At 43.7% G+C, this 56,408-nt stretch overlaps 1 protein-coding gene and 1 non-coding gene across 4 annotated transcripts; both read right to left on the reverse strand.

Annotated features, from left to right (window-relative positions):
* Positions 1-2,306: 2,306 nt before the first annotated feature.
* On the reverse strand, positions 2,307-44,747 carry Zc3h7a (zinc finger CCCH-type containing 7A). 3 transcript variants are annotated; one of them, XM_075942045.1, is made up of 23 exons: positions 44,606-44,747; positions 30,265-30,365; positions 29,158-29,197; positions 27,105-27,302; positions 25,047-25,205; positions 24,773-24,853; positions 24,645-24,683; positions 23,590-23,623; positions 23,115-23,392; positions 19,344-19,557; positions 18,309-18,373; positions 17,596-17,782; positions 17,028-17,189; positions 15,129-15,325; positions 14,232-14,332; positions 13,036-13,217; positions 12,151-12,227; positions 11,207-11,340; positions 10,752-10,857; positions 8,595-8,703; positions 6,698-6,831; positions 4,968-5,131; positions 2,307-3,215 (listed from the first exon to the last, which is right to left on the reverse strand). In XM_075942045.1, the coding sequence occupies exons 2-23, from the start codon at positions 30,330-30,332 to the stop codon at positions 3,026-3,028; spliced, it is 2,919 nt and encodes a 972-aa protein (XP_075798160.1). In that variant the 5' UTR covers positions 30,333-30,365; positions 44,606-44,747; the 3' UTR covers positions 2,307-3,025. The 3 variants fall into 3 exon arrangements, with proteins under 3 accessions (XP_075798160.1, XP_075798162.1, XP_075798161.1); XM_075942047.1 differs by having other exon boundaries at positions 44,672-44,715; XM_075942046.1 differs by lacking the exon at positions 44,606-44,747 and adding an exon at positions 33,166-33,305.
* LOC142832080 (U1 spliceosomal RNA) lies at positions 34,563-34,727 on the reverse strand. The gene has a single exon (XR_012907169.1). It is a non-coding gene; the product is annotated as a U1 spliceosomal RNA (small nuclear RNA).
* Positions 44,748-56,408: the final 11,661 nt, after the last annotated feature.

A 56,408-nucleotide genomic window follows, 5' to 3' on the forward strand; every position in this document is an offset into this window, starting at 1 on the left:
TCATGTAGGCAGAACACCCCTACACATAAAATTACTTTAGAAATAAAAACCATCCCCTGGAGATAACCAAGTCTTACAGACATGGCAATTATTAGTTTTCCAAACTGCCTTTAGGGGACTTGAGGTGGCAATTGCCCCCTACACACACACACACACACTCACTCACTCACGCATGCACGCGTGCGCACACACACACACTTTACTGTTTCTGTCCAGTAAGATGAGGTATGATCAGTCTCAGTGTTGTGATATGGAGATCCAAGCTGTGGCTGCAAACTAGAGCATGATATGGGCTGTTTTATGCAGAGATAGAGTTTTCTGGAAAAATGCAAACTGCTGAGCAGGTCGGGTACAGAAAATAAAGGGGAGTGAGTTTGAGGGACAAAACTGTCACTGGTATGCATGAGACCTCAAACTTTCCTGGTCTAGATTCCAAAGTTTAAAATAATGATTTTTTTTTTCTGAGTGTGTGATGCTGAGAATTATATGTGTAGGCAAGTGCTCTACCACACAGCTCTGTCCCCAGGCTATACAACTCTTTCATCTTTTTTTAAAAAACATTTTTTATGGTTTATTGTGTCAGATCCCCTGGAACTGGATCTTCAGACAGTTGTGAGCTGCGATGTGCGTGCTGGGAATTGAACCCAGGTCCTTTGGAAGAGCAGTCAGTGCTCTTAACTACTGAGTCATCTCTCCAGCCCTCATCTTTAAGATGAAACAGCAGCAGGGAAAACTTCTCAGTGTATCTTACACTCCTTGGGAAAAGAGGAGATAAGAAATAACCAAACAAGTCAGGTGGTGGTGGGACTTTCACCCAGCGTTGAGAGGGAGAGGCAGGCAGATCTCTGAGTTCAATGAAAACCCGGTCTACAAAGTGAGTTCCAGAGAACAGCAAGGGCTACAGAGAGGCAGAGTGGTGTACGCCTGTTGCAAGTGCCAAAAACAAGTAATAGATAAGGACTGGGGTTGTAGTCACTGCAGAATACTTGCCTAAAATATAAAGCCCTAGCTAGGTTCACTCTCCAATACTAGGGGGAAACTTGTAGAAAGTCTCTGAGGACTCATGTAGGAAAACCATGGTCTCCTCACTTGAACTATCTGCAGCTTGCCCAACCTTTTCCCTAGGATTCTCAGCATCCCACCTCCTCAGATTCATCCCAGAGAAATAATTCTGATTGGGCTACTGCAGGATTGGTTCTCATAGCCTAGATCCTGTTCTTAAAGTCCCTCATAGACCCACCCCCCACCTTACTGCAGCATATGGGCCACCCCTGCTCACCAACCTCTGCCCTGCTAGTACACTCTGCTGGGAGATTAGCGTAGTCATTTCTGTCATCTTACCCAAGCCCTCAGTGATCTCGCAACAATCCCAAGGGCCTATTAAAGGTGTTGGATATACAGTGCTTTTGAAGACTCCCACAGCTCATGTCTTATTTCTTTATTATATATTCAGTGTTCTGCATGCCAGAGAGGGCACCAGATCTCATTACAGATGGTTGTGAGCCACCATGTGGTTGCGGGGAACTGAACTCAGGACCTCTGGAAGATAGGCACTACCACCACCTGGCTCATGAAAGCTGATTCAGTCCAAATACTGAGGCAATAAGTCACAGACCTTCAGTTTGCAGCTTATCACTGTCCAAATACAAATACTATTTTAAAAACAATTTATGGAAGCCGGGTGGTGGTAGCACACTCTCTACAGAGGGATTTCCAGGATGGTCAGAGCTAAGGGAAAGCACCGCCACGCAAGCTCAATCGGCAGAACCCCATGAAGGCACAGGAGAGAATTGACTCAGTTCTCAGTCCACACACATTAATAATAAATTAAAATAAAACCCAGGCTTGGTGGCACATCCGATGATTCTAACTCTACACTTGGGAGGTGGAAACAGGAGGCTCAGGCATTCAAAACTAGACTAGATAGAACTATGCAAGATCCTGTCTCGAGAAAAACCACCAATTTGTGATACAGGCCTATAGTCACTCACTCGGGAGAATCCCATGGTCAGCTCTGCCTCAAAACAGTGAAAACAGGTTGGCATTTAGTTCAGAGGTAGTGTCCACTTAGCATGTACAGAGTGCTGGACGAGGCCAGCCTAATCTACAGAGTTCCAGGACAGTCAGAGCCATATGGAGAAACCCTGTCTCAAAAAACCAAAAGAATAAAATAAAATAAAAGTGCTGAGCTCAAGCCATAGCACACCACACACCAAAAACAAAAATAAAACCAAAAAACAAAACCTGTGTAAAAGCCTGTTCCAATAATTCTTTATGGAGAAAAGACTACACCAAAACTATGAACATCATCGCTATATAAAATCTTTTATTACATACAGGCAATATTGGTCCTTACACTACACAATACCAACAGTACAAGTTTAATCTTTCAAAAATCATCATTCAAACAGCAAAAGACCAAGAAATAAAATTTATGTCAATTGATTATTTTCAAAATATTCTTGATGTACATGATCATCAGTTCCCTTACCACAGTGAAACATACAAATACAGAAAATACCCCATTTAACAGATAGTAGTGTTAAATGGTTATTTGGCTTAAAAATCTGAGTTAAAATCCTTTTTAGCAACCTACATACAGATAAGTAGCAAACTTTATTATATTATATAAATTCGTTCCACTAAAACATGTAAATAATTTCATCCATTATGTATTCTGATCCCAGTGTCCACTTATTCTCTCATGGTCATGGTTCTTATCTGATGGACCAACTCAGAGAGTCATCCTAGATGTAAACTTTATCCTCTTTCTCAACACACCTCATCCAAAAGTCTGTCCAACAGACAGCAACCAGCAGCAAGTCACTTTGCCATCTGATGCCAGTGGCTCCGTGAGAGCTAGGCCAGGCCTATCAAACAGCCATTTCCTATCTACTGTGGGTTGCTGCTCAGAACGACAGATACCAATCAAGCAGAAAACCTGCAGCTCCTCTGCTACGTGCTTTTTCAACACCTCCAATTTTTCTGGTCAGTGCTCTGATTGGGTTACATAAAAGCCAGTGTGTTAGTTTAAATCTTTAAACAAAAAACTATATTTTCCAAAGTCATTATCATTTGGGGCAATTAAGTGATCTTTTCGTGCTTTGCTGAGTTTCATCTCTAGGACATTCTTTCTTTCTTTCCATTCAAGAAGTTCAGCATTTCCATGTGCAAATTTACAGTTGTTTCCTTCTTTGCAGGAGCCATTCATATACCTGTCAGGAGGAGGCAGCGTGCTTAGCATCCATGAGGCAATTAGAACATAGTCTTCCTTAACTGATGACCCACCTACCTGCACATACCTTCTGCAGTCACAGCTTATCATGTCCCACTGTTTTTGCTGCTGGGGATAACAGACAGGACCTCCTGCCTACTAAGTACATGTCCCTTCTAACCATTTGAGTTGCATCCCAGACCCAGTTGGGAAGCTTAAACCTGGGAAACAAGTCTTGAATAGGCACAATATACATTACAGGGAAATTAGTACTATGAATTTATTTCAAAGAATTTATCAGAAAGTACAGACTTGTGCTGGGGGTATAGCTCAGTGGAATAGTGCTAGGCTGGTGTGGACAGTAGAGAAGGGTCACTGGGTACCCTGTTGTACCACTCTCCCCGTAATTCCCTTAAAGGGTCTCTCACTGAACCTAAGCTAGGCTGGTGGTAAGCAAGCTCCATCAACCATCCTGTCCCCGTGCTTCCTACTGGCAAACATGTCTGGCTTTTTACATGGGTTCTGGGAATTTGAACTCGGGTCCTCACCCTTATGCAGTAAGCAGTGTTCATACCTGCTAAATCATCTTCCCAGCCTCTGGTTGGGGATGGGGAAATGTAAAAGACTAAATAAATTAAATTTAAAAAAATAAGAAAATCACTCAGCTGTGGTGGTGCTCACCTTTAACCCCCACACTTAGGAAGCAGAGGCAGGTGTATCTCAGTGAGTTTGAGGCCAGCCTGATCTACAAAGCAAGTTCCAGGACAGCCCAGAGCTACACACAGAGAAACCCTGTCTCGAAAAAAAATAAGAAAAAAGAATTCTTTTTGTTGTTTGGTTTTTTTCAAGACAGGGTTTCTCTGTGTAGCTCCGGTTGTCCTCGAACTCATTCTGTAGATCAGGTTGGTCCTGACCTCACACGGTCTTTAATCCCAGCAGAAGTAGGCAGATCTCTGTGAGTTCAAGGCCAGCCTGGTCTATAAAGTGAGTTCCAGGACAGTCAGAGCTGTGACATAGAAAAACCCTGTCTTTGGTGGGGGGCGGTTCATTTTTTTTTTCATTGAGATATTTTGTAGCTCAGACTAGCCTCAAACTTGAAGTAATTTCCCTATGATGGCTTCCTGCTGCTAGGATTATCAGCATGAATCCCCATACCCACACCCACTTTTTATTTAATTTTTTTCTAAGACGAAAGCATGATATAGTTATGCTCCTATTTTCTTTCTTTCTGTTAATATTTTTTTTTATTTTCAGGATATATAAATATGCCTAAGTATATATGTGTACCATATGCATGTACGTGCCTGCAGAGACCAGAAGAGCATGTCAGATCCCTTGGAACCTGAAATTAAAGGCGATTGTGACCCGGGTCCTCTCCAAGAGCAGCAGGTGCTCATAACTGCTGAGTCGTTCCGCTAAAGGCCACCTCTATTTGATGACCATTTACTGTGAGCAAAGATTGTGACAAAAGATCAGAGAATTAGAGATGAGAATCCAAAGATGATAGCAATACTGGTCATCCTCAGTGTAGAAAACCTTCTCTTTGTGCTTCTCCGAGGAGATATGGTGAGTTTGGATAGGCACACCTGCACAGCCTCTCGTCCCGGGGCAGACAACTGTAACATAGGTGCACCTGCATATTTCTATTCTTCCAGGGCCTATAACAAGACTACCACCTACATTCTATTCTGTCTGCAGATACAATAACCAAAGAAGTACCATGAGATCAGCTGTTTTCACAGGGCCTACATACCTCTCACAAATACTGAAGTTCCCAGTGGGGAAGCGGTGTTGCCAGCAATACTGGTCATCCTCAGTGTGGAAAACCTTCTCTTTGTGCTTCTCGGAGGAGATATGACCTTGCCATTGCTTCTCACTGTTACAATTCTTCCCACACATCCAGCAGTGGAAGTCCACCTAAAGCGTGTGGGAAGACGTGCTGCCTGAGAGCCTGCACCTCCCAGTGCGGCCTGAGCTCAGCTCAGGCTCCACTCTGGGGAAGTCAAGCAAGGGACATATAACCCAGAATCAGAGGTAGCACCAGCACAGGACCAACTACAGTACTGGAACATACATGAGTGGATGGGTCCTGTGCAGGTCATCTAGTTAAGTTCTGACAAGGAGGCCAAGAGAAGCTGCTGTACAAGCAAAGTCATCTGAGAAGCAGGTAAGTATTCTGGGCAGAAGTTTACACCCCAAGGAAAAGCAGGACATGCATTAAGGTCAGAGTGGGCCAGCTCTAGAATAACCAGCAGCAATTCTATACACGAGCCCCGACTATACCAGATTTGTACCAGGTACCCAGAAAGTAAATATGCTGGCCCTTCACGGACAAAGTTACACATCACAAAGAGGTTTAAGTATTAAGAAAGATTCAAACTCCTTTGTGTCCTGAGCAGAGACACAAAAGACCAGGACAGACACAGCCCTGAAATGGTAAAGGACATGGGTGAGAAGCAAAAGACAAATGGCAGCAGCACACGGTATAAACATGCCAGGCCAATACAAAGGAAGAATAACCACATATAATGGCCAGGTGTGGTGGCTAATGCCTGTAATCCCAGGGCTCTGCAGACTAAGAAGACCGTTCAAATTCAAGGTCAGCTTGGGCTACAGAGTGAACTGCCTTTCATTTAAAAGAAAAAAAGGTCACATCACTGATATATAAACATATAGGGAAATACACCCCCTGGTTCTTGTTCCTCTGGGAAGAAGAGACACACTTCCAACTTTATCTGTAGAACCTTCACCTATTTTACAGACACCAAGTATTAACATCACTTAATGTGGAATAGTAGACTCAAGCCATTCATGTTTTCTTCACTTTTTGTACAGGTCTCATTATGGAGCTCTGGCTGACCTTAAACTCAAGAGATCACCCAAGTGCTGAGATTAAAGGTGTGTAACAATTTTGGTTTTAGAGACAGGTTCTCTCTTTTTTGTTTTGTTTTTCTGTGTAGTTTGTGAGCCTGTCCTGGGGTTCATTCTGTAGACCAGGCTGGCCTTGAACTTAGAGATCTGCCTGCCTCTGCCTCCCGAGTGCTGGGATTAAAGGTGTACACCACCATCATCTGGCTGAGACAGGTTCTTACGTAGCCCAGATGACCTCTAATTTGCCAGGTAGCCAAGGATGGCCTTGGATTTCTGATACTTCTGCTTCGACTTCCCAAGAGTGCTGGGATTACAGGCATGTAGCACCCAGTTGATGTGGTGCTGGGGATTGAACCCAGGGGATTGTGCATGCTAGGTAAGGACTCTACCAATGGAGCTCCATCCCAACCAAGCTTCTTTATGTTTTTGAAAACAAAAATTCAAGCAAGAGTATTTCAGGCACAGGAGACTTAAGCTAATGGCAAAAAAAAAAAAAAAAAAGCATAGTAGAAAAAAGACACCAGAAGGTGCCAGAGCCAGGCTTTGGAGAAGTGAGAGGAGAAAGCTGTAGGAGCAGCCCCGAAGCACAAGTGAGTTAGCAATGGTACTTACAGAAATTTCAGCATAATCTGTTGGCATATGGATCTGCTTCCCATTTTCTTTGTTACAGTGACTGGCTACATCATCACTTTTTTCACTTTTTTGATTCTTCAGCCAGAGTTCATAAAACTGCTCTATATCATGTACTGAGGAAAAAGGAACTGTTTAGAAACAACCAGGAAATGCCATTCAAATACACAAACAAGCATGTGTATTTACTATCACTCAGTACATTTTCAAAACAAACGTCATGGTGACTCATGCCTTTATTCTTAGCATTTGGGAGGCAGATACAGACAGATCTCTAAGTTTGAAACCATGCTGACCTACAGAGCAAGTTCTGGGACAGCCAGGGCTACACAGAGAAACCCTGCACTCCCCAATAAATAAATAAAATGAAACAAAACAAAACTAAACAGTTATTACATTAGACCTGAGAGATGACAAATCCAACCTAAGCAGCAGATAAACTTTCAGGCAGAAGAACCAATTTTCAGGACTTGTTAATAGTACAAAAATAGCTTCATTATTAACTCCTTCCTGTATTTGCAAGACACTTGGAAGTGTTTAAAACTCAAGAATATCACAAGGCTGTGCACAAAAGGCCTCAGCACTACTTCAGGTCATCCTGTGCTACACTAACTCTTCAGTGCTGTCACCACAGGAGGTGCCTTACAGGAAGAGAACAGTTGCAGCTGACATACATCCTGGTCATTGTGAAAGATGGGAAACCCCACAGAAGCAAGGCTTGACCCAACCAATAGAGGCCCACCAATCAAGCCACAGTCCTAGAGCATCAACATGCTGGGGTGCAATGTACAATATCACTATGACAGGTTCTGGACAGTGGTTGCAGGCTGGTTCCTGGGTAAGGACAGGTACATTCTACATTATTGTCAAGCCTAAGGCCAGGGTTTTACTAAAGTCAGCTCTGCTCCTTTCTGGCTGGATAATGCACTGTCTAGTCCATTACAGGCTATTTAGAAGCACCCCTGGACCCTGTCTTTAGAAGCCAGTAGCACATCTTCCCGGGTCATGGGTATGACAGCATCTCCAGACAGGCCCAGATGTTCCCAGGGAAGGAAGACTATGCAGCAAATTATGTTCCAAGCTGAGAAACAGTGTTAAAAACTCTGGTAGTGAGATCTAGTCTAAATTTGGCTTTGAAATTTTCTAACATTCAATCATCAATCAGAGATGAGGCATAAAACTAGAGATTGTTCTTCCTTCAGAGCGTGGCGGCAGGAGTCATGGAAGACTCCAGACTCCTGACAAAGCAGGAAAAGCCTCAAGAAGGCCTACTTTAAGTAGAACAAGAGGGCATCCACTCCACACAAATCACATGGCAGGTCGGCCTTCATTCCAAATGATTCTTGTAATAGAGGGATTGGGTGCATGCATTTCTATCAGTGTGTGTGTGTGTGTGTGTGTGTGTTTTTAAAATTAAAACAAAAATTTCTGTAGTAAAACTGTTTAGGTTCAAAAGTAAAGGTTGTCTGAAGCGCCTCTCAAACTCTCATCTACCTGATGGACCAATGAGGCAATCTTGTTTAAAGTCACACCAACTGAGCTATCCTGGGCTTCTCTCTTGTAAGGAAGATACCTATTATACCCAGGATAAGGAACTACAGATTCACACCCAAATGTGATCTAACCAAACCCACATCAGAAGTCAATTTCCACAGGTCAGGCAGTGGTGGCTCATGCCTTTAATCCCAGCCTGGTCTACAGAGCAAGTTCACAGAGAAACCTTATCTCAAAAAGTTTTAAAAAAAAAAAAAGTCTGTTTCCACACCAAGGAGGCCATGGTCACGTTTCCAGCTGCAGCCAAAACCATGCAAGCTGTTTGCTGTGTTCATGGGGAACTGAACTTAACAGAAGACAAAGGACATAAATAGCACGAACTTACTTCTATTATCCTTCATGTAAGTCCACACTTCACGTTCCTCATGACTATGAGCAAAAGAACAGTTGCCAACATACTGACATTTTTTTCCAGAAGCAATATGGTTGCATAGCTGTGTGAAAAATAAATATATGTACATGTATAAACACACACGTATACATATATACACATGCACACGCATACACTTTAAAACAGAGCACTGCTAAGTATAACTAATGTTTACATTTAAACAAAGTAGTTGTTGCTATCAGTGCTTAGCAGTACAAACTTCAAGATCAATTCCATCCAAATGGATCATAAGCCCAAAATACTTGAGACAGTGACAGCAAACATTTCTATTTCACAATTTCCCAAAGAAAATGAAGCACAGAATTAAGTAGCACAGATTTCCTACAAAGTCAAATACTGGGGACCTTATCTCTATGGAGCACATTTGATGCCCTGTCTGTCAGGTGGCTATTGTTCTCTTCCTAGAATATTCAGGATGCTTCCAAATCAGTCCTGGGAACAGAAAGAGACTATAGCTTGCTCCAAGTTACTAGACACTGCCAGGAAGCTTCCAGACTTAAAGTGCTAATGACCCTACACCGAGAGCTAACCTTAGCCACAACTCACTAGACACAGTGTCTTTGAAGACAGCTACACTAACCAGGTCAGGGAGTTAATAGGCTTTCAAACAGAACTCCTCTGGTTATGTGGGATTTTAATCAGCAATGGAAACAGGGCGCACTAGTAAAATCACGAAGTGACAGTAATCATCAGAAGTTTTCCTAAGAGTCACTAGTCTCCAAGAACAAGGAAAACCTCCATCACCAAGAAAGCGCATTTCTAGGTCTCGCCAGCTAGCTGGTTGTGATACATAAACCCTTAATTGCTACCTTGGCTACGTCTGCTCTTCCCACTATTCATCTTACAGAACTGTGAATGCTCAGCATTTGCTTTTGCAAAATCCCAACACTAAATTTTCTGTTGGGATGAAATTCAGTAATCCTACATGAAAACCTACAAGAGGTCAACAGCCTATTCAATAAGACAGTGTAATCACTAGCTAGGGCACATTCTTTTTTCTTCCCTCTTGTTTGAGACTTGGAGACACGGTCTGTTTATGTAACCCTGGCTGGCATGGAATTTGTTTACTTTGTACACCAGGCTGGTCTTAAACTTGTAGTGACTCTCCTGCCTCTGCATTAACAATCATGCTTCTACATTCTGAGTGTTGGAATCACAGGTAAGCTGCCACTCCTGGCTTACCCAAAGTCTTTCAAAGATAAGAAACAGGGAATACGAAGGACAAGACCAGGCACTGTGCTGGATTTCAAAGACTCCCATGAGATATTACTGTCTCTATGGCATAATGATCCCAATTTAACAGATGTGCAAATGAAACCAAGACATGGGACAGGGACCTTCTGAAAGATTATTTTCTGCACATTCTTACATACTCACACACACACACACACACACACACACACACACACACACACACACACAGAGGATTATCTGTTCTAGCAATACCTAACATGACTGGAGGAAAAGAGGCAATAAGCTACTGAAATGTTATGTGATAGAGCTCACCACATTAAAGATTAAATAAAAATCAACAGCCCCGAACATCTGCCTCAGAAACTACAATAAGAATCACAGTAGTAATAAGGATTGAACTTAGGACCTCACACACACTTGACAAGTACTCTATCACTGAACTACAACTTAGCCCAGATGCATGTTTTAGCGAAGTCTCTGGTACACATACAACCTTATCCTTTTAATGCCCAAGATATCAAGTTTCCAATAAATCTCTTAACTTTTCATACAAAAGTCATCTAATTCCACTCTAGACAAAGAGCCTTGCAAAGACTGCCTTGTGACTAAGTTAGCAGAGCTGCAAGCCACACAGGTGATGCAGAATTCCCTCACTTTTCCTCAAGTCCGGTTATCTTTTCACTCTGTCCAAGTAATCTATGCAGTACCAATCAATATAAAAACTGCTGGAGTCACACACATACACCAAAGGGCAAGCAAAAAGCAAAAACAAAACAAAAACACAGATTCAATTTCAGCAGCACTTAAAGGGTTTTGAGCTTCATTCTGAATTAGCACTAATTTCTAATAATTGGAAATGCCTAATTTAAAAAAGTGGCTTAAAAATTACGTATGTACATCAAACTGTAAAGGCATTTGTTTCTTTGTGGGGAGAGGACGGATGTTCTTCCACTTCTTACGTTCAAAAGACATCACTCTCATCGCACGACGCTCTTTGGTCCACCTAAAAAACATGGAGTTCAGAAAATACAACACTTGGGCAAAAGATGACGTAACCTAAAAGGAAAGGCACAGCAGGAGCACCCAAGGGATCAGAGATTTCTTGTTTCACCCCTTCTGCGAAATGCCTTATGGGTCTATGGCTTCACGTTCTCTTGATCTTTATCAGCACTGACTGAATTCTAAACAAAGAAAACAGCACTTGTGAACTATCACCTGCTATATCCTAAAAGCCTCTCCCCTTTCACTTTGTTCGTACATCTACTATTGACTTTCCTGTCCTGGCCTCCTTTCTACAGACAGGACTGCACCCCATGGAGTGCAAGGACTGACAGACATCCACACATACTTACGAGTGCTGCGCTTTGGCACTGCAGTACTTTCTGTTCTTGTCTGGTTCAATGACTTGACCATTTCTCAGACACTGAGCACATACAAATTTTATCTTCATATTAAGTAATCCAGGCATTATCTGATTGCCAAGTACCTTAAACAATGAAAGACCAATTATAACAGAAAACAATTTCCTAAACCAGCATATTAAATTGCAATGCATTTGTACCACAATAGCTTAGTTGTCTAGATCCATGACTTGATAAATAATATATGCGGATAATTAATCTAAACTGTCTCATATACACAAAAGAATCTGATCAAAACTGACTATACACACCACACACCACACCTCAACTCACAAAAGCTAGTTTTTTGGTACAAACCTTTAATACCAGACTTGGGAGGCAGAGGCAGGTGGATCTCTCAGCTTGAGGCCAGGCTGGTCTACAGAGTGAGTTCCAGGACAGCCAGGGCTATATAAAGAAACCCTGTCTTGAAAAATAAACAAAAAATTAAAAAAAAAAAACCAAAAACAAAAGCAAGACAGCTCCTTTTGGAACTAACTACTGGAGCTGAGTGGCTTTCAGGTGGTGAAGAAGAATGAATGAATGAATGAATGAATGAATGAATGAATGAATGAATGAATGAATGGCTTTACAACTTAACCAAGGACACAGAAACAAAACACAGTCCATCTGTCTCTTAAGCAAGAATTGCCAAAGTCCAAGCCCCAGTGTTTCCCCAGGTAAACTAGGAAAGAAAGCAGTGCTGTGTGTCTTTACAGACATTACAGGATGCCGTTCCTATGGTGACCAATGCAGATAACCTTTTCACAGGGGAGTACCCAGGGGAACAAATACTAACGACTGCAAGCATGAACCTGAACCTGTCACCAACCCCGCACCAACTAGGCAACTCCAGAAAGGCGCCAATTCACAAGGACACGAACAAGGAGTAATACCTGAGTCCCAGGCATGCTTGCTTCCAAACTTCTCCAATACTGTTTGGATTCTTGAGCAATAACATCATGGGAGATACCTGGGAAATGGATAAGTTTCTCTTAACACAGCACAGTACCCACCCATTTGGGTCGGGGCACACAGAACCCTGACTTCCCCGTTCTCAGGCAGCCAGATCCATCAAAGAAATGTACATTGCATTACATTTTTCGAATAGAATATTTACAAGCACAGTTCTTTATGCCTTCTGAGGAATCCTTTCTTCATTCTTAAAATCCATGCTACATGTAAATATCAATCATTAACTGCATGAAACCACATCCAAAATAGGTAACTCTTTAAAACAAACACTATAGTAGCCAAACATGGTGGCTCCAGTCCTGTAATCTAAGCTGCTCAGGAAGCTAAGGCAAGAGGATTCCAAATTCAAGATCAGCTTGGGCTACAGAGTGAGTTCTAGGCTAGCTCAACAATGTAGTGACAGAAACAGTGAAAATGGACTGGAGACCACTCAGTGGTCAAGAGCTTGCCCAGCGCGCACACAGCCCTAAATTCAATCCCAACGCTGGTCCTGAGGGTTGGAACTTCACTTTTTTTTTTTTTTTTTGGTTTTTCAAGACAGGGCTTCTTTGTGTAACAGCACACTTACATATTTTATTACAAGTAATTTATTTACTCTGTTCTGTGCACAAGGGGAGAGCAGAGGACAAGGTGCAGGAGTCAGTTCTCTCCTTTCGTCGCATGGATTCCAGGGTTATCAGGCTTGGCAACAAGTGCCTTTGCTACTACTATCAAATCAACTAGCTAAGAAGGTGACTCCTCTTATGACTGTTCTGGCACTCCCCGACTCCTAATACAGAGACAGTAACAAGCCAACACAGACCCACCTCTTTCATTTTGCATTATCCATACTTTCAATTCAATAAGACTATGGGCATAGAAGCACTCATCTTCCCTTAAGCAACCGTAACGGACCTCATGTCGACACAGATCAAGCTGACACTGACTATGAAAAGAACGTATTTTGGAATATTTTACTGTGGTCTCTCTCAAAATGTGGACAAGGCACCTAAGACCAAAAAAGAAAGAAAGAAAGAAAGAAAGAGAGAGAGAGAGAGAGAGAGAGAGAGAGAGAGAGAGAGAGAGAGAAGGAAAGAAACATTTTAATGCTGCTCTTCCAACTTTGAATAACCATGCACATATACATATATATATACACATATACATATATATATATATATATATATATATACACACACACACACACACATACACAATGGCAAGTTCTAGTCAGAAAAACTATTTTATTAAAACCAGTGCCAGAAAAAATTATGCACATAACTAATTTCTAATTACAGTTTAAACAAGAAAAATCTAAATGCATGTCACAAGAAGCTGTAAATTAATATGATCTTCTATATTAAATAATCTAGTAATTCTAAGCAATTCATTTACTTAATTCTCAAACGGGCAAAAGAAGCATTTTTAAAAACTTTTTTGCCTTTTCTATTACATGTATCTAACGTGTGTGTGCGCGCGCGCATGTGTGTCATGCTCTACATTTGGAGGTCAGAGAACAACTTGGAACAAGTTCTGTTTATTCTACCATGTGGGTCCTGGAGATGAACTCAGGCCGTCAGACTTGGTAAAAAGTGCCTTTGCCTACTGAGTCACCCCACTGGTTCACTGCGGTGCTGTATCGAGACTGCCTTCTAAATGAGAACCAGCGGTCCTAGTTTACCATGCAGGCCATGCTAGATTCAAACCTTCCTGAGTGCCGAGATTACAGGCATGTGCCGTAACACCCAGCTAAAAGACATTTAAAATAGTTATTGCTTCTCAGAAGAACAGAAGAGCAGGAAAAATGCCTTATCCTGCCTTTTTTCTTTCTTCCTTTATTTTCATTGAGGCAGCGTGGTCTCACTATGGAGCCCTGGCTGTCCTGAAGTCCAGATCTACCTAACTTTGCCTCCTTTGCTAATGTTAACTGTGTATATCCCGATACCTAGTCTACTATTGCCTTTATTAGATCTATGAAAATCTATTTTTTTGTCACTATAAAAATGAGAAATCACCAACATACTTATTGTCCTCAAATTCATGCTTTGTAACCGGGTGAGAACAAGCAGTGGAATTATCCTTATTTCTTTTGCTTATTATTCTAGGTTTATGATCAAAACATTTCTGAAATAGAGAAAAAAAGAAAATTATCACACAAATAAACACAAGTCTGAGTTCTGTGCCAAGAATACTGCTTTAGTTTCAGTACCTTTTATGGATTTAAAATATGTGCCAATTGATACTCAACATGAAACTTTACTACCATTCATTCTGCTCTGGCTATTTTGAGACAGAATCTCTGTATAGTCCAGAATGGCCTTGAACTCAGAGTGGTCCTTCTCCCTCAAACTCCTGCACACTGGGGTTATAGGCATGCACCACCAGGCTCAGATTTCTCCTATTTCTTCATACACTGGTAGAGAGGCGACTGGTTACTGAATGACTACTTTACAATATGTCAGGGTCTGCTGAGCACTTTATACACTGAGGCTTACAAATCAGAAATTTTTAGAGATTTTTGTTTTCTTGAAAGGGAATCATTGGTATCCCTGGCTGACCTAAAATTCACTATGTAGATAAGACTGACCTAAAACTCACAGAGACTTACCTGCCTTTGCCTTCCAGGAGTGCTGGGTTAAAGGTGGGTGCCATCATACCTGAACACAATTTTTGTTGCTGTTGTTGTTTTTTGTTGAATGAAACAAAAGTCTAACTAAGTAGCCCTGGAAGACCTGGAGCTCACTCTGGCTGACCTTGCAACCACAGAGATCTGTCTTCTTCTGCTTCCCAAATGCTGGGTTAAAGACGTGCACCACAGCACCTAGCCACAATGCTTTTAAAAACAGTGCTGGGACATCTATGTACGCCAGGCAAGAGCTCTCTAAATTTTACAGCAGAAAATGAGTCATGAAGAAATCACCTCACAAAGGAATGTAAATTCTCCAAGATGCTCTTGAAGAAGTTTGACCACAGTAAGACTGATCTTTCCATTGCCACCAAAGAAAGCCTCTCGACTGAATGCCCCTTTTCTTTCAAGGGTCCACACATCTATCTCTTCTTGGCAATAAGCGAATGTACAGTGACCAGAATATCGACATTCATCCTCTGCAGCAACATCTGGAAAAGTAGGAGAGTCAGAGACACCTGTTCCAGGGCCAACGAATGGCAAGCACAGTTACAACATCATTTGAACATCCCTAATAATTCAGAGAGCTTCAAGCAAGGACAGCCATCCCTATGAGCATGGGGTAAGATTCAGTCTCCAAGCAAAAATGTTTAACTGCGATGGGAGAAGACACTTCAATAGTCACACGTATATCCTATTAAGGTTAAAAACCATTTTGTGGGGAAAGTGGGACTTGAGAGGTAGCAGGTGAATATGACCAAAGCAGGTATTACATCTGTATGCAAATGTCATTTTGAATAACGAATAGTGCCTCTCTCTCTCTCTCTCTTTCTCTCTCTCTCTCTCTCTCTCTCTCTCTCTCTCTCTCACACACACACACACACACACACACACATTGGGGGGCTGGAGAGATGCCTCAGCAGTGAGGAACACTCACTGGCTGCTCTTCCAGAGGACCTGAGTCCAAATTCCCAACACCCACAGTGTGGTTCACAACCATCTATAGTGAGATCTGGCCTTCCTCTAGCATGCAGGCTGAACACTGTATACATAATAAATTTTAAAAAATCAGGCTGGGAAGATGGCTCAGCAGTTTAGAGCACTGGCTGCTCTTTCAGAGGACCCAGGTTCCATTCCCAGCCCCTACATGGTGGTTCACTACCCTCTATAACTGCAGGTCCAAGGGATAAAAATGCTCTTCTGGACTCCTCAGTCCCTGAACAAATATATATTCAGATGCACAGACATATACTCAGACAAAACACTTGTACACATAAAATTCATAAATAAAATAAAAACTACAAAAAAATAATAAAGCTGGGTGGTGGTGGTGCACACCTTTAATCCCAGTACTTGGGAGGCAGAGGCAGGAGGATCTTTGTGAGTTCAAGGTCAGCCTGGTCTATAAGAGCTAGTTCCAAGACAGGCAGCAAAGCTACAGAGAAACCCTGTCTCAAAAAACCAAAAATAGTTCGAGACCAGCCTGGACTACAGAGCTAGTTCCAGGACAGGCAGCAAAGCTACAGAGAAACCCTGTCTCAAAAAACCAAAAATAAATAAATGAATAAACAAATAAAATCATCTTAGTGGTTGTCTTTCTTTTTTCTTTCTTCTTTAGTGGCATTCAAAGCTCACTCAGACAAAGCTTAAACCAAAAGGAGAATGCAAACTCTCAGGAGCACTTTCAGAGCTCTATTCCAGGACTGTGGTTCTCAGAGGTGAAACTGGGGCCTCTACTTAAAACCATATCTAGGCCTTGTCTTCACAAACTACAACATATACTCAAAATGTTAAAACACACACACAAAACAAAACAAAAAAAGTAAAAATAGCAGAAAATATGAACTGATCGATTCAAAGTACTGTTTTTCTCCTAACCTAAGCATCTTTTTTTTTTGTCTTTTTTTTGGGGGGTGGGGGGTGGTTTGAGACAGGATTTCTCTGTAGCTATGGAGCCAGTCCTGGAACTTGCTCTCTAGACCAGGCTGTCCTGGAAAGCAGAGATCCGCCTGCCTCTGCCTCCTGAGTGCTAGGATTAAATGTGTGCACCACCACCGACTAAGCATTTTTAACAGGAAGTACCGACACAAAAGGAGTCAAGAGTTACAGGAAAACGCCTGGTGGTCAGCACAGAGACTTGCCAAAAGTTGATTAGTCATATAACATACACAATTAAGTAATTACAATAAATACCTTTACATATATAATACGGTCCTTCATAATTTGTTTTTGTTGGTCTTGGACGTATTTTTTTCCATGATTTATCTTCAGCATTTTTTCTCCTACCAATTAAAATATCTTTCTTACATTTATGATCAAGATTAGCATGGTAAGTGAAATCCATTAACTTAGGACCTGAAAAAGACATAAAAAAAGATTGCTCATAGACAGAACAAACACCTTTTAATTTTATAGGCAGTTTATAAGCAGCCATGAACAGTGGACACTGACTACACAGGCCCCAAATCTAAGGGCAGGCTGCTTGAGTAGACTTGTACCTTTGTCACCAAGTACATACAGTGTTCTACTCAAAAGCAGCCTTGTTAAGGCACCTTACTGAGGGAAATGATCCAGATAAGAATTCTAATCGCTCATAAACTAAAAGAAGGCAACAATTTAAATCACTTTTGGACCAGATGCTGCTTGTTTCTTTCCTTGCTGATTCCTAACATTTTGAGTAGAGAGCCGCCAGAGCCAAGGCTGCTTCCACCAGTAACAGCTCCATAACTTGCATCCTGCTGCCCACTAGTTCGGTGCTGACCTGATTTTACGAAGCAGGTCTGGCAAGCTTGTCTCAGCTCGTGGGTTCCTTCAAGGGGGTGCCTAGGAGTCCCTGATGAAAATGGCTTAGCAATCACACTTCCGAACAAGTTTCCATAGTCATTTCTAGGCTGATTTGCAATTCCCAGGAAATTTTCAGAGGGAAACAAACTGCCTGGTCCATTCATCTGCAAAAAGAGTAAGAAAACAAAAAAACAAAACAAAACAAAACAAAACAGGCAACATATATTGTACTATCACTAAAGAAAGAACTGAACTCCTGTGGGGGTAGGACGAGGCTGGTGCCATTCCATTCCCGTGTGCTTCTCTATGACAAATTGCCAGTTTCTGTGTTTTGCTCTTTGGACTCTGGGCCCCCCTAGTAATATCCTCTACGGGCTGTGACTAGGACACGATTGGTCTGCTTCCATGGGACACACATCTTACACACTCCGCTCTCCTGTCTCCTTGCTGTTAGGCTACACTAAGTAAAGCTTGCACTATCTGTAATGGTGATTATTTTGTACTGACAGACCCAGTCGCACACTCAAACATTTATTACTGGATCTTCTGAATGAGTTTTATAACACGATTCCCCACAGCACACAAAAAATTCAAGGGAGACTTTCACTTTCATTCATATAATTCAGTTACTTAAGCACAGGCCTACGTTCAATTTAAGCGACGTATTCACAAAAGAGGAAGTGAACTTACAAGGAAAAGGGAGGATTTACTGTTGTTAAGCGTTGTTCCCTCTCTAGCAGTTGAGGTGGACAGATCTAAAATAATAAAAAGACTTCAACAGACCTTTTCACTCTACATGGAATCAGCACACAAGGGCTCTGTAGCTGACTGCCTATGGCTTCCCGCAGCTTTCCCATCCCAATCCTATGAGCTTTCTTACTCACTACTGACAAACTGTAGAATCTTCCTTCCAGAGCCAGGGGCATAAATAACCCTTAGCCATTATTGGAGAAATTAACTAAGGCAGGGCCTACTGAGTAGGATTAAGATCTACATTCCCGCTGACAATGAGAGCACAAGGCTCAGGGCTGTCTCATCTCATAGTCTGCCATTCAGTACGCCCTCTGCCATTCTGCATCCCATGGTTCTCAATCTCTCCACTGTAAATATCTGAAACAGAAACTTTTATCCTTTAACTATTTAACAATAGCTTCAAAAACTATGAAGACTTTCCTCACTATTTATAGTATGAAGTACAGGCCCTGAATTGTAGGCCCTGGATTCCATCTCTAGCACCCCAGAAAAAACAAAAGAAAACTAACAACAACAAAATACCCCAAACCAAGGACTCAGCCTAGTACTGACCAAACTAAGACCTCAGTACTCCATGATAAAATGAGGGTATAGGTTGCTGAACTCAACAGAATTCTAAACCCAGATGTGAAGCTAGTTTTAATGTTTTCCCACTTCACATCCTTTAAAATGGGACAGACTTTTACTGCAGAATACATTTCAAGACATTTACCCAAAACAATGAACACCAGTTTAGCCAATCATACAGCCTAAAACCAGTGCTGCGTCCCAGCCTACGTCATGCCCTTGCCTCTGACTCTGGGAATGTCAGTTACGTGAAGCCAAGTGCAGACCTAAGGGCTCCCTCTTTAGAGTTTAGTCACAGTGAGAACAATTCAAGAAACTGCCACCTAATGCTTTACAAAATTGCCATATACAGTTTCATTTTAGAAAACTGACTGTAATTGTTTATAATTTAGGAGAAAGTCTTACCTCGCTTGGACTCAGTCACTGAAAATGAATTTAAAGAAGAACAGAAGAAATCTTCCAAGGTCGAGGCCGGAGGTGGATACAACTCTGCAAAGGAGGGCAGAGGAGCATACCTTGCACCAATGGGCAAGGTTCCAAGCAGAGATGTTGATGCTCTGAAGGGCAAGCTAGGAGCCACACTGGCTGTTGGGAGGGACCCTCTGCCCAGGGTGGAAGGCTGAAGAGAAGAAATGAAGAGATTCATGAACCTCTCTCATTGGCTTAGCTTCCTGGTTTTAGCACAAGAAGGGCTGTGCTGCACAACGCGGGCTTGCATCCAAATGGAAATGGAAGGAAGTCCAAGACAGCAGTCTTAGAGCAGCTCTGTACAAACACCACAGCAGGATGGACTGAATCCTCTAAAATCCAGTTCACAACTAAAAGACTGAGTCTTGGTGGAGACTTTTTTTTCTGGTTTGTTTGTTTGTTTGTTTTGAGACAGGCTGTGGTATAACAGTCCTGGCTGTCCTGGAACTTGCTTTGTAGACCAGGCTGGCCTCAAACTCACTATGTTACCATAGATGACCTTGACTCCCAAATGGTAGGATTACAGGTGTGTGTCACCATGCAGTGCTGAGGATGTAACCCAGGCCTTCATATATGCTAGCAAGTCATGAACTACACTCTTAGCCCTGAACTCACATATTTATTTATTTTATATTTATTTTTAAACTTTTCAAAATTTGCTTAAAAAGGGGGATGGGGCAGCAAGATGGCTCAGAAGTTAAGGCACTTGATGTCAATGCAAACATCATGAGTTTGATTCCAGGACTCTCATGGTGGAAGAGAAGGCCCAACTCTTGCAAGCTGTCCTCTCACCTCCCCCACTCCCCCACACATGTGCACAAATGAGTGTAAAAAGACAGAAATTATGTGTGTGGTATATGCATGTGTGGCATGTGTGGAGACCAGGCTGATATTAGAAAGTCCTCAACTGCCTTACCTTATTCTGAGACAGGGCATCTTCTTTAAGGCAAGAGCTCGTTATTTCAGCTAGGCTGGCTGGCAAGCAAGTCCCTGCACTCCCTAGCTCCAGGTTACAGCAGGCACTACCATGCCTACCTTTCAAGTGTGTGCCGCCAGGCATCCTAACTCCGATCCTCAAGCTTGCACAGCAAGTACTTTACCCAATGAGTAAACTTAAAAAAAAAAATTTTTTTTTAAAAGAGATTATGTATTTATATGTGTGAATGTTTTGCCTGCCAGAAGAGTTATCAGGTCTTTTGAACTGGAGGTACAGGCATTTGTGAGCCACCATGTGGGTGCTAGGAAACAAGCCTGGGTCCTCTGAAAGAGCAGTGAGTAATCTTAACTGCTGAGCTATCTCTCAGGCCCTAAGTTTAATGTTTTTAAGGGAAGTAACTTGTATGTATGTATGCATCTGTGTCTCTGTGTGTGTGTGTGTGTGTGTGTGTGTGTGTGTGTGTGTGTGTGTGTGTGTGTGCAGTATCTGCAGAGGCCAGGAAGGGCAACAGATGCCCTAGAATTGATGTTATAAACAGCTGTGAGCTGTCATGTGGGTGCTAGGACTCCTAGGACTCAAACCTGGGTCCATGACTCCAGGTCGTGTGTGTGTGTGTGTGTACACATATATACACCCAAATATGTATGTGTGCTACTATGTACATATCACCTGATACACACACACACTGAGCGAGTGAGTGAGTGAGTGAGTGAGTGAGTGAGTGAGTGAGTGAGTGAGTGAGTGAGTTTTGAGGAAGGGTCACATTATGTATGCCTAGCTGGACTGGAACTACTGATATAGACCAGGTTAGCCTGAAACTCACAGAGATCTTCCTGCTTCTCCCTCACAAGTGTTGGGATTAAAAGCATGTGTTACCATGCCTGGCAAAGATTCATCTTTTTAATTGTGTGTGTATGTGGGAGGGGAGGCAGGAGGGGGGTCCTGAATATAAACATGAAGCCAGAACTCAAAGCTCAACCTTAGGTGTCATTCCTGAGGCTCTCCCTACCTTGAGGCTATGCTAGCTGGCCAATGAGTCCCTATCTGCTGTGTCCACTTCTGCAGCTCTAGGATTAGAGCCTTTTTATACTGGCACTGGGATCAAACTTGGGTCCTTATGCTTTTACGGCAAACACTTTGCTCACTGAGCCATCTCCTGAGCTCTAACGCCTATTCTCTATCAGAGTGTAAGGCTAACCTTTGCACTCCAGAAACACTCATCAGCTTCTAAACAGCACACTCCTTTCTTTTATTTCAGCAATAACCATGCTATCCAGTTATCTGTTATCTCCTCAGAAGAAGCGAAGAAAATGTCAAGGTAAGAAAGTCAAAGTGAATCCTAGAAGCAATACAAATTATCTACCACACTGCCTTATACTTTAAACAGGAGGAACTATGTCCTTGAGAAGAGAAAGTAGGGTTGAGGAGATGGTTTAGAGGATAAAGTGCTTGCCTTGTAAGCATGAGGACATGAGTTCAATGCCTGGAACCGCTGTTAAAAGTATAAAAATAGCTGGGTGGTGGCAGTGCATGCCTTTAATCCCAGCATTCATGAGGCAAAGACAGGTGGATTTCTGTGAATTCGAGGCCAGCCTGGACTACAGAGTGAGTTCCAGGACAGGCTCAAAAAGCTACAGAGAAACCCTGTCTCAAAAACAACAACAAAAGTATAAAAAATAAATGAAAATTTTAAAAGAAAGAAGAAACTAAACCAAGCAGGAGAGATGGCTCAGCAGTTAAGATCACTTCTCTTCCAAAGACCTGAGTTCTGTTTCCAACACCCATATGGGGTGGCTTACAATTGCCTGTAACAACTCCACAGGATCTGATACCCTCTTCTGATTTCCACAGGTGATGTAGGTGGGTCTTCTATCTGTCTGTTGCTTTCATTGGTTAATTAATAAAGAAAACTGCTTGGCCTGATATGTCAGAACATAGGTAGGCAGGGAGACAGAACAGAATTGTGGGAGGAAGAAAGGAGAGACAGGAAGACGCCATGATTCTCCGACCGGAGATGGATGTAGGTTAGAATCTTCCCAGTAAGCCATCACCTCATGGTGCTACACACATTATTAAAAGTGGGTTAATTAAGCTGGACGATGGTGACGCAGGCTTTTAATCCCAGCACTTGGGAGGCAGAGGCAGGCGGATCTCTGTGAGTTCGAGACCAGCCTGGTCTACAGAGCTAGTTCCAGGACAGGCTCCAAAGCCGCAGAGAAACCCTGTCTGGAAAAACCAAAACCAAAAAAAAAAAAAAAAAAAAAAAAAAAAAGGGTTAATTAAGATGTGAGAGTTAGGAGCTGGAGAGATGGCTCAGAGATTAAGAGCATTGCCTGCTCTTCCAAAGGTCCTGAGTTCAATTCCCAGCAACCACATGGTGGCTCACAACCATCTGTAATGAAATCTTCTGCCCTCTTCTGGCCTGCAGACATGCACACAGACAGAATATTGTATACATAATAAATAAATAAAATATTTAAAAAAAAAAAAAAAGATGTGAGAGTTAGCCAAGAAGAGGCTAGATATAATGGGCCAACCAGTGTTTAAATGAATACAATTTGTGTGTTGTTATTTCGGGTGTTTACTTTAGCTAGCCGTGTGGGAGCCGGGCGGGAACGCAGTCCGCCGCTCCTTCTACACATAGGAACAGGTTTCCACATGTCACAAACACCTCTCACATGTACATATGCGCACATGCGTGCACACATACACACCACCACCCACACTTTTTAAAAAGGGAATTAAATAGGAAACTAAACAGTGAAACTCACCATGAAAGCATCATTTGTTTCTGGGGCAGAATCAAGGAGATCGTCTATGTCATCCCCAAGGATAATGTCTCCATCATCTACAAAGGTGTCTGGTGGCATAAAGGCGTACTTCCCTCCATTTGCAAACACTGTGGATGGCAGTGGGCTCTCATCCACTTGCAAAACAGAAGTGCCAGGCATAACAGGAACTGAGGCCAGCTCACTCCCAATGTCATGAGGAAAACTGGACATAGGAAGGGAGACAACTGGAAGTGCTTCTTGCCTTGGGGTTAATAAATCTGCAATATACATAGAAATTTACTCACTCCAAGCCACTGTATTTACAAAACAGGAGTGCTAATGGCCAATAACAGAAGGTATGAAGGCTAGGTGAAAATATGAACGCAGTCAGTCTCGCTTTCATCCCACAGCAACCTCACTTGACAATACTATATAATAAACACACTCTAGACCTGGCAAACTGGCGAAAACATACCTGGCTCAATGTCTTCCACAGAATAGTTCACAGCCTGGAAATTAAACCAATAATGATCATGTTTTCAGGATTCTAAACTCTGAAACAGTCAGTAAAACTCATCTTAGAAGACTGATATAAATTTGCAAAGACATTTGACTAAGATATGAGAAATCAAAAGAACATTCAAACCACTTATCTCCTACTCTTTTTGTTATTTTGAGACAGGATCTCATTATGTAGTTCTGGTTGGCCTAGAACTCACAGAGATCCAGCTGCCTCTGCCTCCCAAATGCTGGGATTAAAAGGTGTGCACCACCATGCCTTGCTTCTTCTCTTGAAACAATCTCTTGTAGCCCAGGATGGCCTCAATCTCAGGATATAGCTAAGGATGACCTTGAATTTCCAGTCCTCCTGCCTCCCTATCTGGGATTACCAGGCATCATCAGACCTTCCAGTCCCCCTGCCTCCCTATCTAGGATTATCAGGCATCATCAGACCTTCTGGTCCCCCTACCTCCGTATCTGGGATTATCAGGCATCATCAGACCTTCTGGTCCCCCTACCTCCGTATCTGGGATTACCAGGCATCATCAGGTAGGGCTTTGTTTTCTTTTGAAGACAGATCTGTGTTGTCCCTGCTCACCTTACACTCTTGGGATCGCAAGACATGCATTTCTCAAAAGGATATTTAGATGGGAACAGGGACTAATCCAATCACTCCTGTCTTTTTTTGTGTGGCTAATTTCTTGTTTAAATTCCAATGTCTCTCAAAACTAGTATCTGGCTTTGATCTATGATTTTCAAAGAAAACTGAGCATCTGTTCACATCCTGTCACATGCTCCAGTGGCCTGTGGGAAACCTGGCTCAGATTAAAGTACAGTACTTGAATTGTTTTGTTCTCAAAAGTGACAGGAAGAAAAAAAAATAAAATAAATAAAAAAGTGACAGGAAGCCATGGCCAGTTTCATGTCCGAGGCATCAAAACTACATTAAAACTACAAAAAGCACAGTTGCTAAGTCTGCCAGCCCTTCTTCTCTCAGACGCATGATTCTTGTATAGATAATAACCCTACCTTGGTAGCCCCATCTCCTGGAACTGGCTTCAGAGAGAGCTGAAATAAAATGAAAATGCAATTTCAAAACAGAACCGACTCAAGATTATACAACAAAATGAAAAAGCCCTGAGAGAAGTTTGACTTACCTCAGCTCTAACATATGCTTTCCTTATTTTAAATCCCAATTTCTGAGCTAATTCTTGAGTTAGTTTTATTACATGTTCATCCTAAAAGAAAGCCAACATTCATGAATGTATCTGCAGTGAAACAATCAAACAGGGTGGTGACGTTTCCCAGCTAGACTCAACTGGAGCAGGCTGACGGCTGCAGGAAGTCCTGATTCTTTCACTTGCCATTTCTCCACGCGAGAGCAGTAAAATATTTGATGCAAACAAGTGAGCTGAAGAGTCCATTACATACCTGAGGCACTGCTAAGGAGCACTTTGCTACAGCATCATAGGCCTCTTTGTAGCGCCCTAAGTCACTCAAAGCCTTAGATTTCCGATACAGAGCCTTGCAGTTACTGGAATTAATGCTGAGGACAGCATTACAATCTTCCAAAACTTTATCATGGAAACCCTGGTGGGAAAGGCCGAAAGAGAAAGCCAGAGTCACACAATTAATACCTCACTCTGATGCCTGTTTCAGACATGAAAACAAATACGTGACCACATTCTATGACTCTCAACTTAAATTCAAAGTTCACAATGTTATTTTTCATTTCCGTCATTTTGTTAGGATGTTCCACATACATAAAAGTGGGAAATTATCATGAATATCTATGTACTTCCTATCCTGTATCAGACAAATATGAGTACTTAGTCAGAGAGCCCTATGTCTCCAAGGAAGAAAGCTTCTGGAACATGGCTGGTACCCCAGTGTCATAATCTACCCGATTTCCTCTCATTATCAGCACTGCTTTTTAAATCCATTAAAGATGTGAAATGTGGAGGCTGGGGAGATGGATCGCAGCTAAGAGTACTGGCACCCTTCCAGAAGACTCAGGTTCAATTCCCAATGTCCACATGGAGGCTCACAACACCCTCCTCTGGCTGCACAGGCACCAGGCAAACATGGCAGTGCACAAACACAGGCAAAACACTCAAACACATATACACATGGTACACGTACATGCATGCTGGTAAAAGGTAAAACAAAATAAATAAATCTAAAAAATACATTTTTAAAGTCATGTGAGGGGTTAGTGAGATGGCTCACCAGGTAACCCTGATAACCCAAAACTGCCTCTGATTGCTACGCTCTCATTCTCTCTGCTCTATAATAAATAAATAAAGTGGGTAACTACAGTAATGATAGTATGATATGTATGTATATAAAATGTGTATACGTATACACATACATTTTTTTGTTTGTTTTTTTTTTAGGCAAGGTTTTACTGTGTAACCCTGGCTGGCCTCAAACTCAGAGATCCACCTGCCTCTTCCTCCCAAATACTGGGATTACAGCTGTGCGCCACCACTGCTCAGCAGTGTGCTTAGAAAGAGGCTGGGGGGAGCTCAACGATGGAGTGCTTGCCTCAGCCCTGTAAGGAATAAAACAAAACTTCTTATTTAAAAAAAAGGAGGGGGGGATAGAGAGATGGCTCAGTGGTTAAGAGCACTGACTGCTCTTCCAGAGGTCCTCAGCTCAATTCCCAGCACCCACACAGTGGCTCACAACCATCTATAGTGGGATCTGATGCCCTCTTCTGTCATAAAGGTGTACGTGCAGATAGAGCACTAATATACATAAAATAAATCTTAAAAAAAAAAACAGCAATAAAAATACTGCAAATTTATCTTGCAAGAGATTGTTCTTGGCTGGCACCTGGAAGTCCTCCAAGGCTACAGAAATACAGCAACTATTCTTTGTAAAAAGAAAATTAAAAAATAGAAGAAAAAAAGGGAGGGCTGGAGAGATGGCTCAGAGATTAAGAGCATTGTCTGCTCTTCCAAAGGTCCTGAGTTCAATTACCAGCAACCACATGGTGGCTCCCAACCATCTGTAATGAGATCTGGTGCCCTCTTCTGGCCTGCAAACATACACACAGACAGAATATTGTATACATAATAAATAAATAAATAAATAAATAAATAATTTTTAGAGGGGTTATAGAAAAAAAGGGATTGTCCATGCTTACACTAAAAACAGATGTTCTTTCTCTGATCTGAACACTGTATACTGCACACACATCACATACCACATGACACCCACAAACCTCCACTGCTGACATGTCAATTTTAAAAGTAAAATGTAAGTAGCTCTCAAATAGTTTATTAACCAGGAACATATTATAGAAAGCAACATTAGCCACCCATGAGCACACATGCACAGTGCAGCTCAGTGGTACATGCCTAGTACCATGCTATGGCCTTAAAAGCATAGGGGCTAGGCTCCACACCTAGTCCAGGTCAAAACTTAGGAAAATGGCCTCTTATTAATATATTACAGCACTGAAGAAAATGCTCTAGAACTCACCATATTAGAATAGCAGGCAATACGATTTATATGAAGTTTTTCAATGATTTCTTGAGGAATTAAAATTTCTTCAGACTTTGCATAATCAGCTATACTCAAAGCTTCCGAGTACTGACTCAGAGAGCTACTCCAATCACATTCCCGATAAGTATCATTTCCTTCATTAAAAAGATTTCTCACGAGAGCATGCAAATACACCTAAAAAGAGAAAATTACCTCTTGAAGCCAGAACAAGGTAAGACAGAAGTAAATATCATGTTTATGCCTAAAACTTCAGAGAGCACTGCTGTAGGAAAGCCTGTTGCTGCTGCCTTGCTAGGAAGTTCATCTTTCCTATTTCTGCAAGAGAAAATACACTCTCCCTATGAGAAAAAACAGGGTCAAAAATACTTGTTAAGTGTACTGTGTACATCTCTGATTCTGGGCAGGTAATAGACACTTGGCACAGTCCTCAGTCAAGAGAGTACAATTTACATTTATGGCTTCAAATCTGCTGTCATCCTCCTGCCTCTGCTTCTCAAGAGCTGAGATTACAGGTATGAGCCACCACACCCAGCTTTGCTTTAAGTCTTTGACTTTCTTTTAGAAGTCTTTCTGAGAAGGCAACAGTAATAAAGACTTTCATGTGCTGCTATGCAGCACACTAGGAAGCGTGTGCATGTAGGTATGCACACATGCACAGTACCCTTTAGTATTTTCATGTCTTTACCAAAACAGTCAAACCTTTCCACATTTTTAACACATCATTTACATTTCATGTTTAAAAACATTTTGTCACTTGTGGGGACTGGGAGGAGTAGTTTTATGCACGCGACTGTGAAAAAGAATTTGGGAGTCAGACCTCTCCTTCCACCATGTGGGACTCATTCAGGTCATTAGGCTTGGTGCCTGGCGCCTTCCCATGCTGAGCCATCTCTCTGGCCCTGTATTTATTCTTTTACAAGCTATTTCCTTAGATTGTTGCCTGATTTATGGGAAGGAGATAAGGCTAATAATTTGCTTACTAAGCGACTATAACTATTTTTCGATATGTACAAAAAAATGCCTTGGGCTGGAGAGTTGGCTCAGAGGTTAAGAGCATTGCCTGCTCTTCCAAAGGTCCTGAGTTCAATTCCCAGCAACCACATGGTAGCTCACAACCATCTGCAATGGGGTCTGGTGCCCTCTTCTGGCCTGCAGGCATACACATAGACAGAACATTGTATACATAATAAATAAATATTTAAAAAAAAATGCCTTGATATTCTAAGAGACCTTTTCTATCACAAGATCCTAATATGCACACATTTAAAATGCCTAGACTGTTAAGGAACAACCAGGCATCAAGGCCTGACGTGGTCTATGATGTGTCACACAACCTCTGTGGGCCCAGCTCCACATGCGGGAGAACAAAAGAATTTTCCAGGTATTTCGGCCAAAGACTTAAGACTTCCCTCATGAAAATAGGGAGGAAAAGAAGCTGAACACAGGAGGAGGAGGAATGTGGACACTTGCAGACACACATCCTCAGAGATGAGAAGCAATGGCCTTCTTCTCCCTGTGCTTAGCCAATTCAACCCAGCTCTTCCCTCCCATTCTCTAGACAACCCTCCTTCCGTGCCACTAAGACTTATCAAGATGAAAATGATGACACCCACATTCTCTGTTCAATTCCACCCCACGTGTAATTGATTAAATAGTATTGACAGAGGGTTCTAAATCCACACTTAACTCAGAATACACTAACACAGGAAAGAAAATATAGGACAACTGTCCCAAAAAGTCCCAAAGGCTGTTCTATATAGAAGAGATTGGCAAGCTTTTCCTATAAATGCCAAAAAGTGAGCATTTAAAGCACTGTGGGACACTTAAGTTCTGTCCTATGTCCCAAAGTGCCACAGAGAACACATAAACAAAGGGCTGCAGTTGCAGTATTCTGATAAAACTTTATTTGTGAAAGAGGGTAGCTGGTCAGGGCAGCTGTGACACAAGGCCAGAGTTTACTAAATCCTGCTGCAGATGTGATAATTCTTAGACTACTGTGACTATCCACAGCTCTTCCCAAAGTCATTACCGCATATTGCTCCTGGGTCCCTGGATATGACAGCGGAGACCTGAGAAGAAGAAACAAATCCATTGTAATTACCAAGATCTACTAGAAGTCTTGTTCATTTGTTCTGAGACAGTACCCCTGATGGACATGGAACTCACTGAAATCAGCCCATCTCTACATCCCACAGGCTGGGATTGCAAGAATGCTCCACCCTGACAGGCTCCCAGAAGTTACTCAGCCAGAAGTTATCTTAAACTGTGCTTTTTAGGGGCTGGAGAGATGCTCGGTAGTTAAAAGTATTTGCTGCTCTTGCAGAGGACCCTGATTTCAGTTCCCAATAACCATATGGCAGCTCAAAGATCCAATACTCTCTTCTGGCTTCTGAATGCAGAATTCCTATTACAAGTGCTAAGATATGTCTCCTCCCCAAAATGACCAGAGACCCTTCTGCCTGAACATGTCCCTGAACAAAAGCTGTCTGTCACTGGTGCTGTTCCCAACAGCCAAAGCCTTCTGTGCTGCGGATGTTAACTCCAGATGTTTAATTCGCCAGAATGCTTCTTATGGAAATACATTCCAATTCTTCATACTAATTTGGGGGAAGGGGCTGCAACATCAGGGCTGTAGCCCTAAAAATATAAAAATATTTTTAAAAAAGGTATAAGAATACCCAAAAGGGGGCGCCCGCCTTTAATCCCAGTACTTCAGAGGGAGGCAGATCTCCAAGTCCAAGGCCAGTGTGGTCTACAGAGAGTTGCAGGACAGCTAGGGCTACAGAGAAACCCTGTCTTGAAGAACAACAACAACAAAAATAATATCCAAAAAGAAAAGGGAAAAAAAGTGCTCAAATGAAAACGTCCTTTCCAACCCAACCTGAACACTGTGACAGTTGTAGTCTGTCAGGGATGGATTCACGCTTATAATCCAATACTTCTGAGACTGAAGCAGGAGGACTGCTAGGAGTTTGAGGTTTTCTTGGGCTACAGTGATTCTACTTCAAAACAGAACAACACAAGCCTGGAAAAACCCAAGAGATCTCTGATTTTCCACATGTGTGGACTTCATACATAGTACAAAGGTGGTCATCGGATAAACACAGCGGTGGGCCATGAAGTATCAAGTTCTTACTGGATGAACTGTAGACCTTCCTTAATATTGTGCTGTCTTTTTCTTCTCTCCTCGGACACACTGGACATGTTACCCGCACATCCACTTGCTAATTGAGCAATCTGCAAAGAAACAAGGCACAAAATTACTGTACCTGCCAGCAATTCTGCATTACCCACTAAACATCCAGAACTCTAAGCAGTCAGGAAGCAGAGGAAGGCAGATCTCTGTGAGTTCCAGGCCAGCCTGGTCTACAAAGGAGTTCTAGGATAGTCAAGGCTACACAAGAGAAACCTTGTTTTGCAAAAATAAAAAAACAAAAAAAATTCCATGACTCTAAACTCTCATTCAGACCACAAAACACACCCATCTCCATAATCCCTGGACACTAAGGAGCTGTCAGTCCCTTTTCTTTGGGGTCCCTCCAATGCGTCCACAGCATGCTATTTTCAGGCTGCTAAGGACATCCTGGATGTGCCTCCTAAATGTCTCCATTCAAAGGCATCTCCCTTCCTCACACAGGTTTTGTTTCTTCCCTGTCAACCCACATGCATGAGCTGCAACAAGAACAATCTCAGCCTTGTTTAACTTCTGGAAGATCTCCAGAAATGAAAACTTTACCTCCGCCCGCCTCAGATATCCTAGTAAGCAGAGCCCAAGCTTCTGAGTTAACTCCACCACAGTATGGACAGATCTCCACAGTGACTCATGCCACTGCTATCCATCCCTCTGACCAACCTTCACTGAGAAGTTCCCAGTAACTTAAACAGAACCTCTGAGAAGGGGGTAAAAGAACTGATCTTCTTCCAGGACTCTTCAATCCCTAGCATGCACAATGACAGTTCCTAGCCATCTGGGGCTCCAGTTCCAAGGACTCTAACACCTTTTTCTAAGCTCTTCTCAGGCACTACATGCATGTGGTACACAGGCATATATGAGCAAAACACCCACACACAGTTTTAAAACATGGATTCCCTCCCAGGCGGTACCTTTAATCCCAGCACTCGGGAGGCAGAGGCCAGCCTGGTCTACAGAGCTAGTTCCAGGACAGGCTCCAAAGCTACAGAGAAACCCTGTCCTGAAACACCCAAACAAAACAAAACAAAACAAAAAATGGATTCCCTGATCCCCACTCTAGATTCCCAGTCTCAGCGTACGACACTGCTCATTTGCGCAGTGTCCTCTACTGTTGGAGGTCAGCAATCTCTCTAGCTACCGGGTGTGACCATCAAAGATATCTCCAGATATTGCCAAATATCCCGGAGGGGTGGAGGGCAGAGGGGCTCCAATCACCTCCCCACCCTGGCTGAGAACTGATACCACAATGAACAAGGTATCTATCTTAGCACGTAATTCATGTGTTCAGACTGGAGACAGTAGGCACCCCACACCTCAGCAGGCAGCTAAAATGTCCTAGTCCCCCGACTGCTTGCCACTGTCATGTCATTTTCAGAGATATGGACTGAATACCCAAAGGCTGACTGGCATGCATCTTCCTGATCTTTCTGCACTGTCAAGCATCTGTATTTGATACTATAAAAGTGACACTCAGAAAAGACATCTACCACTCGCTTTCACGTATTCCCCAGGTGTAGTGACATACACCTTTAATCACAGAGCGAATTCCAGGACACCCAGCTTACACCCTGTCTCAAAAAACTAAAACCTTAAAATAAATAAAAATCAAATACTCCTCCATCTTATGAGAAGGGGAATCAGGAAAAGGCAGTAAGTTAACTATGGGTAGTAAGTACAAGAATTTACTTTTATGTCTTTGAAAACTTCCAGAACGAGTTTTTAAAAATCCGTAACACTGAGGGCTGAAAAGATGGCCCAGTGGTTAAGAGCACTGGCAGGGCAGTGGTGGCGCACACCTTTAATCCCAGCACTCGGGAGGCAGAGGCAGTTTGTGGCCAACCTGGTCTACAAAGCAAGTTCCAGGACAGGTTCCAAAGCTATACAGAGAAACCCTGTCTCGAAAAATCAAAAGAAAAAAAAATTAGTCAAGAAACAGGCAAGAGCCAGGCAGTGGTGGCGCACACCTTTAATCCCAGCACTCGGGAGGCAGAGGCAGGCGGATCTCTGTGAGTTCGAGACCAGCCTGGTCTACAAGAGCTAGTTCCAGGACAGGCTCCAAAGCCGCAGAGAAACCCTGTCTCGGAAAACCAAAAAAAAACAAAAAACAAAGAAGAAGAAGCAGGCAAGATGGTTCATGTTGGGAACACCTGATGCACTGGGCAGTGGTGGTGCACGCCTTTAATCCTAGCACTTGGAAGACAGAGGCAGGTGGATTCCTGTGAGGACAGCCTAGTCTACAGAGCAAGTTTCAGAAAAGCCAGGGCTATAAAGAGACCCTGTCTCTCGGGGGTGGAGGTAGAGGCTGGGGGGGTTCCTGGGTAATGATAACTGGTCAGGTTAATAGTCTTAGGATTATTTCCCTAGAAAGTGCTGGAACACTTTGAACTCTGACCTCTTACAAAAGGCACAGGGCAGGGCTGGGGAGGTGGCTCAGTGGTCCTGAGGTTCAATTCCCAGCAACCATATGGTGGCTCACAGCCATCTATAATGAGATCTAGTGCCCTCTTCTGGCCTGCAGGCAGATATCCAGGCAGAATACTGTATACATAATAATAAATTTAAAAAAAAAAGGCACAGGGCAAAGAGTTAAAAATACAAGCATATGATTACTAGGAAATTAAGTAGGCACGGTGGGGCACACCTGCCCTTGGGAGGCAGAAGCAGGTGGATCTTTGTGAGTTTGAGTCTGGTCTACAGAGCAAGTTACAGTACAGCCAGGACTACACAAAAGAACCCTGTCTCAAAAAACAACAAATACGTAAGTAAAAAATAAATAAATTCTCTTTTAAACTGAGGCCAGAGCCTCAGATGTCATAGCTTTGTCTTTCTGAGATTAAGTCTCACCTTTGTAGCCCTGACTGAATTGGAACTCCAGAGGTGGACCAGGTTGTCCTTGAACTCTTGATCTTCCTGCTTCCACCTCCTAAACGCTGGAGGAATTAGGTGCCCCGCTCAGAAGGTTGTTTGGTTGTCATCCTAGAGAACTGAACCAAGGCCCTCACATGCACTTGGCAGGCTCTACTACTGAAATAAATTCCCCATCCCCAAATACCCACAATTTCAGTATGTCAGGTTATATTTGAACACAGTGTAAGGGGTTACTAGAGATGGCTCAGTCGTTAAGGAAGCCTACATGGCAACTCACACTGTCTGTAACTCCAGTTCTAGGCAATCTAACACACTCTTCTGATTTCCATGGCTACTAGGCACTCACATGGTAAACAGACATACATGCCAGAAAAATACTTATACACATAAAATAAATAATCTAAACAACAGTGTAATAGCATTTCAATACTTTTTGTTTTTATCAAAATCTTGATGAAGAATTACAAGTTTATTGTAGACATTTTCTACAATGAAGACCATACACTACCTAGATTCTACAAATATTTTTCAATATTTATTACATTTGTCCATCTTTAGCAACCTGACTTTCCTAGCTTAACACCAACTCACTTTATTTGACAAATTTAAAGTCAGAAGGACAATGAAATGACTCAGTGAAATTTGCCACCACCACTAACATTGGGAGTCTGATCGCAGAAAACTAGGAAGGAACCATTCCTGCATGGTGTCATCTATACACACACACACACACACAAACGCATGCATCCCTTCTCTCTGAAACAAGATCTCACTGTGTAGCCCAAGATGGCCTGGAACTCACTCTGTGTGTTAGGAAGAAAGACATAGTGGTTCACACTTTTAACTGAGGCAAAGGAAGGCGGATCTCTGTGAGTTTGAGGCCGGTCTGGTCTACAGAATGAGTTCCAAGACAGGCTCCAAAGCTACAGAGAAACCCTATCTTGAAAAACAAAAATAAAAAATGAAACACAGACTGCCAATCCAGCCGCTCTCGTAGGCCCTTGCTTACCCAGTCAAGCTCGTGCCAACCCCACACAGACTACGCAGACTCTGCTCCACCAGATTTAACTTAGAAAATAACCCCACCTCCCACCTCCACTTTTAAAGAAAACTGCTTTAGTTTATCCCTTCTTTTTGGTTTGTTGTTTTATTATGCATTTACCTGTAGAGTCCCTGAGTATTAGTCAGCACTATGACAACTACCTGCCCACTAAACCCAGCTCACTCTGTCAAAGTCTGGCCTCAGGTTTTTTGTTTGGTTGGTTGGTTTTCTGTAGCCAGGGCTGTCCTGAAACTCACTTTGTAGACCTGACTGACCTTGAACTCAGAGATCCACCTGCCTCTGCCCCCAGCTGAGAATATTTTTTTCTGTATAGGGGAGAACACAAATGCAATCCCCACTGCACAAATTATGCAGTTGTGTTTCCCGCATTTGGGGAAATTAAAAAAAAAAAAGTCCGCACACCCCAAGTGCAACAGCTTAGCATTGCCTCTGAAAACACCTTCTTGATCATGGTAGCTCCCTGCCAGGTAAGTAAGAAACTTCTTGTAAGAAAATCTAATCACTCCTCACACAGAGCAAAAGCTGCACGACCTGGGTTTGTCACTCCATGACACTTCTTCCTCACTTTCCATCATGGCCCTTACTAGCTTGTCCCTGCCTCACTGCCATTGTCTCTTCACAGCCTGAAGGTCTATCTTCACCTGGCCTTATCCAGATCTCTCCATATTGTGCTCTAGGAGGAACTCTAGCCCAGATGTTAAAGGACACCCAGCTGGGCCCCTCACTACTGATGGTTCTCTGCCTCTCACACTTCAACTCGGGTGTCACACAGATGTCCTAGGTTATTTACAAGGTACTATGATAGTAAAAGGAATTTCTCCTTCCCAGCAACACTGTCCCATCTGCATTCTCCAGTCTCGAGTGTACTGCCAAAGACACCCTATAGAAAACCCTGTATCTAAACCAGACCTGGTGGCACATGCCTATAATCCTAGTATCCAGGAGGAGGCAGAAAGATCAGAAGCTTCAGGCCATCCTTAGCTATACAGGTGAGTTCAGGACTAGCCTGGGCTACATGAAACTCTGTCTCAAAGGAAAACCAAAAACCTTCTTTGTCTCATTTGTCTCAGCTTAGGTGCTAGTTATGAACCAGCCCCTCTAGATAGCAGAGCACAGAGTACACATCACATGTGCACACACAAGCACAATAACTCATAACGGACAGCCAGAACTTCCGTGGGAACTCCTTCAGCCAGTAGCCTTTAAGACACAGCCCGCGTTGGACACCAATTTGTTGGTGCACAAAAAAGTTCCACATCCGGGTGGTGGTGGCGGCGGCAGACGCCTTTAATCCCAGCACGCCTTTAATCCCAGCACTCGGGAGGCAGAGGCAGGCCAGATCTCTGGGAGTTCGAGGCCAGCCTGGTCTACAAGAGGGACAGGCACCAAAGCTACAGAGAAACCCTGTCTCAAAAAACAAAAAAACCAAAAAAAAAAAAAAAAGAGTTCCACAACAGCCCTGAATGGAGTATAATATTTATTCATTTAGAGATAAACTTACAGAAAGAGTAGTGATCTGCAGTCCTCTGCATGTGCTGGGAACTGGAACTGAATCCAGGATCCAAGAGGCGCGCACATACTTTTTGTCTGCATTTATAGTACATGAGACCACGCCCAAAGTGGGCCCATATCTTAAAGGCTATTTCCTGATTCGTAATAAGTAGAAAGGGTTGTTTTGTATATATTGAAACCACTGAATTTATACCAGATGACACAGAATTGACATCATTATTTATTCAGGTTCAAGATATAATCAGGAATAGGCTTTGTCCCATATACATAACACACATCTGATCCCATATGGGTCTGTCAGGTCCTCTAGCACAAGGTAATGCAAAAACTGGTGTATTATTGACTGGAAATGTGCAGAAGGCTTCAGAGTTTCATAAAAAAATCATGTCAATAGCAAAGGTTTAAAAAAGGACTTTTCTATTACATGGCAACAAGCTAAGGAGATTATAAAGAAAAGTTTTACTTGTTCTTTCTATAACCAAACACACTACTGCAGGGAGTAACCCAAAGGGTACTCAAAGGAATAAAATCTGGCAGATGGATATGTTCCATTTTACAGAATTTGGAAAATTAAAATATGTACACCATACCATTGATACCTATTCAGGTTTTCAATGGGCAACTGCTTTGAGTTGGGAAAAGGCTGATTCAGTAATCACATATTTACTTACTAGAAATCATGGCCATCATGGATATACCTGCACAAATAAAGACAGATGATGGTCCCGCATATGTCTCTAAGAAAATGAAACCATTTTTTGCTTATTATAATATAAAGCATCTTACAGGAATACTTAACAATCCTACGGGTCAGGCAGTTTAGAAAGATCAAATTGAACTATAATAGATATGTTAAACAAACCCCCAGAATATATTGCATGGTGCTTAGGATAGGATAACTATTGAAACATTTGGCATATGTTGTTTGATGCTGTTCATGCTGGTTGTAATTCTAATTTTTTTTTTTTTTGGTTTTTTTCGAGACAGGGTTTCTCTGTGGCTTTGGAGCCTGTCCTGGAACTAGCTCTGTAGACCAGGCTGGTCTCGAACTCACAGAGATCCACCTGCCTCTGCCTCCCGAGTGCTGGGATTAAAGGCGTGCGCCACCAACGCCCGGCTTTTGTAATTCTAATTTTTATATATTTTTTGCCCCTTCTTTCTGTGGACAATACATGATATTTGTTTTATTGTATATAGTTTTGTATTAGGCTTAGAACTCTCTTGTTTAGACAAAAGGAGAAAGTATTGTTGGAATTCCTTTAGCCAATAGCCTTTAATATACCAGCCCACTTTGGGCGAGATCTCATATACTATAAATGCAGATAAAATTTGTGCACGAGATTCCTGGCTGCTGGATTCAGTTCCAGTTCCCAGCAAACACAGTTGGATCCTTACTCTTTCTGTGAGGTTATCCCTAAATAAACAAACATTTGTTATATTCCATTCTGGGCTATTGTGGAACTCCTCTGTACACCAACACAGTATAGTATGTATGGGAAATAGTCTTACACCCACTGTCTTTTCCTGCTTGTAACATGTTTGTCACCAGAAGGAGAAAGGTAGAAGGTTCATGGGACTCTGTTTTTCCTTTGTGATTTCCTGTGAGTCTATAATTATCTCTGAAAATAAAAACCATTTTGTGGGGGGCTGGAGAGATGGCTCAGAGGTTAAGAGCACTGGCTGCTCTTCCAGAGGTCCTGAGTTCAATTCCCAGCAACCACATGGTGGCTCACAACCATCTGTACTGAGATCTGGCGCCCTCCTCTGGCGTGCGGGCATACATGGAGGCAGAATGTTGTATACATAATAAATAAATAAATAAATCTTAAAAAAAACAAAACATTTTGTGGCCAGGCAGTGGCGGTGCACATCTTTAATCCATAACTCAGGAGGCAAAGACAGGCAGATCTCTGTGGTTTTGAGGCCAGGATGGTCTACAGAGTGAGTTCCAGGACAGTAAAAGCTACACAGAGAAACCCTGTCTTGGAAAAAAAATTGTGCATGGTTTTTTTTTGTTGTTGTTGTTCAAAGTAAGGCTATTAGCATGTTCTGCACTTGGCTTTTTCCACTAAGCACCAAATCTCAGAGCATTCTACATTTATCTCCACATACCATACACAAGGCTCTATAATTAGGTTGTACCACAATGTATCCAAGTCCTGGTGTGCACACCCTGCTGTTAACAACCTTGCAAGTTCACCGGCACACAGGGCATCTCATGAATGTGTCAGCATCTTTCGTTTCTGTAGAATAAAGGGCATACATATGCCAAATAACACTACCCAAACATTTAGCAAAAACTCCATCTAGCCAGGAGGAGGTGGCCTTTAATTCCAGCACTCAGGGGGCTGAGGCAAGCAGATCTCTGTGAGTTTGAGGCCAGTCTGGTCTACAGAGCTAGTTCCAGGACAGCTAGGGCTGTTACACTGAGGAACCCTGTCTCGAAAAACCAAAACCAAACAAAAATAAACAAACAAAAACCTCCATCTAGTCCACACCAACACATCATGGTCACTTTTGGGGTTTTTTGGGTTTTTTTTAAAATATTTATTGGTGTTTTGCCTGTGTGTATGTCTGTGTGAGGGTGTTGGGTTCCCCTGGAACTGGAGTTACAGACAGGTGGGAGCTGCCATATGGGTGGGTGCTGGGAGTTGAACCAGGGACCCCTGGAAGAACAGTGCTCTTAACCGCTGAGCCATCTCTCCAGCCCCACTTTTTGTTTTCTTGTTTTTGGTTTTGGTTTTTCAAGACAGGGTTTCTCTGTGTAGCTTTGGTGTCTGCCCTGGAACTAGCTCTTAGACCAGACTGGCGTTGAACTCACAGAGATCCCCGTGCCTCTGCCTCTCCAGGGCTGGATTAAAGGTGAGCACTACCCAGCTCATCTTTTTCCATAAACAAAATGCTAGGGTTGTTGATACTTTCATTGATGACTCTAATTGTAAATTTTCTTTAATTTTTTATGTGCATTAAGTGTTTTGCCTGTATCTATGAATACTATATGCATGTTTGGTGCCCTTAGGGGTCAGAAGAGAGCATGGGATCCCTTGGACCTGGAGTTACATGACAACTGTGAGCCACCAAGTGGATGCTGAGAACCAAATCTAGGTCCTCTGCAAGGGCAGCAAGTGCTCTTAACTACTGAGGTAATTAAATTAATTAATTGGCCCTATAATTGTAAAGTCTCTTCCCAAACCTAACCAGTTCCTCAATCCAGAAATTCAAGTGTAGACTGTTCTTTCATGATTCCACATCCTACCAACTCTCAAAGCCCACCAAAGACACCATCAGAACACAGGCAGAGCATTCCGAGCATGTGCAGCACAAGGCTCTTCACTGTCCTTTTCCCCACCTACCTCCCACAGGACACTAAAGGAAGGCTCTTGGAATACTACAGTTTAGTAGAAGGAGTGTGACACACTCCTGCAATCCGAGCTATTCCGGAGACAAGAGCATCAAGAGTTCAAAGTCAGTCTGGGCTTTAGAAAAGGCCACATCTCAAAAAAACAAAAACAAAAAAACAAAGCCCCAAGTTCATTACTATACTTTACTTCTGAGAAAGTCCACCAGTGGCTTCCCAAGACATTTAAAAGAAAACCTACTTCCTTGCTGTCCTAAAAGAGCCTCCCTTCCCACTCCCTGCACACTGGTCCTCCTCAAGGCCACAGGCTTTTGTGGGTTATCAAACTAGCTTACATACTCTTTACTCAGACATAGTGCTTGCTGTTTTCTCTGTCCACAGTGTATATTCCAGTCCTCCACAGAGCTGGTTCCTTTTCATCCTGGAGTCTTGGCTTAAATGACACATTTTGGGACCTTCCTTTATCACCTTAAATTGCCACAATGCCTGTCTTGACCTCTACTTCTACTGGTCACTTAAATAGGAACTTTGTTGTCTCTTGGTCCTGACTCCATGAACATATGGAACTAGTTCACTAAATAGCTGGATGGAAGATGAACAAAGTAGCCAAGTGTAAAGAGAATATTTCGTGAAAACTCCAGAGATCAGTTGCATCAGAACTCTTCAGAACTGTTCCAAAGACAAAGCAGAATGAGTTGGACCTGGTGGCACACATCTGAATCCCAGCACCTGGGAGACAGGCAGAAAGGTGGTGAGTTCCAGGCTAGTCTGGGCTACAGAAGGCCCTGTCTCAAAACAAGCAATTAAAGAAACAAGCAAACAAAATGAAGCAACAGAAGGGAGGGAGCTGGGTGGTGGCGGTACACACCTTTAATCCCAGAATTTGGGAGGCTGAGGCAGGTGGATCTCTGTGAGTTCAAGGCCAGCCTGGTCTATAGATTAGGCAGTTCTAGGATAGCCAGGGCTACAAAGAGAAACCCAGTCTGGGGTGGAAGGTGGGGGAGAAGAATCCAAACAGGAAATTACTGCTGCAAACACTCATTGGAACAAGACAGAGATTAAAGCCCAAGAGTGAGAAAAATACAGATGTTCAAAAAGAACCTGAAACCACAAGGGACACCCCAAGGAGTACAACATTGCAATTCCTACATCAACACATCTCCCTGGTTAGAAGAAACCGAGGGAGGGCTTTTAGCAGTACGCGTCCAAACAGGAGACTCAGATAAGTAGGAATTAGCTTCATTAACTAAACTCTAACAAGCTAAAATATCCTCTTTCAGATATCAGCTGTTTAAAAATTTGTTATCTCCCAAGATGTTACCCAGGAGGGAGAAAGCATCCTGAATTCCCATTCTGACTCCCTGTTCAATCAGCGTCTGTTAGGTGACAGGCATTCAGTCTAGTACAAAGCCAGTAAAGTGAAATTCATTACCTTTCAATTCACAGCATGGGGAGAAACCAGCTCCCATCAGTCGCCCAAGAGAAGTGAGATGTTACTATAGCACACTGAGACAGAAACAGCAGCTGACAACCTCTGGTGCCACAGCTGTGCCAAGAGCTTACCTGCAGTATGTCATCTGCTCTCAGTGAACTAAGAGATAGGTGCTAGGGGGTACAAAGATGTGGCCCTGAACAGAGAACTGGCCCCAGACCACAGAGCTAGATTCCGAAGCCAGACTGATGCCTATGAAGTTCACTATTCTGCACCAAGTGCCCCAGGCTCCTGGAGGAAGACCAGCACCTGCCTCTGGTAGTCCTGGCTTAGACACAGGTAGACACTTCATGGAATAAACATGCTCATGCACACATATGTACACACGGAGAGGCTCATGGGAATCATTTAAAACATCTTCACTCAAGCTGAGGGGCCATTCACAAGAAAACCTCCATGGACTATGCTTGGCCAGAACAACATTAGACACAAATACTTCATGTAAGGGAAGCTGGAGAGATGGCTCAGCATTGGCAGCTCTTCCAGAGATCCTGAGTTCAATTTCCAGCAACCACATGGTGGCTCACAGTCATTTATAATGGGATAATATGTCCTCTTCTGGAATGCAGGTATACATGCAGATAGAGCACCATATACATAAAATAAATACAACTTCTTAAAAAATTCATGTGAAACAACATTCTTTCCAAGACATACCAAGAGATGGACTACCAGTTGGCCCTGGTTCAAACCATTATGGGACTGGCAAAGCTTGGATATCATCAAGATATAAGACAATAGTATATGAAATTGTCAAAATATACATAAAAGATATTTTTAAGGGGTGCAAGAAAAAGTAGTCCACTATTACTGTACTTTTGCTTTAAAAGTATCTGCTGATGGTGGTGGTACAAGTCTTTAATCCCAGCACTCACTCCGGAGGCAGAGGCAGGCGGATCTCTGTGAGTTCAAGGCTAGCCTGGTCTACAGAGCAAGTTTCAGGACAGTCAGAGATATACAGAGGAATCCTGTCATGAGAGAAAAACAACAGAAAACTACCAAACGGTTCAAGTAATGCTCCTGAGAGCCTTTCCTGAAACAGTGTACACTGCTGACCCTTCACTTATCCAGCCCTGGGCAAGAGGGCAAAATGCCACACCCTTCCTGCTGCAATTCAAGTAGAGAAACCTTGCTAAACAGCTTCTCCCTTCCTGAGACAGCTTCTCCCTTCCTGAAAACCAGAGGAGGCTATGCCAAACAGTACCAGGAAGGTAACTCCTTATTTGAGCTAAGTCCTCCCTTCCCCCATGGGAACTGTTCACTTTGAAACTGCCAAGAGATTTCAGATTCTGTAAATTTGGGAAGCAGCCTCCAGTCAAGCCAGAACCCTATATCTCATGTACAATCCTGGGATTATTCAACAGAAAATATTTCATTGAGATAATCTGCCTCAGTCACCACAGTCATGAGGCACCTCAGATTTCCAAGGAAGCCCTCTACTCAAAGACTGGTATTTCTTGCCTTCTCACCAAACATGTCCCAGCAACCCTAGCTCCAAAATGCCGAGTTGTCCTCTCTTACTCGGGGAAATAGAACTTTTGCCTCTCACCATTCCACAGGCCAAAAGGTTCATTATGTTACAAAATTAACTTGACAACACATTAAACTTGTATAACTAAAAAGCAAATTTATAAATTTCTTGTTGGGACAAAACCTGGCAAGGTTGAGAGTACCTCATTTTCTTTTTTTGAATTTTTATCAGTGAAATCTCTTAGGAAGTCTTGAGAGAGTGGTGAGGCAGCTCAGCATGTGAAGTTGCTATCGGCAAAGCCTAATGAGCCCAGTTTGATACCCAGCTTACCTGATGGACGGTGTGTGTGTGTGTGTGTGTGTGTGTGTGTGTGTGTGTGTGTGTGTGTGTCAGGATGGAGGAAGGAAGGGAGAGGGAAAGGGGAAGAAGGAAAGAGACAGAAAGAGGGGGAAAGAAAATGCACAACTTTTTTTTTTTTTGTAAACACCTTGGAAGTTTGTAAATACCTTGAAAGTTTGTATGGTTCTGTTGTTTACTGTTTGAGATGAGACCTCACTCTGCTGCCCAGGCTTCTCTGGGATTCCTGGGATCCAAGGCCTCCTCCCTCTTCGCTATGACAAGTGGCTGAGACTATAGCACCCAGCTGACAGCCCACACTTGAAGATTATGGAGAAAAATGTGGGTTTGCTGGGACAAAACACACCCAGGTACTATCTAGAAGACAAAGCTTCCTCACATGGTGTTCTGTCTAGAAAACTCGTTCTAAAGCACTTGTGGTAATAGAGCAGAGGCGTGTTTTTATTTCTCTTTCTTAACTACCTATTCAATAAACTATTTCCACAGTTGACAGTCTAACAACTGATTTCTTCCCTTACAAATGGATTCAACACACCCAAATCAGCAGATTTCAAAATCAGCCACTATTAACAACTGCAAGGCCTTAAGCTGACAATGAGCATTGTTACCAGTAGATCTGGGAAATACAGGGAAGAGGGTTGTAGGTCTGAACAGAACGCTAACCAAAAGTCACAAGAACCAGGGAAGGCGTGTTCCAGTTCATCTGGAGGACACTAAATCAACTGGCTCTTTGCACAACACCCCTCTCCAAATATTGACAATATTCAACTTCAAGAACTCAATCTGACTACCAGCTAAAGCTTACCCTGTTGGTCCAACAGAGCAGAAAGAGAAATTTTTCGACAAAGAAAACTGTCTAAGCACTGGATTTAATCCAGAGATGAAGAACACCACCCCAACCTTAGGAGGGCGAAAAGAACCTTTCGATTCCTTGAGGACCTCCAGGAAAGGCAGCCAGCCACTTCCAGAGAATCAGGAAGAGCAGATGGCAGGGACTCCCTGCCCCTCCCCCATTCGGAAGCTCCGTTGAGCACTGTCCAATCGAAATACGATGCCAGCCGTATAAGCCATTTTAAATTACCAAATGGCCATACTGAAAAAGTAAAAAGAAACCGGCCAGAGCGGTTCATTCTAACACGGCAACAACAAGTATTACCTCAATTGACTAAGTAACACACTACTAACACACGTTGATTTAAGTATAGGAGTTTACCAAGGAGATCTTTTTCGTTATTTCTCCCAAGTCACACTTGAAAATTGAAACCAGAGCTAGGCGGTGGTGGTTCACGCCCTTAGTCCCAGCACTCGGGAGGCAGAAGCAGGTGATCTCTGAGCCTGAGGCCAGCCTGGTCTACAGATTGAGTTCCAGGGCACTCTCTGGGAGGAGGGGGTGGCAGAAGTATAACTCAATTAAGTCTTACCACATTCAAGTGCTGGACGGCCCCACGTCACCAGTAACCACCTTAGTGGACAGCACAGGTTTAGATTCACCAAACTCCCTTCGTGTTAAATACCTTTACCCTCTTTGATCCCTTAACATCTAGGGACCCGAAAACGCCCAACCCCGAATAAATTCACCCAATCAGAACAAATGCACCACCCCTTGGGCCCAGCCAGGACCTTCCAGCCTGACCACACCCCTGCGCTGACCACCCCTTAACCGGAAATTCCCGCTAATGGGAACTGACAGGTCTCCATTCTTTAAGGGTGGGGAAAGAAAAACCAAGAACCCCCTTGTAGTCCCGGCACCTCCGCTGAACCCCGGAAACTGGTCGCCACCCATATGCGGGTTCGACGGGCGCAAAACCCGCTGGGAGGAACCCGACACCAGCAAGCGCGCACTCGACAGGCATCGTGCGCGCCCCCAAAGCGAGACACTTATTAACCCGGATCCCCCGCGACCACCTAGCACGCGGAAATAACAAAATGTGAAACCACCAAAAGCGACTGCGCAGACGTCGGCCAAGCTATCCGGGAGGCAGGGGCCGCACCGCGCCGCCCGCTAGCGACCCCGGAGGATCCGCGAGCAGCCAGCTTCCGGGGCCCGCGCCCCTCCCCCGCCTGGAGTCCGTTAACGGCCGCGCGTGAGCACGAGGCGGCGGCGCGCGCGCGACCAGAAAAGCGCGATCCTCCCCGCGGTTCCCGCGCGTCCCCTTCCCTCACCTGCGGGGCAGCACCCGGGACGCGGACTCTGCGGGACTCGGAGGCGACAGCCGGACGTGCACTCACCCGCTCTCGCTCGCACAGCCTGGCAGCTTCCCTGGGCGACCCAAGGCGGCTGCCAGCCCGCGACGCTCAGGGCGGCGCCCTCTGGCGGCGGGAGGTCTCGCGCACCGCCCCGCAAACGCCACCATTGGCTGGGCCGCCAGCGTCAGACCCGGGCTGGAGGCGCCACGTCGGGGCCTCGGGGCTGCGGAAGCGGTAGCGATGGGCGGCTGCCCGGGCGACTACGCGGAAGGGGAGCCCAGTGTCCTCGGCTTCTCCCTCGCAGTTTGGAGACCAGAGTGGGACTGGGAGACGACCTAGATTTTTCTGGGCACCAGGGTGTCACTCTCCTCGCAATCTGTTCCCTGCAATAACTTATCCCGTGCGTCACTCTTCTCCCCATCACTGTTGGCATCACCTTGAAAACAAACATATGCCCGTGCCTTTTCAAATGAATGGCAGACATAGGGACCCTGGGAGGTGATGTAAACTTATCCAGGCGCTCGGGTGTCACTCTTCCAAAAACCTCATTAGTTGAGTTCTACACTGCACGCAGTCACTACTTGTAATCATCTTGAAAACAAGATGCACTGGATCTCAGAGACAACACTATATAGTCAGTTTCGTTCTCCCTGGCCTTCAGATCTCATCTTAGATGTCACTGTATTCACCTGTGTTTCAATGGCCAGATGTCCATAGGGGCCTGCATTGTGTCAAGGCACGGCAGTACCTACGACAGGGTATGTGGAATGGGAGTGGGGCCCCACAAGCCTGCAAAGACTGGAAAGACTAGAGCAGGGTGTGTGAGAGCGCTGTTTTAAAGGGAAAGAATTTAGGAAGGATTCTGAGAAGTGACACCCATTCAAAACAGGAGGGAGAGTGTTCCCAGGCATGGGGAAGCAAAGATCCTGAAGCTAAACTCGCATAGCCGAGGTACAGGGAAGGAGTGTGTATGTGTGTAGAAAGCTCAAAGCCAATGAGCCACTACATGAAATTTGAAGTTCCTTCTCTGAGAAGGAAATTCAAGAGTCTATTTTATTGTTTTGGTTTCTTTATGCTCCTGTGCAGATAATGGTATGCAGAAGAGACAAGCAGAAAAGTGAAAGGAGCTGAGGATGAAGATCAGTTGGCAAAGTGCATGCACAAAGCCTTGGTTTGATCCCCAGCACCAAAGGAACTGGGTGCAGTAGCATACTCCTGTAATAGCAGCAGGGGGTGAGGCGGAAGATGGGGAGTTTCAGGACTTGTTTGTCTGTGAAGCTGGAGATGCCAAGGTATAGGCCCACCGGGGTAGGAAAGAACTTACATTAGAAAAACCTGAGATGCAACCTGACTGGCCCCAGAGTGCTGGTAAACCCCAGGAAGCTGGCAGTACTTGATGTGCAAGAGAAACTGATGAGATTGTATGAGTTTCCTGTTGTTACTGTAACAAAGGACTACATTTTAGTTGGCTTAAAACAACATACATGCCGGGCGGTGGTGGCTCACGCCTTTAATCCCAGCACTCGGGAAGCAGAGGCAGGCGGATCTCTGTGAGTTCGAGACCAGCCTGGTCTACAAGAGCTAGTTCCAGGACAGGCTCCAAAACCACAGAGAAACCCTGTCTCGAAAAACCAAAAAAAAAACCAAAAGAAAAAAAAAACATAAAACAACATACATGTGTCTTAGAGATCTAGAGGACCAGAGTGTGCAGTGGGTGTTTCCCTGGGTTGAATTCAGTCAGGATGCTGACAAGACTTGTTTCTATATGGGGGCTGGAGAGATGGCTCAGAGGTTAAGAGCATTGCCTGCTCTTCCAAAGGTCCTGAGTTCAATTCCCAGCAACCACATGGTGGCTCACAACCATCTGTAATGGGGTCTGGTGCCCTCTTCTGGCCTGCAGGCATACACACAGACAGAATATTGTATACATAATAAATAAATAAATATTAAAAAAAGACTTGTTTCTATGGAAACGTTAGTAAAGAGCCCTCACCCCCTTTCAGAGAAGCCGCTTGCATCCCTGGGCCATGCTCTTCCTCCCACTCCCCTTCTGCATCTCTTTGACAGAGATCTGTATCACCACACCTCTCTGACTCCTCTGCTTTCTGATTTCCCTCATGGGAGCCCTGGTGATTGCATCCAAAGATGTCCCAGGGATTTTCCAGAGGGTAGCAATAGTCACAGGTTCCTGGGGATAGAGAGCAGGTCTGTTTGGAAGCCCATCATTATACCTACTGTAAAAGGAAGGGAGGGATGCTGAGCATGGATGGACCTTTTCTTTTTTTTTTAAATTTATTTATTTATTATATATACAGTGTTCTGTCTGTTTGTATGCTTGCTGGACATGAAGAGGGCACCAGACCTCATTACAGATGGTTGTGAGCCACCATGTGGTTGCTGGGAATTGAACTCAGGACCTCTGGAAGAACAGTCAGTGCTCTTAACCTCTGAGCCATCTCTCCAGCCCAGATGGACCTTTTCTTGCCTTAGAAAATACTATGTTGGCCAGGCAATGGGATGGTGGCGCACACCTTTAATTCCAGCACTCGGGAGGCAGAGGCAGGCGGATCTCTGTGAGTTTGAGACCAGCCTGGTCTACAGAGCTAGGACAGGCTCCAAAGCCACAAAAAAACCCTGTCTCAAAAAAAAAATACTATGTTATCTAAGAGTTTCTGCTTCCTTTGACTTCTATAATAGTGGTAAAAAGTTTTCTGTTTCTTCCCTGGGTGCTGCACCAGACAGGTGGGTGCATTTGCTGAGAAACCATTTTATATCCCTGCTTCCCAAGTGTCAGTACCAAAAGCATGTACCATCACATCCAGCCCTTATTCTGTCTTCTGCCTTCTGGTACCTTGCATTGGTCTGTGGCACATACTATAATATTATATGATTTCTATGAGGTTCAGGTCAGCTTAGTCTATGTAGAGAGTTCTAATCAGGACAACAGAGTAAGACCCTGTCTCAAAACGACATCAACTGCCCACATGCTGGCAGCCTGAAGGTCAGTTTATACCTGTAACTAGATGCAGACTAGCCGCTAGTCAACATAAGAAGCAGAGTCCCAGCTGGGTATTGGTAGCATACACCTTTAGTACCAGCACTCAGGAGGCAGAGGCAGGAGGATCTCTGTAAGTTCAAGGCCAGCCTACTCTACAGAGTGAGTTTCAGGGCAGCCGGAGCTACACAGAGAAACCTTGTCTTAGAGAAAAAAAGAAGATTTTTTTTGTGTATGGATGTTTTTGCCTGCATGTATATCTGTGCACTACATGTGTGCAGTACCCACGAAAGTCAGAAGAGGGCACAGATCTTCTGGAAGTGGTTGTGGTCCTGATCTGCCATGTGAGTGGGAATCAAACCCAGGTCCTCAGCCACATATTCTTAACTGCTAAGCCGGCACTGGCCCTTTTCTGGTGCTTTGGCTCTGCTCATGTGTAGTCCTTCTTCACCTGGAATTCACCACATACCAGACCAGTCTCAACACACAGAGGTCCCTGCTTCGCACTTCCAAGTGCTGGGATCAAAGGCATGGACTACCTTGCCTGGTCTTTTTCTGTTTATCTTTTTTTTTTTTTGATATTTGTTTATTATGTATACAATATTCTGTCTGCAGGCCAGAAGAGGGCACCAGACCTCATTACAGATGGCTGTGAGCCACCATGTGGTTGATGGGAATTGAACTCAGGACCTTTGGAAGAGCAGGCAATGCTCTTAACCACTGAGCCATCTCTCCAGCCTGTTGATTGCCTTGGCGGGTTACTTAGTCTAGGGTTAGTAACCCACCGAGCAGTTCAGTTATTCCAGGGTCCTGGAGAGGCACTACCTGTAAGATATGGGCTAAGAAAGAGGAAGGAGGCCATGCAAAGTTTGTCAGAGCCTCCGTTTATTAGGGACAGGATACAACTTTTATAGGGTAAAGAGTTGGGGGATGGGCACAGGGGTCTGGGCTCTTGCCGCGTGGTTCACGTTGGTCACATGGTCCGAGTTGGTCACGTAGGCAGGAGGTTATCTTTGGTCAGGTCACTGTACGCCAAGAAGTCACCAGTCGACACACCTAGATCTTTAGATAGCTTGGAATGTGGGGTGGGTTCCGCTAACAAATAGCTCTCATTAACAGCCAATTTGGGTGTGGGGTAGGCTTTGATTCCTAACACAATTATGGGTGTGGGGTTCTCTGCAGACTCCCCAGGGTGATGGTTCCTGTAATGATTTTAGGAGGAAATTGGCTCCTGACACCAGCCCCCCTTTTTCTGGTTTTTGAAATAGGATCTTAATATGCAGCTGTCAGGCTTCAAATTTTTGGCAATCCTCCTGCCTCTGTGCCTCTTTAGTTCTGAATTTACAAATGACTACATCACCACACTCAGCTTCAAGTATTTTTTATTTATTTATTTATTTATTGTCTTTTGAGACAGGGTTTCTCTGTAGCCTATCCTGGAACTAGCTCTTGTAGTCAAGGCTGGCCTTGAACTCACAGAGATCTACCTGCCTCTGCCTCCTGTGTGCTGGGATTAAAGGCATGTGCCACCACTGCCCTGTTCAAACATTTTTTAAAAAGCCTCTATGGGATTGGAACCCAGGACTTGGTCCAAAAAAAAAATCAAACAATTATTAGTAACATATCTATGGTTAAGAGGTCAGTCTGAGGGGCTAAAAAGATGGTTTAGCAGTTAGTGGCACTTGCTGCTCTTTCCTGAAGACCCAAGTTCAGTTCCCAGCATCTATATTAGGAGACTCAAACTGTCATTAACACCAGCTCAAAGGAACCTGATACGTCTGGGCACTGCAGGCACCTGCAGGCACCTGCACTCACCTGTACATACATACTCACATGTAGGCACATACCTATGCATAATTAAGAATAATAGATGGGTGGTGGTGGTCAGAGGCAGGTGGATCTCTGAGAGTTCAAGGCCAGCCTGGTTACAGAGTGAGTTCCAGGACAGGCTCCAAAGCTACACAGAGAAACTTTGTCATAGATAGATAGATAGATAGATAGATAGATAGATAGATAGATAGATAGATAGATAGATAGATAGATAAAATCTAAAAACTAAAAGAATTTAAAAGAATAAAAAAATAAAAATCTTAAAAACTGAGGCCAGTGTGAGAAGTAGCCAGCCTATGAAGAAGCACACCAGAGAGGCATAGGATCTGAAAAAAGCCAGGGGACAATGACCACAAGAAAGAAGGTAAAGACAACGTTTTGCGGGGGAGAAACCTTTCAGAAAGCTAAAGTCAAGCACAGTTCAGCCTGCCTACACACAAAAGATGCCATTCTGAGAGGAACTTTTTCCAGAGTCAAGGAAAAAGGAGCAGCCTCAGAAGGACAGCGTCCTGACGGCAAGAAGAGCCAATAAAGGCATGGGCAGTGGAACAACTTTGCACACTGAGGAGCTGTGTGTTAGCCTTACAGCGCTTTCGAAAGTGATTTGTTTTTTCTGAGACAGGGTCTCTCTCTATGCCCTGACCAGTCTGGAACTCACTCTGTAGACCAACCTGACCTCAGGAGCCGGATCCCCTGAATCTAAAGTGATTACGAGTAATTGTGACCTCCCAGCACATGGTTGCCGTGGACAGATGGTCCTCTGGAAGAGCAATAATCACTCTCAGCTGCCGAGCTTCTCTCTGGCCCGAGACTATTTTTATTTATGTGTATGTCTATATGTGTGTGTGCACATGTGTGGGAGTGACAGTGGAGGCAAGAAGGGGTCATCAGAGCTATGTGGAGTTGTTATGGAAAATGGTGGAAGTTCTGAGTGTGTGAAGTCCTGAGTAAATGTGTCTTGTTGAGAAGAGCTAGCCATGTCAATGACCTTTAGGCTCATCGGAAAAAATGACAAAACGCCTCCTCTGAGGGTGTGAGGTTCCATGTGCTGATATTGATAGTGTGTATAGGTAGTGTCTGCCATAGAGTTCAACCCCTGGATATTTACAGCCTGAAGTCTGCTCCCCTACAGAGTCCCATCATACTAAGATGAACTAAACCTGCCTCCTTGTTCAGCCATATGCAATGAACATGCTGACTTTCCCGGGCACTAAGGTTCCTCCATCAGAGAGCTCCAACCACCTGATCCTACCTTTCCCATGTGTCTAGGTCTTTTCTGCATTTTCTTCATTCCCCAGTAAGGTTCATTTCTGGAGACATGCTGGATGTAGTAGGCTCTGGTTCACATGGCATGGGTGTTGAAGACTGAACACAGGTCCTCTGGAAGAGCAGTAGAGCTCCTAACAGCTGAGCCTTCTCTCCAGCCCCTCCCCCTCCATTGTTGAGACAGGGTCTTATGCATCCCAACTTAGCATGGAACTTGCTACAGAGTCAAGGATGACCTGGACCTCTCAGCCTACTGCTTCAATCTTCCAAGTGCTGGGATTACTGGACTGCACCACCATGTCCAGTTCTTATGCAGTGCCAGCCAAATTTTATATTCTTCAGTCATTAAGATAGTCATTTTTTATAGAGTGATAACTTGGTGCCCTCAAAAGCTCTAGAGTGTGGGAATCCGTATGGGGTTCTTCCTGTGATGACGGCATGTGGGCACACTCCATTTTCAGATGAACGTCGTGGTGGAGGTGAGAGAGGCTCTGGCACTTGCTGCTCCCACCCAGTGAGTGCACCTGCACTCTGTGGAGTGGGAAATCTGCACTTTGGTAAAACACTGATAGGCGGGGAACCATGTTTTGTAGTGAGTGGGAAAATACACTTTAGATTGCTGAGCTGTGATGCTCTCTGTATAAAAATCTATTTGGAGCCAGGTGGTGGTGGTGGTGCAAGCCTTTGAACCTAGCACTCCAGAGGCAGAGGCAGACAGATCTTTGGGTTCAAGGCCAACCCGGTCTACAATCCAGGACAATCAGGAACTACAGAGAAACCCTGCTTGAAAAACCAAAACCACAAGACTCACACACAAATACAAACAGAACAAAAAAAAAAAAACCCCACTGTTCAGCAAGGAGGCTGTGGTGGGTTTTTTTTTTTTTGTCTGTTTGTTTTGTTTTTGGTTTTGTTTTTTTTTTTTTTTTTTTGGATTTTTCGAGGCAGGGTTTCTCTGTAGCTTTTGGTTCCTGTCCTGGAACTAGCTCTTGTAGACCAGGCTGGTCTCGAACTCACAGAGATCCGCCTGCCTCTGCCTCTCGAGAGCTGGGATTAAAGGCATGCGCCACCACCACCTGGCTGGGCTGTGGTGGTTTTAAGGAAGATCCCTGTGGTAACAGGTAAAAGTGAACAAAAATTGGGGAAGAGAAGGGGCTGTCACAGCAGAAACAGATTCATTGAGGGCATGGACAAAGATGAGGGCAACAGAGGCTGGATTTTAAGAGTGTGGGAGTGGAATACTCTTAAGTTCTGTAGCTATGTCTCAGGATACACAACACTATGGAAGTGGGTCCCAGTGGGAAGAAATAGTTAAGAACTGGATAGGATTGAAACAAAACAAAACATTTCTATGTATGCAGGGACATGGCACTGGTATGGGTGTGGTCAGACAGTGGGGGGTTGGTTTTCTCCTTCTACCATGTGGCTCCTGGGGACGTTAGTCCTAAGTTGAGGCATCTTGCCAGCCCAGGACTGTATTTATATAGAAAATGTACCAATCTTGAGTGAGTTGTCTGGGTCACTTTTGCATATGCGTAAAGTTGCAGGAGTCAACGTAAAGAGCCAGGAAGAGCTAGGCCTTCACTGATGGCAGAGAGACAGTGACAGAGGAGAGAGTCAGCTACTGACGATTCCGGCCCACGGCATGAATGTGAGAAAAATCACTGCTTCTTACAAAAAAAAATCTATTGTCCCACAGATAACAGGAACAAAATGAGACAAAAGGCTTTTACCTTCTGGTATTCTTGCTTTTGAGCTTTATTAGGAGACAGGCTACTAAAAGGCAATTTTTATTTGTATTTTTAATGTTGATTTAAAGGTTCAGGGGACATTTAAATATCAAGTTCAATGGAGAGTTACACTCCGGTGCTGGCTACTGAAGTCTGGGAGGTGCATAAGGAAATTTCTGACTCGGTTCTTAACTCTGATTCTTCTCTCAAATTCTCATTGTTAGGCAAAACTTTCACACGAGTGAGTACAATGAAAATAAAGCTTGCAACTGTCATGCATATTCCAACAGAGAAAGCCACTTTTTGGTAGGAGTTGTAGACAATGAGAATGAGGCCCAGAGTCAGAGTCAGTACTCCCATGATGAAGACTAGTGTCTGCCACCAGGAACAGTCGAAGAGGTAATGACAGCAAACAGGCTTCTCCCTTGGTAGGAGACTTCTAATCGCATCCATTTGAAGAGGTTGGTACACTGTAGTTATTTTCCTGCAGTGGTTGAAGGGGAGAGTACAGTCAGAAACAGCACAAGGTTATGGAGAGCTACCTGGTTGGGTGTGCTCATAAACCAGTACTTGGGAGGCTGAGGTAGGAAGATTCAGAATTCCCAGCAAGTACCAGGACAGCCAAGGCTATGTAGAAACTGTCTCAAAGCACAAGCTAGTTTAACACTTCTTTTTTTTTTAAATAATTATTTATTTATTATGTATACAATATTCTGTGTGTATGCCTGAAGGCCAGAAGAGGGCACCAGACCTCTTTACAGATGGTTGTGAGCCGCCATGTGGTTGCTGGGAATTGAACTCAGGACCTTTGAAAGAGCAGGCAATGCTCTTAACCACTGAGCCACCTCTCCAGCCCTAGTTTAACACTTCTTACAGTGAGGCAGGTGGTGGTGGTGGCACCACAGGTGGAAGGGAAGCCCTCTACTCCTGAGCAATACCCACAGCTCCACTGTGGTTGTCAGTGGTAATAAAAGATCCCACATAGCCAGGTGTTGGCACACACCTTTCAACCCTCTACTCCTGAAGCAAAAGCAGCAGGTGAATTTCCAGGACAGCCAGAGCTGCATGGTGAGATCCCATCTCATGGGGAAAAAAAAATAGCTATTGTTAAAGGTGGTAGCAGGTCATTCAAGACTCTGGAAAGGCTAGTAAGAATGGAGCATTGCCTCTCCCTCAAGTGTTTTTTTTTTTTTCTCTCCCCTGGGAGAGGGTTTCTCTGTGTAGTTTTAGAGCCTTTCCTGGAACTCACTTTGTAGACCAGATTGGTCTTGAACTCAGAGATCTGCCTGCCTCGGCTTCCCGAGTGCTGGGATAAAGGCACGCATCCCCCTCCCCCCAGCTGTGACTTGTTATACTTAATACAAGAAGTAAAATTCAAAGATGAATGTGGACTAGACTGACGAGATGGCATGTGCCTGTAATCCTAGAACTTGGAAGCTGAATTCCAGGCCAGAGTCGGTACATGGTGAAACACACTCTCAAAGCAAACAGATAAAACCAATGAACAGTAAAAACAAAACCCCTCTAAACACCACCAAAAGAGAAGAGGAGAGAGAGACAGAGAGAGGGAGGGAAAGGGAAAAAGGGAAAATAGAAAACCACATGAAAAAACAACCTAAGTGACACACCTTTAAGCCTAGTACTTGGGAGGCAGATACAGGCAGATCTGAGTTTTAGGCTAGTTTGGTTTGCAGAGCTAGTTCCAGGACAGCTAGAGCTATTGCACAGAGAAAGTGTCTCCGAAAACCCAAGACAATAACTAACTAACTAACTAAATAAATTAATTCTGTGTTTTTTAAAAAAATGTTTTGTTGTTTGTGTATTCTTTGTACACACATGCATGCTTGGCATCAGAGTTCAGAAGAGGGGATCAGAACCCCTAGGATTGGAGTTAGTTGTGTTGTGAACAGTTATGTGGATGTTAGGAATAGAACCTGGGTCCTCTACAAGAACAAGAGTTCTTAACTGCTGTTAAGAACCCTCTCTTCAGGCCGGGCGATGGTGGCGCACGCCTTTAATCTCAGCACTCGGGAGGCAGAGGCAGGCAGATCTCTGTGAGTTCGAGACCAGCCTGGCCTACAGAGCTAGTTCCAGGACAGGCTTCAAAGCCACAGAGAAACCCTGTCTCAAAAAACAAAACAACAACAAAAAAGAACCCTCTCTTCAGTCCCCAAATCCAGAATCTTAGTATTTTCAGACAAACAGCCGTTTGTTGCACAGGGAAAGTCTAAGTTCCCACGGGCACGTCTGCTAAGACCCTCTCCCTGTGCAGACGTTCCCGTCCGTGGGAACTTAGCAGGCAAAGAGGCAGAAAGCTGTGAAGCTGGACCTTCGAGGAACACTAGCAGTTACTTCTAGGAAAGAAATGACTTTTCTTACCTGCTCAAACAGTAGCTCTTAAATCAGTCAACAAATGCTAGAAATGTTCTTCCAAAGCAGTGAGGACTTTCAAGAGGAAGGGTCCTTTAGTGAAGAGTCAGCATGGCTGGGCTCATTTTTATGCATTAGGCCCTTGATTGCAGAATTGAAGCAACATGGACTCATGGTGGGGAGAGTGGGGTCCATGCAACACAGTATTTTCTTCACCCACTAATGTGAATGCCTCAATTATTCTTAAGAAAGTCCTAACAAGGAGTGCATACATAAGAGTCCTCACTGGACTATCTTATGTAAAAGGTAATGCCAAAATTGGAAGAGGTTTTTTACTGATGGCTAGTATGCTGAGTCTTCACCTGCTTAGAATTTGGTAAAGATGTAAATTTCATTTTTTTCTTCGTTTTTTTTTCAAGACAGGGTTTCACTGTGTAGTCCTGGCCAGCTGTCCTGTAACTCAGAGACTTTTCTCCCTCCACTTTCTAAGTGCTGGAATTAAATGCCCGCATCAGGGCTCCCAGCCCAGGATGTTGTTACTAAGTACGGGTGATTTGTAGCTCACACACACCTGCCCCAGCATTTCCCAGGCCTGAGAACAGAAGTCATCTGACAGCTTCCAATTTTGCCGCTCTGCTGGGTGCTGGGACTACAGGTGTGTGTGTGGTCACAGAGGTTGTATTTAACTAAGATGCTACAGGTGTGTGTAATCACAGGTTGTATTTAACTAAGACCATTTTAAAATAAAACATCAGGTATGCTAATCATTCTACCACTGAGTTTTGTTCCTATTAACTAGAAACTTTGTCAAATGGGTCAAGAGTTTTTAATTCTGCATTTATATTCTTTTAAAAGCATCTCCGGGGGCTGGAGAGATGGCTCAGGGGTTAAGAGCATTGCCTGCTCTTCCAAAGGTCCCGAGTTCAATTCCCAACTACCACATGGTGGCTCACAACCATCTGTAATGAGGTCTGGTGCCCTCTTCCGGGGTGCAGGTATGCATGCTGGCGGAACAACTGTATACATAATTAAAAAAAAAAAAGCATCTCCGGGGGCTGGAGAGATGGCTCAGAGGTTAAGAGCATTGCCTGCTCTTCCAAAGGTCCCGAGTTCAATTCCCAACTACCACATGGTGGCTCACAACCATCTGTAATGAGGTCTGGTGCCCGAGACTAAAACCAGAGTACTACACAGAGGTACTCCAGGATACCCTTTAACCTATGTGCTAGCTCATTATCAAAATTAACCCAGCAACCAGCTGGAGGAGCACAAGAAACCTCTCAGTTCCATTTTGTAGTTGATTTTTCTTTCTTCCTTTCTTTTAAGACCTACAAAAGGAATTATAGTTGATTTTTCAATTTTTTTTTAATGTTTAGGTGTTTTGTCTGCACATATATATACACATCTGCATCATTTCTGGGCTGGTGCCTGGGGCCAGAAGGCCTCAGCTCCCTGGAGCTGGAGTTAGAGCCCTGAGCCACTGTGAAGCTGCTGGGAAGTGAACCTGAGTCCTCTGAAGAGAAGCCAGTACTCCTAGCCTGAGTCATTACCCATCAACCCTCTAACTTAGAGTATTTGCACAAGCTAG

The sequence above is a fragment of the Microtus pennsylvanicus genome, chromosome 11, assembly GCF_037038515.1.
Source record: "Microtus pennsylvanicus isolate mMicPen1 chromosome 11, mMicPen1.hap1, whole genome shotgun sequence".
NCBI classification, from domain to species: Eukaryota; Metazoa; Chordata; class Mammalia; order Rodentia; family Cricetidae; genus Microtus; species Microtus pennsylvanicus.

Bases quoted from the DNA above. Each gene is read 5' to 3' on its own strand.
- Zc3h7a (XM_075942045.1), bottom strand. From the start codon at position 30,332: ATGTCCAGTGTGTCCGAGGAGAGAAGAAAAAGACAGCACAATATTAAG. The intron at 24,854-25,046 runs GTATGTAATGGA...GCTTTCTTTTAG, and splicing joins GCTCCTTAGCAGTGCCTCAG to GATGAACATGTAATAAAACT. The intron at 3,216-4,967 runs GTATGTAGGCCC...TCCTCCTGACAG, and splicing joins AACTTCAGTATTTGTGAGAG to GTATATGAATGGCTCCTGCA.